At 43.4% G+C, this 72,089-nt stretch overlaps 2 protein-coding genes across 11 annotated transcripts in view; one reads left to right on the top strand and one right to left on the bottom strand.

The window, feature by feature from the left end:
- The first annotated feature begins 27,016 nt into the window (after positions 1–27,016).
- On the top strand, positions 27,017–42,997 carry bend3 (BEN domain containing 3). Of its 4 annotated transcripts, none has more exons than XR_010962838.1 (5): positions 27,017–27,113; positions 28,551–28,660; positions 36,114–36,316; positions 38,136–40,672; positions 42,279–42,997. XR_010962838.1 is itself a non-coding variant. In XM_067983885.1 (5 exons), the coding sequence occupies exons 2-5, from the start codon at positions 28,558–28,560 to the stop codon at positions 42,314–42,316; spliced, it is 2,583 nt and encodes an 860-aa protein (XP_067839986.1). In that variant the 5' UTR covers positions 27,017–27,113; positions 28,551–28,557; the 3' UTR covers positions 42,317–42,997. The 4 variants fall into 4 exon arrangements, 3 of the variants coding, with proteins under 3 accessions (XP_067839986.1, XP_067839988.1, XP_067839987.1); XM_067983885.1 differs by having other exon boundaries at positions 38,136–40,374; XM_067983886.1 differs by having other exon boundaries at positions 27,095–27,174; positions 38,136–40,374.
- A 15,057-nt stretch (positions 42,998–58,054) lies between these two features.
- mtres1 (mitochondrial transcription rescue factor 1) overlaps positions 58,055–72,089 on the bottom strand; it is a 17,666-nt gene continuing 3,631 nt past the window's right edge. For 4 of the 7 annotated variants that reach the window (XM_067984971.1, XM_067984972.1, XM_067984970.1 and 1 more), the window contains 4 exons: positions 69,399–69,830; positions 66,545–66,617; positions 62,697–62,872; positions 58,055–61,113 (listed from right to left, as the gene is read on the bottom strand). In XM_067984971.1, the coding sequence (XP_067841072.1) occupies positions 61,086–61,113; positions 62,697–62,872; positions 66,545–66,617; positions 69,399–69,830 (709 nt within the window). In that variant the 3' untranslated portion in view covers positions 58,055–61,085. Of the gene's footprint in view, positions 61,114–62,595; positions 62,873–66,544; positions 66,618–69,398; positions 69,835–72,089 lie in introns of those variants that run through there. The other 3 variants (XM_067984973.1, XM_067984974.1, XM_067984969.1) reach the window with 2 other exon arrangements.

Genomic DNA, 72,089 nt, shown 5'->3' with positions numbered 1-72,089 from the left:
TTTGCAGCCATGTAATCTACTATTATAGCTCTATAGCCCAGCATTCTGTTTGCTTTTGTAATTGCCACATTGTTTAAACTTTGAAAGTGTCAAGTATGTTATTATTCACTGGTCCCTTTCCGTGCTAATTATATTCCACTCATTGAGTATTTATGTTCTTTATCCGATAAGCAATACTTTACATACAGTATTAAATTTAATTTGTAATTTCTTTGCCCAGTTGCATAACTGATCTAACTCCTTCTACAAGACTTTAACAGCATTCTTTACTGCTTTCCCTATTTTAGTTTAAGGCATTGATTTCTATACGTAGTTCTAGAGCCTATTCTAATTTTATCTCATGCATTCCAACTTGGATTAACAGATCTATAAAGGATAAACAATAAACCCCCAAGTAACATTGCAGCCACATGCCCTGACTACAAGGTGAGGGGGCTATGTAATCTTAAATATAATGTAATCTAAAATATCAATGGGAGGGATTTTTCAGTAAATATTTGAATGAAAAAACATGTCACTTTAGAATGATTGACATGTACAACTCCAAATAACCTGAGGTCTCATAACATCACAAATCATTCCACAGTGACAAAAAAAATCACTCATGAATGAACCTCTAGTTTTGACAGGAGACATGTGGTACATATTGTGATAAATTGCCTTCCAATAAACACATTCACACACATGCTGAAACACATCATAGAATCAGCAAGACCTTGTCACCCTTATCCTATCTTTGATCCCAGGCTATTTAATACTGTATTCCCTAATGCATTTTATTAGGTCAATTTTAACCTTCCACCCATTCCATTTTTTACAACAGGCCATTATTATAGTTAACAAAAATTATTTATGAAAAAGCTAAATTTAAGCCAGCCTCAATCCATACTACAGCCAGATCTTTAAGGTAGAAATTTCACCACTTTCCAAAGCCTTCGATCAAGACACTCTCTGTTATGCTTTCTGTCGAAAAAGGGATGGGCTTTTCCTGTTCCTAAAAATTCTCGTGTTCCTGTAGCACAAGCAATGATATAGTGGTGTGTACTCTCAGAGTCAAAAATATGACAAAGTGCAGCCATAAAAGGCTGGCTGAGGTTCTTGATTGCAGTGGTCCCAAAATATTTGGATCAATACCATCCTGTACTAAACTTAAAACCCCTTAATAAATTAAACAGGAGGCGATTAAAGATGAACAACCTGGTAACATTTCTCGGAGTTGATTTCCTGCCACATGCAAACCTTAAGAATGGCTTCTCGTTTTGTTTCTCTAGAGTTGCTCTGTTTTGAATGAGAGGATTTCATTTAAGAAAGAAAAGAAAGAACTTGCATTTATATAGCGCCTTTCATGACATCAGGATGTCCCAAAGCACTTTACAGCCAATGAAATATTTTTGAAGTGTAGTCACTGTTGTAATGTAGGAAATTTACCAACAGACTTTGGTGCTGGTCAGGTCTATCAATTGGTCCTTAGACATTTATTGTGATGCTTCAATTAAAGGTACACTCGGCGGTATGTACTTCTTCCCAGAGCATCCATTTGTCACAATCAACTCAGAATCTCTCTTTGCACATGCTTTGGGTCCAAAGCATCCGTCGTGTCCTTGTACTATTTATTTTGAAATTATTTCTAGAGGGTCGTGGCAAACTCTGTTTGAACAAATGGCTTTCATAGTGCATTCTGTCTGGGGCACTCCAGTTATCATTCTCCTGGAATCAGGATGGTTGTTTAGATAGAGAGCTTTTACTCTACAATGGAAATATGACTCATTTATACCTAGAGGCCTGTCAAGATAGAAATGTCCCAATTCTAAGCAGTCAGGCTTCAGGCACCTGCTCCACACATCACCACCTTCTCAGGGCAACAAGAGATGGGCAATAAATCTGTCCTTGGCACCATCACTCACATCCTGAGGACAAATTAAACAAAACTCTGATTTGGAGTGGCTTGTCTAAGACTCAGCAAACTTGCAAACACAGGCTCATTGACAGAAAGGTGATTTGCCATTCTTCTTTCAGAAAAACTGGTTTACATCGATTCTGATGCATAGCTGGGTTAATGTCCCCAGATAGCATCAGGGTCTTTTCATTGCTGGAGCCTGAGGAGGGGACGGAATCCAATCAAGTGGTGGCCTGTCTTCCCAGCAAACCTCAGCAATAATATCTCAAATTAGGGCAAGTCATTGCTTCCAATTCATTGCTCTATATCAGTTCTTTTTTAGTAAACATTTGAACGTTTAATTGTAGAATGATTAACACTCACAGCCACAAATAAACTGAGGCTTTAGTAACATCACAAATCACTCATCAGAGCAAATAATCAGGGATGGATAATCCTCTGGTTTCAATAGACGACATGTACTTCATATAATGTAACAAATTCCTCCTCTCCACCACAAACTCTGCAACTGATTATAGAATGAGTTATAACTTGGCATGTTTCCTCCATCTCATTCCCAGCACCATATGAAACATGGTACTGTTAGTAAAAATAGGGCAGTTTGTTTAATCACCATATTATTGCAAATTGCCTATTCAGATAGGAAAGGCTTGATTGAACCTAGCTGTCGAAAGTTGCTCTCACACAGGATATGGGCAGGATGTTTTATCCATTTTTTGTTCTACAGATTTCCCTTTGATTTCCTCCCCTCACTCCATCTTCTCCTGGATGTGTTGTCTTAGTCTAAGGTGCAATTTCACAATAGAAGAAGCCCTCAAACTTGGCCAGGTGGCCTTCTCTTCTCATGTGAACTCAGTGAGCATTCCCGGATTATTTTATTGTGGGTGGCATCACAGCCAAGCTGATTCCATCCTCACCTGATGTCCACATGTCCAGTAGTACTAACTGGTTACTGATCAGACACTGAAGTGAATTGAAACACTGAAGCCGATTGTAACACCCCAGAACCACCTTGGACAAGGACAGCTAATTAAACACAGATTGAACCAGGGATTAAACCTAGTACATTCAGCCCCACCCCACACAATGCAGCTGCCCATTAAGCTATTGGGAAGATTAGGGCCACATTATGTGTAATATTATCTGTTAAGGTCTTACTTGCAAAAGACCCCAAGGCATTTCTGGTTCATTTGAAGGGAATAGGCTGAACATATCTGTGCTATGTGGTGAAGACAAGGCTATTACTTCTCTCTTCTTCCGAGTGACTGATTATCCAGCGTTGTTGAAGAGCACGCCATCTGATCCAGGACAGCTAGAATTGAAGTATCCAATTTGTTCACAAACTTATCATTGGCATCTGTCATTCAGATGAGATATTAAACTGAGGTCCCGTCTGCCTTTTTTGGCATTATTCAAAGAAGAGCAAAAAGTTTTCCTGGTGTCCTGGTCAACATCCTTCCCTCAGCCAATATCACCAAAAAACAGATTAATTGATCATTCACCTCAGAGCAGTTTGTGGGACACTGCTGGCAAAGAATGGCTGTCAGCTTTGCCTACATAACAGCGCTTCCAAAAATAATTCATTGTGTGAAATACTTTGAGACATTTCAGCATGAGAAGACATTATATAAATGGAAGTATTATTATTTTACAAGGTGGCAGTTTGCTCTCCAATCTTCATTGTCCTTCAATAAGTGCAGAGGCTTCTGGACTAGAACAGAAATGAATGATTAAAGAGAACTGATTTACCAAGTGCACCAGGTTGACAGTGAGAGATAAATTATAGGAACACGGGATTAATTATCAATGACGGCTTTCACAGAGGAAACAAGGGTTTAATGTGGGGGAAAAAACATGGACTGGGAAGTCCCTGTGCAAAGAGTCATTTCTCCTCTTGTAAGGTAGAGCACTGCTCTGTTTATGTGCAACTGAAACGGCAATAAGGGATTTCAAACACCACCCTACCCCTTCCCCTTTCTCAAACAAAAGAGCTAAACGTATCCATTCAGTTCCCATAGTTATGGAGTGACACTTGAAATTTCTACAATTCTCTTTCATTTCAGTTTTCCTTCTCTCACTTACTGGCTATCACTTTCCCACATGAATGCCATCTACTCCTGGCTTGGAAGCTATCACAATACATGAGCCTTGACTTAACCATTTCCCATTTAGATGTTTTAGCAATTGCTGCAATTTTCAATGGCATTTTTTATCGAGCAGCATCAAACCAACACCATTATATCTGTACTTTGCAGTTACAATAAGAGTATAAAAAAGCAACTCTATATTGATGACGACAGTTATTTTATTCAAAAGTCTATCTTTTGTTATAGTAAATGTTTTATTAGATTTCATTTTACCATCTCTTAAAGACTGTTACAGTAACGTAACACACATCAATTAAAGCAACAGGTTTATTTCTCAAGACAATTAGTCTGTAATTTGTTTTATTTACAGATCACCATCACACAGTACGACTGCTTGCTGTCTCAAATTAGCTCACATTTCTCAACTTGTTATAATAGGAACACCCACTAGAGGCAATCTAATCACAAATACAACAGGATACTTCTATGAGGGAAGAGTACATCCAGTGGGGAATGTAGAAACAGTACAAGCAGTACACTGTACCAACACACACTGTTGTATATCTGCAACTAGTACACTGTACCAACACACAGTGTTGTACCTCTGTAACCAGTACATTGTACCAACACACATTGTTGTACCTCTGTAATCAGTACACTGTACCAACACACACTGTTGTACCTCTGTAACCAGTACACTGTACCAACACACACTGTTGTACCTCTGTAATCAGTACACTGTACCAACACACACTGTTGTACCTCTGTAATCAGTACACTGTACCAACACACAGTGTTGTACCTCTGTAATCAGTACACTGTACCAACACACACTGTTGTACCTCTGTAATCAGTACACTGTACCAACACACACTGTTGTACCTCTGTAACCAGTACATTGTACCAACACACACTGTTGTACCTCTGTAATCAGTACATTGTACCAACACACACTGTTGTACCTCTGTAATCAGTACACTGTACCAACACACACTGTTGTACCTCTGTAACCAGTACATTGTACCAACACACACTGTTGTACCTCTGTAATCAGTACACTGTACCAACACACACTGTTGTACCTCTGTAATCAGTACATTGTACCAACACACACTGTTGTATCTCTGTAATCAGTACATTGTACCAACACACACTGTTGTATCTCTGTAATCAGTACATTGTACCAACACAGTGTTGTACCTCTGTGATCAGTACATTGTACCAACACACACTGTTGTACCTCTGTGATCAGTACATTGTACCAACACACACTGTTGTACCTCTGTAACCAGTACACTGTACCAACACACACTGCTGTACCTCTGTAACCAGTACACTGTACCAACACACACTGCTGTACCTCTGTAACCAGTACACTGTACCAACACACACTGTTGTACCTCTGTAACCAGTACATTGTACCAACACACACTGTTGTACCTCTGTAATCAGTACACTGTACCAACACACACTGTTGTACCTCTGTAACCAGTACACTGTACCAACACACACTGTTGTACCTCTGTAACCAGTACATTGTACCAACACACACTGCTGTACCTCTGTAACCAGTACACTGTACCAACACACACTGCTGTACCTCTGTAACCAGTACACTGTACCAACACACACTGCTGTACCTCTGTAACCAGTACACTGTACCAACGCACACTGCTGTACCTCTGTAACCAGTACACTGTACCAACACACACTGTTGTACCTCTGTAATCAGTACACTGTACCAACACACACTGTTGTACCTCTGTAATCAGTACATTGTACCAACACACACTGTTGTACCTCTGTAACCAGTACACTGTACCAACACACACTGTTGTACCTCTGTGATCAGTACACTGTACCAACACACAGTGTTGTACCTCTGTAACCAGTACACTGTACCAACACACACTGTTGTACCTCTGTAACCAGTACATTGTACCAACACACACTGTTGTATCTCTGTAATCAGTACATTGTACCAACACACAGTGTTGTACCTCTGTAACCAGTACACTGTACCAACACACACTGTTGTACCTCTGTAACCAGTACACTGTACCAACACACACTGTTGTACCTCTGTAACCAGTACATTGTACCAACACACACTGTTGTACCTCTGTAATCAGTACACTGTACCAACACACACTGTTGTACCTCTGTAACCAGTACACTGTACCAACACACACTGTTGTACCTCTGTAACCAGTACATTGTACCAACACACACTGCTGTACCTCTGTAACCAGTACACTGTACGAACACACACTGCTGTACCTCTGTAACCAGTACACTGTACCAACACACACTGCTGTACCTCTGTAACCAGTACACTGTACCAACACACACTGCTGTACCTCTGTAACCAGTACACTGTACCAACACACACTGTTGTACCTCTGTAATCAGTACACTGTACCAACACACACTGTTGTACCTCTGTAATCAGTACATTGTACCAACACACACTGTTGTACCTCTGTAACCAGTACACTGTACCAACACACCCTGTTGTATATCTGCAACTAGTACACTGTACCAACACACACTGTTGTACCTCTGTAACCAGTACACTGTACCAACACACACTGTTGTACCTCTGTAACCAGTACACTGTACCAACACACACTGTTGTACCTCTGTAATCAGTACATTGTACCAACACACACTGTTGTACCTCTGTAACCAGTACACTGTACCAACACACACTGTTGTACCTCTGTAACCAGTACACTGTACCAACACACACTGTTGTACCTCTGTGATCAGTACACTGTACCAACACACAGTGTTGTACCTCTGTAACCAGTACACTGTACCAACACACACTGTTGTACCTCTGTAACCAGTACATTGTACCAACACACACTGTTGTATCTCTGTAATCAGTACATTGTACCAACACACAGTGTTGTACCTCTGTAACCAGTACACTGTACCAACACACACTGTTGTACCTCTGTAACCAGTACACTGTACCAACACACACTGTTGTACCTCTGTAACCAGTACATTGTACCAACACACACTGTTGTACCTCTGTAACCAGTACATTGTACCAACACACACTGTTGTACCTCTGTAACCAGTACATTGTACCAACACACACTGTTGTACCTCTGTAACCAGTACATTGTACCAACACACACTGTTGTATCTCTGTAACCAGTACACTGTACCAACACACACTGTTGTACCTCTGTAACCAGTACACTGTACCAACACACACTGTTGTACCTCTGTAACCAGTACACTGTACCAACACACACTGTTGTACCTCTGTGATCAGTACACTGTACCAACACACAGTGTTGTACCTCTGTAACCAGTACACTGTACCAACACACACTGTTGTACCTCTGTAATCAGTACATTGTACCAACACACACTGTTGTACCTCTGTAATCAGTACATTGTACCAACACACACTGTTGTATCTCTGTAATCAGTACATTGTACCAACACACAGTGTTGTACCTCTGTAACCAGTACACTGTACCAACACACACTGTTGTACCTCTGTAACCAGTACACTGTACCAACACACACTGTTGTACCTCTGTAACCAGTACATTGTACCAACACACACTGTTGTACCTCTGTAACCAGTACATTGTACCAACACACACTGTTGTACCTCTGTAACCAGTACATTGTACCAACACACACTGTTGTACCTCTGTAATCAGTACACTGTACCAACACACACTGTTGTACCTCTGAAACCAGTACATTGTACCAACACACACTGTTGTACCTCTGTGATCAGTACACTGTACCAACACACACTGTTGTACCTCTGTAGAACAACGACAATTTGCAGTTATATAGTGCCTTTAACATAGTGAAATGTCCCAAGGCACTTCACAGGAACGTAATCAGACAAAAATTGAAGCCGAGCCAAATTAGGACAGGCGACAAAAGGAGGATGTCATTTGTGACTCTGATTAGGGCCCTTTCATTGCCGTGGCCGTGGTGGAAACCAGATTGCACTCGGGAATCAGTTAGAAGAAAAATTGGAGGTTAGATCCCACGCACATTCCACCAGCGCAAAAGGGAAGCACAATGGCAAAATTTATTGACGCCGTTCACATGTCACTCAGTTTATTCAATACATCTGATGCACTTGACTTGTACATTGTGCTGAGATTGTCTTTCTAAAAAAGCAGTTCTGTAACAAAAGATGGGCATTGATGGAAATGGAGGAAGTGCTGAGGCCAGTGCTGCTGAAGGTGTGTTGTGCCAGTTTCTTTGGTACTTGTGGAGAGTAAAGTTCTTTAAAGGGACTATCATGCTCTTAGCTAAAAGTATTTTTTATTAACAGCTGCCATGCAATTTTCCAGGCTGCACCATTGCATCAGAAGCTGCATTCAGTCACCACCCTTCCTGCACTGCCACATCTCTGGATTTTGAGTTTCTTCTTCCATGGTTAGGTGACTTTACAGAGCAAAGTTATGTAGAGTAAAGTACAATCCTGGAGATCCTGGGGGAGGGGGAGGGGTGTTTCCCATATAACTAAAGCACTGCTTCAAGGTACCAGTGGTGTGCCTAGTAATGATTCTGATGGTTGCATGGGCCTCATTGTATCGGTGATCAGGTTCTGTCCATGTCTGCCACAACAGTATGATTAGCCGGAGCTGAAGACGATAGCCTTGGTGCAATCATTCTTCCACTCTAAATTTCCCTTCAGAGAAGGCTGGCACAGCTGATTGGCACAAAATAAATGCTTGTGGGAGCTGTTCTGGAATCAGGCATTGCCCTGCAAGACTCTGGTTGTCACAGACTAGCTGGACACTGTGACAGCAGGACCCCTTTCTGTGCATATAGATGGCAGAGTTATGGACTGCGGCCCAAACAGCTGTATGTTTGCAATCAATCACTCCCCGTACTTGTGGAAAGGCAGGAGTGTGATCGTGCGGTCATGTCTTACTGCTGCTGCTATGATGTGAATGTTACGAAGATGTTGGTCCTGAGTAAAGAATCAGTTGCATTTTTGACGTACTTTTAGGTTGTGGACTGGCTGACCCTGCGGGTATCCTCTGCACTAGCCTGGAAGGAGCCAGAAGCATTAAAATTGAGGGCAGTGGTTTCTTTAATGGCCACCGGCAGTGCCATCCTGACTGCAGATGTTGTCTGGAGGACTTCATGTGGCAGAGGGCACAGCTGGGTCGTTGCCTCCCTGTTAAACCTTAGCCAATAAGACTGTGCTCTTCAGTGAAAACTGGACGGTGCCACCTCACAGCTCTGCCGCCCATTGCCGCTCCTGCTGAACTTCCTCAACCAAGATGAGTGTTAGGGGAGCACTGAATGTAAATTCCATAGACGTGTTCTGGAAGAAACTCATAACATAAGCTGCTTTCTGGTGACTCTCCATTACAGAGAATGTGGCTCAGGCCCAACTCCCGAGTCATATGGCTGACAGCAACACATTTCATATGCAATACGGAGGTTCCGCCATATTGTTCATTGCCCAGGTAACTGGCAATTATGCAGCATAACCACCTTAATTGCCCTTATGCTCTCATTGCGTACTTGTAGCGCACAGAAGCCTCTTTGCATGGCCAGTGATTGGAAAACATGCACACAGCCACACTCTGTTGTATTTCCATGAATTACTGCTGGGCTTCACCTACACACTGATATTAGTTTCTAGGCCACAGTCTTTTCTTTTTAAAGCTGTATGCTGAAACTGTAAAGTGCTCAGGTCGGGCGTCACTTTAAGTACAGTGTGTGTGTGCAGATCCTGAAGCACATTGAAGCACTAGAGCTACTGCAGAGAAGAGGCATGAGTCAGAAGGGAATAAAATTGAGAGCAGCAAGAGAGGGGAAGACCCAGGGGAAATCTACAATACAAATAGTACAAACAGTTGTTCAAGAACAAGTGAAAGGGAAAAGCGTAGAGCAGCGGAAAGAAAGTGTACTTTAGGCACGACAGAAAAAATAAAAACTAGAAGGCGTAAGGCGATTAACCCAGCATCAAAGATGTGGCAGGGGGTTGGGAACCTGAGCAGGGAGACAGAGGAAAGCGTGTCAGGAAGGGACAGAAGGTATGGAGTAAAAGGTAAAGTGTTAAAAAAGGAAAAAGCAGGAACTAAGTGTCACAAAACATATTTGAAAGTTCTTTATCTGAATGCACGTAGCATTCGTAACAAAATGGACACGTTAACGGCACAAATAACTATGTATGGTTATGATCTTGTGGCCATTACAGAAACATGGCTGCAGGGTGACAACGACTGGGAATTAAATATGCCAGGGTATTTAACAATCAGGAAGGACAGGCAGGAAGGAAGGGGAGATGGGGTGGCTATGTTAATAAACAAAGGAATCACTGTAATACAGAGAAATGATATTGGGACAAAGGATCAGGATAATGAAACAGTTTGGGTACAGATAAGGAATAATAAGGGGAAAAAACCATTAGTGGGCGTAGTATATAGGCCTCCTAATAGTAGCAACTCTGCTGGAAGAAGTATTAATCAGGAAATAGTCGGGGCATGTAATAAGGGAACAGCTATAATTATGGGGGATTTTAACTATCATATTAACTGGACAAATCAAATTGGGCAGGGCAGCCTTGAGGAAGAGTTTATTGAGTGTATTAGGGATGGATTTCTTGAGCAGTATGTAACTGATCCTACAAGGGGGCAAGCAACCTTGGACCTGGTCCTGTGTAATGAGCCAGGATTAATTAATAATGTCCTAGTTAAGGATCCCCTTGGAATGAGTGACCATAACATGGTTACATTCCATATCCAATTAGAGGGTGAGAAGGTTGGTTCTCAAACAAGCGTACTGAGCTTGAATAAAGGAGACTATGATGATATGAGAGCGGAATTGATTAAAGTGGACTGGGAAAATAGATTAAAGGGTAAGACGGTTCATTTAAGGAGTTATTTTACAACTTTGGAATCTATTATTAAGGAGACAGTAGCGGAACATTTGGATAAACATAATTTAATCGGACAAAGTCAGCATGGCTTTACGAAGGGGAAGTCATGTCTGACAAATTTGCTTGAGTTCTTTGAGGACATAACGTACAGGGTGGATAAAGGGGAACCAGTGGACGTAGTGTATTTAGACTTCCAGAAGGCATTCTACAAGGTGCCACATAAAAGATTATTGCTCAAGATAAAGAATCACTGGATTGGGGGTAATATTCTGGCATGGGTGAAGGATTGGTTATCTAACAGGAAGCAGAGAGTTGGGATAAATGGTTCATTCTCGGACTGGCAACCAGTAGCCAGTGGTGTTCCGCAGGGGTCGGTGCTGGGTCCCCAACTCTTTACAATCTATCTTAACGATTTGGAGGAGGGGACCGAGTGTAACATATCAAAGTTTGCAGATGATACAAAGATGGGAGGGAAAGTGGAGAGTGAGGAGGACATGAAAAACCTACAGGGGGATATAGACAGGCTGGGTGAGTGGGCGGAGATTTGGCAGATGCAATACAATATTGGAAAATGTGAGGTTATGCACTTTGGCAGGAAAAATCAGAGAGCAAGTTATTATCTTGATGGCGAGAAACTGGAAAGTACTGCAGTACAAAGAGATCTGGGGGTCCCAGTGCAAGAAAATCAAAAAGTTAGTATGCAGGTGCAGCAGGTGATCAAGAAGGCCAACGGAATGTTGGCTTTTATTGCTCGGGGGATAGAATATAAAAACAGGGAGGTATTGCTGCAGTTATATAAGGTATTGGTGAGACCGCACCTGGAATACTGCATACAGTTTTGGTGTCCATACTTAAGAAAAGACATACTTGCTCTTGAGGCAGTACAAAGAAGGTTCACTCGGTTAATCCCGGGGATGAGGGGGCAGACATATGAGGAGAGGTTGAGTACATTGGGACTCTACTCATTGGAGTTCAGAAGAATGAGAGGCGATCTTATTGAAACATATAAGATTGTGAAGGGGCTTGATCGGGTGGATGCGGTAAGGATGTTCCCAAGGATGGGTGAAATTAGAACTTGGGGGCATAATCTTAGAATAAGGGGCTGCTCTTTCAAAACTGAGATGAGGAGTAACTTTTTCACTCAGAGGGTAGTAGGTCTGTGGAATTTGCTGCCCCAGGAAGCTGTGGAAACTCCATCATTAAATAAATTTAAAACGGAAATGGACAGTTTCCTAGAAGTAAAGGGAATTAGGGGTTACGGGGAGCGGGCAGGAAATTGGACATGAATTTAGATTTGAGGTTAGGATCAGATCAGCCATGATCTTATTGAATAGCGGAGCAGGCTCGAGGGGCCGATTGGCCTACTCCTGCTCCTATTTCTTATGTTCTTATGTTCTTATGAGACAGATCTTATTGTCAGAGGGCTGGGCTATGAAAAAACATGGGCTCTTCAGCTTTAAAATGAGGTGCGCGAGAGGGGACCTTACCATAAGACCCTAAATAGTATAGAAAAGGTTAAACCTAGAGCACGACTTCAAAACAAACTGTCACATTGGACAAAGGGGCACGGGTTCAAACTGCTGAAAGACAAATTTAGGATTAACGGCAGGAAGTTCTTCACACTAAGAGTGGTTAACACGTGGAATGAGTTTCCGGGGAGATTAGTGAAGGTAAAAACCCCAGAGTCATTTGGATGCTGTGATGGGGGACAGTAGATGTTTCTAGATGGATGAACAAAAATGGGCTGAATGGTTCTGCTCACCTGTGTTCAGCCTGTGATCAACTTGTTGAAAATTATAATTTCAGACACAAGATCTTAACTGCGAATAACCATCATGATCTCTGTTACTGTGGCCATAAATATATTGCGTAGCAACAATCAAGACTTACTTTTATCATCACTGTTATTTTGTTCTTCTAAAAGGCTATAATTAGCACCTTGGTGACATGATTGGATTTGGGATAGTTTCGATTTACAGCCCCGACTAGGTAAAACCATCAGTGCAACTGTCTGTTGCTGCAGAGCTGAAATCAGGCCTGTGCTTGTAGAGGATAAACAGCAAGTGTATGCAGTACACCTGAAGAATGACAGGTTACACCTTCTGACAGTCGCACTGACCTGACACTGACCTCCCATACGGCCAAGTGCAATTGACAAACAAACTGAGAGTGCACTCTGCAGGCAAACATACATCAGTACATTCAGGGACCTCTCCTCAGTGTCAGAAACAAGCAACACCGGGGACCTGCATTCTGCGCTGTGACAAACAACCAATTTTCATTTTTAATTCTTTGTAAACGATGACAGGCTAATTAAGGGACAATTCTACATTAATGTGCATGAAGAATTAACAGATAACACTCCTATTGTCTCTCCTTTTCACTGCATTTGCAGCCTGCACCTTTGCGAATTTCATCCAGTGTACAGTATCATTCTATTTTTTGCAAAACCAATCCCTGGATTTGGGACAGTTTTTAATTACAGCCTGGCTAGGTAAAACCATCAGTGCAACTGTCCCTTATCATTGTACCTTACTACAGAAAAATATTCTCTACTTTAAGGCAGCTGTTAGCTTTCATGATCGAATGTTGGTAATTACCCCCTCCCCACCCTCCCACCCACCTCCCCAATCAGCCCCAGTCAGGCTTAGCTGCTCCAGTGGCTCAGTGAATAAATGGTTTGGTATTAAGTCACACATAGGAACATAGGAACAGGAGTAGGCCATTCAGCCCCTCGTGCCTGCTCCGCCATTTGATAGGATCATGGCTGATCTGTGATCTAACTCCATATACCTGCCTTTGGCCCATATCCCTTAATACCTTTGGTTGCCAAAAAGCTATCTATCTCAGATTTAAATTTAGCAATTGAGCTAGTATCAATTGCCATTTGCGGAAGAGAGTTCCAAACTTCTACCACCCTTTGTGTGTAGAAATGTTTTCTAATCTCGCTCCTGAAAGGTCTGGCTCTAATTTTTAGACTGTGCCCCCTACTCCTAAAATCCCCAACTAGCGGAAATAGTTTCTCTCCATCCACCCTATCTGTTCCCCTTAATATCTCATAAACTTCGATCAGATCACCCCTTAACCTTCTAAATTCTAGAGAATACAACCCCAATTTGTGTAATCTCTCCTCGTAACTTAACCCTTGAAGTCCGGCTATCATTCTAGTAAACCTACGCTGCACTCCCTCCAAGGCCAATATGTCCTTCCGAAGGTGCGGTGCTCAGAACTGCTCACAGTCCTCCTGGTGCGGTCTAACCAGGGTTTTGTATAGCTGCAGCATAACTTCTGCCCCCTTGTACTCTAGTCCTCTAGATATAAAGGCCAGCATTCCATTAGCCTTATTGATTATTTTCTGCACCTGTTCATGACACTTCAATGATCTATGTACCTGAACCCCTAAGTCCCTTTGGACATTCACTGTTTTTAACTTTTTACCATTTAGAAAGTATCCTTTTTTGATCCAAAGTAGATGACCTCACATTTGTCTACATTGAATTCCATTTGCCACAGTTTTGCCCATTCACCTAATCTATCAATATCGCTTTGTAATTTTATGTTTTCATCTACACTGCTAGGTTCAATCCTTGGTTTGTACTGAGATACAGTACAATTTTGACTCCCCCCAGGCCGGAGGGGGTGGGGGAGCAGTTAAAATCTAGCGGGGGACTTACCTACTACTGTCCCACCCCAATCTGGCCAATGGCACCCTCTGGGTCCAATCTGCCATTTTAACCTTAGGCCTGAGCAGAGGAGCAGTGATGGTTTCCCAACCAAGTCTAAACTGCCAGGGACAGGAGCCAGGACGGGAAGAGGCCCAGTAAATTTTTTAATTCTTTATTTAGTTTCCTTGCAGGCCAGAAGGAGCAGGAGTTCTCCTCCGGGCCTCACAAAGAAACCTTGGGCTCCTCCATGCTCCAGGCTTCCCTCCCCCTCCTCTCAAATGAGCAGGACCGCTCACTTTGCTGTGTTCCTGCCCGGGAGTTAAAATCGAGCCCTCTATCTCATCCATGGTGACAACTGCCCTTCGCATTCTTCGGCTGGGGAGGGGAAAAAATCAGCCAGGATTTTGGCTCTTAATTTCGATCAAGTGACTGTTGCTACAAATGTGTGTATTTCGACATCAGGTCAGGACAGTACTGGGTACGGCTGTGATTCCCCCATAAGGAATAGTTCTCCAGCACTCACCCTCCAGTGAAGAATGGCCACCTGCAAATGTAGAACCATATCCTTTTGCTTTTTTAAGATAATGGGTGAGGGGGAATAACTGGAAGGGGAAAATTAATCCATTAAGAACCACAAGAAAAGTTACCCCTCTTGTCCTCCCAATATTTATCCCTTGACCAAAACCATCAAAAGACAGTTGAGCTAGTCATTTATCACATTTGCTGTTTGTGGAAACTTGCTGTGTGCAAATTAGCTGCCTGACATTTAATCTTCCCTGACATTATGAGCAGAGATTCTCTGGATCTTGACTGGACTATTAGATGGAGCACTGTTTAGCAAAGTACTGTTCGGCCAGTTCCTACAATGACCACAGAACATCATTACGAAGTTACTACAGTGCATCATTACAGAGTTTAAGAGACCAGTTGGAATACATAGGACAGCACTAGGCTAACTACAGGAGCTGCTGAATTAGATCACTTTGGAAGCATGTACACCCATAGGGCTGATGACAGAAAGAGCCTAGTCATTACTGGCAAGACCATCCAATTCTGCACATTCCCAATCTTGGTCATATTCTCTTTAAATGGGTAATTTGTAGTTCCAGTTAGTGTAAGTATGGGGAACCCGGTGTGCAGGGGGAACCCGGTGTGCAGGGGGAACCCGGTGTCAACTGAGGCATGTGGGCCGACTGTCCCATGTTGTGATCACATGGTCACCCAGTTAACATCCTATGATGCTTGGGACAGATCCACCGATAAGATGGACACTGTACCCACTCAGTTGCTTCATAAATGGATGCCTTGAACCTTCCAAGTAGCAGCTCCGCAGACAACCTTGTCCTCTGACCTGAAGGAGGAAACTCGGCAGTAGAAGTTAGCAGAGAAAGAGCACATTAAATTATATCAAAAGCAAAATACTGCAGATGCCTGGAAATCTGAAATAAAAACAGAAAATGCTGGAAATACTCAGCAAGTAAGGCAACATTTGTGGAGAGAGAAACAGAGTTAATGTTTCAGGTCGATGACCTTTCGTCAGAACATTTAATTATATGTTGGTTTTACTTTTTGCATTTTAGATTTATACAGTGCAATAAAAAGAACTGTCTCTATTAGCACGTACCTTATACTGTGATCCGTAATCTTACCTTCAAATAATTTTGAACTGTAAAACATACAAAACTGCTTAATCAAATTCCAATGCAGTTGTTTGATAGTGAGAAAAAAAATGAAAGAAACTTGTATTTATATAGTCAAATAAACAAATTACTTTTGAAGTGTACTCATTGTTACTATGTAACAAACCAGGCAGCCAATTTGCAAATCTTTCTTGTCTGGGCTGTTGCCATTAGCAGCATGACCAGATGCAATAAAAGGCACCATTTCAAACCATCACCCAGGCTTTTGACTACAGAAGTTTGCAGATAATTTGGCCATAAAAATCTTCTAAGCTAAAGGCCATAAAACAATTAAAGTCATAAAAAGTCTGAAATAATAACCCCAGAAAGGGCTGTGTTATTACTACAGACATTCCCTACTATTATGAGAAGGTATTATCCTAACTCAAACCACTTAAGCAACATATAATGGAACATAAAAATATCACCTCTCCCCATTTGTGTGAAAAAAAACTCTTGAGAAATGTCAGATTGATAGAGAAAGGGTCATAAAAATCACAGACAAAAAGTCTGTCAAACTGGGGGTAAATTCATGCACCATTGACTCAGTGATCAGTCATAGAACTCCACATTTATCAGGTTTGATTGACAGAAGGGTGACGAAACCATCTGACACATAGGCTACTCTGATTGGTTAATTGAATTTAGGGAGACCTTCATTGAAATTAAGATCTAGAATAGAGGTTTCTGCACCCCTTAGCTCGATCAGCAATAGGCAGTGTGTAGCAATCTAAGTAGAGTAAAACCGGTCAGTAGTAGTAGAGGTACCTATTCTTTCACTTAGGTTCTCTTTGTTCTGTAAGAACTTTTTAACAAGCAGACTCAGAAAGATGCCTTTACAGGTACTCCGTATTAAAACAGGAAGTAAAATACAAAGTAACAGTGTGAGCCTGTTTAGCCAGTTGTAGGCAGAGAAAAGTGTCACTTAACTTTATAAATGTGTGAGAACAGAGAAAGGTGAGAGTGAAGCCAGTGCAGATATTGCCGTTTGTGCGTAAGGTGGGTTCAGCCGGAACCGAAGATCCAAGTAAAACAGTTATCGCCACTGCCGAAAAGTGGCTCATCGATACTACGGTCCAGGAGATAATGCCCGCATCCAGGGAAGGAAGGAGATTAACTCAACCACACCAATCATACCAGCTTATGCAAGCTATGAAACATTGCTAACTACTAGTATCTAGATGATAATCTATCTAATAGACTGGCTATCAAAACTGTTAACTTGTCAGTTATCTAGGGGTTTAACCCCAAAATAACCTCATTAACTGTAATACTCTCAGACTCTGGTCACTGCTATAATTATTACTCAGCGTCCATTAATGCTGATTTATAATAATACACTGAATACCTGTGTAACTTCGGCTATTCATTTTGTTAAGGAACATAGGAACAGAAGTAGACCATTTAGCCCTGCGAGCCTGTTCCGCCATTCAATGAGATCATGGCTGATCTGTAACCTAACTCCACATACCCGCATTAGCCCCCTATCCCTTAATATCTTTGGTTAACAAAAATCTATCAATCTCAGATTTAAAATTAACAATTGAGCTAGCATCAACTGCCATTTGCGGAAGAGAGCTCCAAATTTCTACCACCTTTTTTGTGTAGAAATGTTTCCTAACTTCACTCCTGAAAGTCCTGGCTCTAATTTTTATGCTTTGTCCCCTAGTCCTAGATTCCCCAACCAGTGGAAATAGTTTCTCTCTATTCTCCCTATCAGTTCCCCTTAATATCTTGAAAACATTGATTTAATCCTGGGGATTTGTCACTCTTTAGTGCCATTATTTTCTTCATTAATGTTAATTTGCTTATGTTAAGTCCCCGTCCCTGATTCAAAATTAGTTTCCTTGGGGTGTCTTCCTCTACTGTAAATACTGACACACAGTAATTATTTAACATGTCCATTTCCTTATTTTCATTTACAATATCACCATTATCAGTTTTTAATGGGCCCACATTGCTCTTGACCACCCTCTTTTTCCTAACATAATTGTAAAAATGTTTTGTGTTGATTTTTATATCCCTTGCAAATTTCTTTTCATTCTCCTTTTTTGTAGCTCTTACTATCTGTTTTGTCACCCTTTGCTGTTCTTTGTATCTCTCCCAGTCACCAGGATCTGTTATTTTTTGGATTTTTATATGCTTTTTCTTTTAGTTTTATGTTGTCCCTTACCTCTTTTGTTGTCCATGGCTGGTTTTTTTTGGCAAATAGAGCTCTTGCCCCTTAGGGGTATAAACTGGTTTTGTAAATGTTAAATTCTTCTTTGAACACCTCCTACTGATCTTCTGTTATTTTACTCATTAACAGATTTGCCCAGTTTACTGTGGACAGTCTCTGTCTCATCCCATTGAAGTCAGCCTTACCTAAATTTAGAATGTTAGTAGCTGATACGGGTTTCTCCCTTTAAAACACAACGTTGAACTCGATCATATTATGATCGCTATTAGATAAATGTTAGGCTGTTACTCATCTAGCCCATTACTCATTATTAATTCTAATATGGCCTGCCCCCTTGTTGGTTCTAGGACATATTGTCGCAGAAAGCTGTCCTGAACACACTCAAGAAATTCACTACCTTTCTGACATGAGCTCGTCTGCTTATCCCTATCAATATGGAAGTTAAAAGCCCTCATTAAAACTACATTGCCTTTGCTACATGCTTGTCTAATCTTTGCATTTATACATTCTGCCACTTCATAGCTGCTACCAGGGGACCTGTACACAACTCCCACTACAGTCTTAAATCCTTTTCTATTTCTTAATTTTACTCATAATGTCTCCACTGCCTGCTCAACTCTTGTTATATCCTCTCTTATCATTGAAGTAATTTCATCCTTAATCACTAAGGCTATTCCTCCCCTTCTATCAGTTTCCCTATCCTTCCTATAGACCTTATAACCTGGTATATTCAGTTCCCAGCCCTGACCGTCTTGCTGCCATGTCTCAGTAATGGTTACCATGTCATACCCTCTAAGTTGAATTTGCATCTACAATTCATTCAATTTGTTCCTTCTACTCTGTGCATTTGTATAAAGAACACTTATTTGGGCCACACACTCTAACCTGTCCTTCTGCTCTAATGTTTTTTTTTCACATTTCCTATTTCTCTCTCCTGATTTAATTACTTTACATCTTTTACTACAGGTAAAGTTTTCCCTTTACCTGTAGTGCCTAACACATAATTTCTGACTATCACTCTACTCTCTTCCTTTTAATTGTTTAAGAATTATTATTTATACTACCTTTTGCACCTGAGCCTCCCCGCCAACCATTTATTAGTTTAAAGATCTTGTGACTGACGTATTTAACCTTTCCGCTAGGACCCTGGTCCCAGCCCGGTTCAGGTGGAGCCCTTCCCAATGGTAAAGTTCCTTCCTGTCCCAGTACTGGTGCCAATGTCCCATGAAATGGAACCCCACTTTCCCACACCACTCCTTCAGCCACGTGTTCACCTCCCTAATCTGCTTATCCTTACGTCAATTTGCACATGGCTCGGGTAATAATCCAGAGATTATAACCCTTGAGGTCCTGTTTTTTTAAATTTGGCTCCTAGCTCCTGGTACTCTCTGAACAGGACCACTTGCCTACTCTTTCCTATGTTGTTGGTCCCAACATGGACCACAATGACTGGATCCTTCCCCTCCCTCTCCAATATCCTTTCAAGCCGTTTCGAGATGTCTCTCACCCTGGCACCCTCGATCCTGCTTACAAAGGATGCTATCTGTCCCCCTAATTATTGAATCCTCTACAACTACCACATCACGCGTCTCCTCCTCCTCCTCCTCCTCCTCCTCCCTTTGGACAGTCTCCTGCTCTAGGGTGCCAGGGTCATCATTCTGGCTGTCCTTCCGACAGTCTTTATCCTTATCCTCACAGATATCTTGTACATTGTACCCATTAAATAGGATCCGTTTCTGTGGATCCTCGTTCTCTAGCTCACCTGGGTTCCCCGTACTCTGTACACTATCGGTCACATCACCCCATGTACCTCTCTACGAGGTGTGACCCAGGTCTGGAGCAAACTGTCCAGATGTTCCTCCCCCTCCCCATATGTGGGAGTATCTCCAATTCTCACTCCAGTTCAATGACTCTGAGCTGGAGAGATTCAAGGCAGAGACATCGACTGCAGACGTGTTCACTCGATGTCCACAAACTCCCACATACTGCAATCCAGACACACAACCTGCTCTGCCATATCTTAGTCTATATTTATTTATAGATAATTACTTTTTAGTCTGTTTTTTTTTTCGCTTTTTAAAAAAATGTAGCTACTCCTTCACCCTCTACACCTAATTCCCACTCTCACCAAGTTCCCACTCGGTTCACGATCCACTCTCTTTGTGCTTCAGCAGATAACCTTCTACTTTATACATCTTTTGAGAGGAGCAGTTACAACTGCTCAATCAGCTTCCAGCTCACAGTAATTACGCCCATTCAGGTCATCACTTACTGATTGACTGTTAACTGCTAACTGCTACTGACTTGCAGTCTCTGTTAACCGTTAACTAACTTGCAGTTTCTTTTAAAGTTTTAAAGTTCTAAGTCAAATTTTAAATTAAACTTTAATTTCAGATCACCCACTACTTTACCAGAATCCCACTCTCACCAAATTCTTAAGTTCCCACTCGGTTCACGGCCCACTCTCTTTGCGATGCCCGTTCTGTGCTTCAGCTCTGAGAGTTAAGTAACTCTATCCATTCATGATTTGCTGTTCAGACTGCTAGATAACTCTGACTACATCTATTCATATCTATTAAGTGTTTGTGTACCCAAATTTAATCTTAAATTGTAACCGATAAACAGCCTTATAGTGCAGGTTGTCTGACATCTTCCTTGATGATTCATTCACTCAGTAGCTTATAGGCATCCTAATCAAGGTTTGAACTAAAACTAAAATTTAATCCAAACTTATTAACGTAAGGTCAGTTCGGCGAGCCGACTTAGGCATCACTCACTCCTAGATCTACGCTGGGTGGTAAAGTCCAGACAGTTCCTAGGGAGGTTATTAAAGATGTGTCTGGTTCCTCCGTGTATACTTGTCAAGACACTGAAATCCAGCATTCTTCTTACAGCTGCAATGTCAATGATTCCATGAAAAGCCTGCAGAATTTCATAATCTTAAAAGGAAATAAAGATACTCACATTGTGACAAATGCCTTTAAAATTTGGAAAATTAATGAATAGATGATTAGCATTAGCACATGGTCTTTTCACCTCTGGGGTGTGGGTTAAAATCAACCTCAGACTAATATGGTGAAAGTCTCCTCTCTCTCTCTCTCTCTCTCACCCCTGGCTATAAAACTAGCAGTATGTGAAACAAATTTAACCAGCCTCAACCCAGTTCTGAATGGCCAAAAAGAACTATCCACAATTTGTTAGGAATTGACAAGATTCAGCCATGAAGATTTCTGGTGTAAAATATGAAAGGGGAAAAAACAGTTTCAGAAGAGGCACTCTTCTCAGTCTTCTCCCCTACTGTTCTCTAAAGATGTGCTGGGCTACAGCTCCGCAAGCATTAGTCGTCCTCCATACCTTGTCTAAGAGTCTATTAGTCGTGTATGAGCGTAGACAGTGAGCGTCAGGAGGCTACTTCACTTCCATAGGATTCATCACAGCCGAGACGCATCTTGTCAGATAGAGAAGTTTCACATTGACATATGCATCAAACTGTCATTAGTGCAGTGATTCAAACCTAAGCATCTAAGATCTAGAACAAGATAATGACACATATGCGTAGTTGTGGTTGAGAAAGATTTAGTGTTGCAATAACCAGTGTTTGTGATAAAGGTTTGTAAAAACGGCTAGCGCTGGTTGTTTACATCATTACTGTAGAGTGCAGGCTGCAATGGAACTAGCTAAACGGGCCACAGTGACCTTCTTTGGTTCCGTATTTTCTCTGGCATTTATGCACATTCCAGTGCTCAAACTCCAAATACTATGGATGTTTTGGTGATATCTGTTGTTGTCATTGGGGTGGGGGTAAGAAATCATTACTGTAGTTATAGCACTATTACCCTTCATCTGTGAATTTGAGGTCAGACTTCACAGAAATCAAGTGTTCAGTAAAACAAAAATATATATCCCGTCCCTTTCTTATCTGATTTAAGTGACATCTGATATGAGCTACGTGCTAGGCGGGCGGGTTATTCCACTATTTAAAACAGTTTAATTATATAGGAGGTGCAAATTAGTTCATGGGGTAATTTATTGTGACTTTACCAATTAAAACATTAGGTCAGATTTAAATTTTTAAAAATCTATTTTCCACTCCCTAGTTTTATCCCCTCTTCTGCGGGCGGTGCTGGGGCACAATTCCGTGGGCACCTGCCCTTTGGTTCCTCACCCAACTGACCAGTCAACGTCAAAACAGTTAAGTGCAAAGAGGCTATTTTCACCATTGAAGACATCACAGCCGAGCTGAATCCAGTCCGCACATTATGTTCATTATGCACTTTCCAGCGGTGACACAATAGTGATTAGGAGCAGGAATCCTGGCTGATTTCCCCCCTTCCTTACCTATGGAGTTTAAACATTCATCCCCTGGCTCATTCCCCCTTTCCCTACCTATGGAGTTTAAACATTCATCCCCTGGCTCATTCCCCCTTTCCCTGCCTATGGAGTTAAAACATTCATCCCCTGGCTCATTCCCCCTTTCCCTGCCTATGGAGTTTAAACATTCACCCCCTGGCTGATTTTCCGCTTTCTAGCCTATGCCACACACCATGCCCCCACTCAGCACGGAGATTGATTGGACCTTTCTCTACCACACAGACCGGGAATTTACCCATGAAACCATCAGGGTGATCGTTTTTTTGATATAATGTTAAAAAAAGCTACATTCCTATTTTGTTATTTTTTTTCAAACGTTGTTGGCAAATGTAATGAGGAAGTGAAAAATCCGTGCTTTAAACATTCTGAATTAGAAACTTTAAAAGATCCTGCTTTTCCCCAACAGCCTTTATTCAAAGTTTTTTTAAAAATGCACGGAGAGAGAGTAATCCTTGGACCTATCTTGGGCACCACATGCTATTTTATACACTTAAAGAAATATGTCAATATCTGACTAAAAGTGAAGTGTAACTGTGCGCATGATGGTTGCTGCAGCGTTTCTTTCCCTCTGACTCCTGACATTGCTGTGTATTCCCAGCACATTACTCCCCATACAGGGATCCATACATTTACACAAGGGATTTTATATTGTATGTACAGACGGAGAAGGCATGTTTTTAAATATGTGTAGGCTTTGATACATTTTAAAAATGATTTTGTTCCCTTCGAACCCCTTTCATCTCTCACCCCCCCCAACTTTGTGATCAAACCGATTGTGAGATTTCCCTCCTCTCTCTCCCATAGTTTTTTTTCTCCTCGAGCTAACTTTCTCCCCTCCTGCTTTTTTATACATATATATAAAAAAAGAAAAACTTAGCTTTTAGGAAGCCCCAGGTAAAAGCGGCAGTAAAGTAAGATCTAGATACCCACCAGCCGCTAAACATTAGTCCGAATTTGGTGGGGAACCATGTACTGCATTGGAGCACGTTACAGATTAACCGGGGAGTCCCGCCCGCCTTGCCCGGTGTTTATCCAACACTGTAAACCTGTCACTTTCTCCTCTGTCACTCCAGTGCACTGGCCACTGGCTTATTGCACAAAGAACAACAGTTTGGCTTCCTCTTGTTCTAAAATGGGCTCGTGTCCCCCCGAGAGTGAATCTATTAAAATAATATCTAATACATCTTTCTTGCTGTCTCTAACTCTGTGCCAAGGTCTCTGTGTATTGCACTCCGTCAGCTCTGTGCTTGGCCCCCTCTCTCTGTCCGCTCCTGTTACTTCTGTTTTCCCCCTTCCTTTCTCTTATCTCTCCCTGTCCTCTCGTGTTTCTCCTCTTTCCCCCTTTCTTTTCTTTCTCTCTCTGTCCTCTCGTGTTTCTCCTCTTTCCCCCTTTCTTTTCTTTCTTTCTCTGTCCTCTCGTGTTTCTCCTCTTTCCCCCTTTCTTTTCTTTCTCTCTCTGTCCTCTCGTGTTTCTCCTCTTTCCCCCTTTCTTTTCTTTCTTTCTCTGTCCTCTCGTGTTTCTCCTCTTTCCCCCTTTCTTTTCTTTCTCTCTCTGTCCTCTCATGTTTCTCCTCTTCTCTACCCCTTTCTTTTCTTTCTCTCTCTGTCCTCTCGTGTTTCTCCTCTTTCCCCCTTTCTTTTCTTTCTTTCTCTGTCCTCTCGTGTTTCTCCTCTTTCCCCCTTTCTTTTCTTTCTCTCTCTGTCCTCTCGTGTTTCTCCTCTTCTCCCCTTCTTTTCTTTCTCTCTGTCCTCTCGTGTTTCTCCTCTTCTCCCCTTCTTTTCTCTCTCTCTGTCCTCTCGTGTTTCTCCTCTTTCCCCCTTCTTTTCTTTCTCTCTGTCCTCTCATGTTTCTCCTCTTCTCTACCCCTTTCTTTTCTTTCTCTCTCTGTCCTCTCATGTTTCTCCTCTTTCCCCCTTTCTTTTCTTTCTCTCTCTGTCCTCTCGTGTTTCTCCTCTTTCCCCCTTTCTTTTCTTTCTTTCTCTGTCCTCTCGTGTTTCTCCTCTTTCCCCCTTTCTTTTCTTTCTTTCTCTGTCCTCTCGTGTTTCTCCTCTTTCCCCCTTTCTTTTCTTTCTTTCTCTGTCCTCTCGTGTTTCTCCTCTTTCCCCCTTTCTTTTCTTTCTTTCTCTGTCCTCTTGTGTTTCTCCTCTTTCCCCCTTTCTTTTCTTTCTTTCTCTGTCCTCTCGTGTTTCTCCTCTTTCCCCCTTTCTTTTCTTTCTCTCTCTGTCCTCTCGTGTTTCTCCTCTTTCCCCCTTTCTTTTCTTTCTCTCTCTGTCCTCTCGTGTTTCTCCTCTTCTCCCCTTCTTTTCTTTCTCTCTGTCCTCTCGTGTTTCTCCTCTTTCCCCCTTCTTTTCTTTCTCTCTGTCCTCTCATGTTTCTCCTCTTCTCTACCCCTTTCTGTTCTTTCTCTCTCTGTCCTCTCGTGTTTCTCCTCTTCTCTCCCTCCCTTTCTATTCTTTCTCTCTCTCTGTCCTCTCGTGTTTCTCCTCTTCTCTCCCTCCCTTTCCCTTCTCTTTCTCTCCCTCTGTCCTCTCGTGTTTCTCCTCTTCTCTCCCTCCCTTTCTCTCCCTCTGTCCTCTCGTGTTTCTCCTCTTCTCTCCCTCCCTTTCTCTCTCTCTGTCCTCTCGTGTTTCTCCTCTTCTCTCTCTCCCTCCCTTTCTCTCTCTCTCTGTCCTCTCGTGTTTCTCCTCTTCTCTCCCTCCCTTTCTCTCTCTCTCTGTCCTCTCGTGTTTCTCCTCTTCTCTCCCTCCCTTTCCCTTCTCTTTCTCTCCCTCTGTCCTCTCGTGTTTCTCCTCTTCTCTCCCTCCCTTTCTCTCTCTCTGTCCTCTCGTGTTTCTCCTCTTCTCTCCCTCCCTTTCTCTCTCTCTCTGTCCTCTCGTGTTTCTCCTCTTCTCTCCCTCCCTTTCTCTCTCTCTCTGTCCTCTCGTGTTTCTCCTCTTCTCTCCCTCCCTTTCTCTCTCTCTGTCCTCTCGTGTTTCTCCTCTTCTCTCCCTCCCTTTCTCTCTCTCTCTGTCCTCTCGTGTTTCTCCTCTTCTCTCCCTCCCTTTCTCTCTCTCTCTCTCTGTCCTCTCGTGTTTCTCCTCTTCTCTCCCGCCCTTTCTCTCTCTCTGTCCTCTCGTGTTTCTCCTCTTCTCTCCCTCCCTTTCTCTCCCTCTGTCCTCTCGTGTTTCTCCTCTTCTCTCCCTCCCTTTCTCTCCCTCTGTCCTCTCGTGTTTCTCCTCTTCTCTCCCTCCCTTTCTCTCTCTCTCTGTCCTCTCGTGTTTCTCCTCTTCTCTCCCTCCCTTTCTCTCTCTCTCTCTCTGTCCTCTCGTGTTTCTCCTCTTCTCTCCCGCCCTTTCTCTCTCTCTGTCCTCTCGTGTTTCTCCTCTTCTCTCCCTCCCTTTCTCTCCCTCTGTCCTCTCGTGTTTCTCCTCTTCTCTCCCTCCCTTTCTCTCCCTCTGTCCTCTCGTGTTTCTCCTCTTCTCTCCCTCCCTTTCTCTCCCTCTGTCCTCTCGTGTTTCTCCTCTTCTCTCCCTCCCTTTCTCTCCCTCTCTCCTCTCGTGTTTCTCCTCTTCTCTCCCTCCCTTTCTCTCCCTCTGTCCTCTCGTGTTTCTCCTCTTCTCTCCCTCCCTTTCCCTTCACTTTCTCTCTCTCTGTCCTCTCGTGTTTCTCCTCTTCTCTCCCTCCCTTTCTCTCCCTCTGTCCTCTCGTGTTTCTCCTCTTCTCTCCCTCCCTTTCTCTCCCTCTGTCCTCTCGTGTTTCTCCTCTTCTCTCCCTCCCTTTCTCTCTCTCTCTGTCCTCTCGTGTTTCTCCTCTTCTCTCCCTCCCTTTCTCTCTCTCTGTCCTCTCGTGTTTCTCCTCTTCTCTCCCTCCCTTTCTCTCTCTCTGTCCTCTCGTGTTTCTCCTCTTCTCTCCCTCCCTTTCTCTCCCTCTGTCCTCTCGTGTTTCTCCTCTTCTCTCCCTCCCTTTCTCTCCCTCTGTCCTCTCGTGTTTCTCCTCTTCTCTCCCTCCCTTTCTCTCCCTCTGTCCTCTCGTGTTTCTCCTCTTCTCTCCCTCCCTTTCTCTCCCTCTGTCCTCTCGTGTTTCTCCTCTTCTCTCCCTCCCTTTCTCTCTCTCTGTCCTCTCGTGTTTCTCCTCTTCTCTCCCTCCCTTTCTCTCCCTCTGTCCTCTCGTGTTTCTCCTCTTCTCTCCCTCCCTCTCTCAGTATTTTCCCGCCTGGCTGCGGAAATGACACAAAGTCACGTCACGGAGCGGACACCCAGAGAAAAAAACACGGCACCATTTTTACACAGAGAGAGAGAGAGGGAGAGAGAGTGGGGAGAAAGTCAGCCTCCTCCAGCCCGAGCCTCCGCTGGGCTCTCAGGTAACACAAATTACACACATAACACACTGAGAGAGAGAGAGAGAGAAATCCACCAAACCAGGTAAGGGCGAACAGTCACACAGCGCGCTCTTTAATAAATAATAAAGCAGCTTTGCTATTTTTTTAAAAAAATATATATAATTTGCAGAGAGATATTTATCACCAATCAAGGACAAACTCTGCCTCCTCTGAAGGAGGGTCATGGCGCCACGCTCTACGTGTCCAGACCCCGGCGCGGTGCTTTGCTCCGCTCTCTCCCTCCCAGCAGCTGCATGTTGTTGGCTGAAGGCATTTATTTTCCTCTCTCTTCTCTAATAAGTTTGCGGGAATTATTGCTGACTCAACAGTAATTTTTGCAATCTCTTTCTTCCCCTCGCCTTGTCTTTCAGGCTCAGGAGGGTATGAATTTAGTGCAATAAGGAAGTGGAGTAAGGTGGTGGTGGTTTTTTTTTTGGCGAGTTCTGGCTCCCGGTGGTTTAATTGTGTGGAGCGACAGCGCCTCCACCGGATCCCCGGCCACCGGCGCGATCTGAGGCACATGTCAAGCCCCCTCAACTGATTTAAGGAAGATTTACTTTAGCCAAAATGTACTCGTCAAGTTAATGAGAAGTCAGTGACTCCTCCCCCATTACAAATAAGCCACACAAAGTATTGTGGTTAGATAAGATGACAGGCATCACATTAAAGGTCATATTGTGTTTCATACATTACAAAAAAAAGTTTCTTGTCAATTCACATTGTTTTCTTTGGGAGTGTTAATGTTCCTTATCAGATTCGGTGGTGACCTCCAACTTTTCCACTTTTCTCAATGCAGTTGTTTCTTTTAACTTTGCGAAAATATTCAAAAAGATAGGGGTGGGAAGGGAAGTCCAGTCCGCTTGACCATCTCAACCCCAGCTCCTCTGAGTGCTGACTCCTGTGGGTTTATTTCTGTTAAAAACATCACCGTATATGACCATGAATTCATAAAAGTCCTTTATTACACACAATTTCTTGGAATGATCGCAATGTGAGCAGAAACTTCCTATAACAGCAGATATTCCCTAAATGTTAACAGTTTCATTTTTGTGTGTAGCGAGAATGAAAAAGGTAATTTTTGAACGATAATTAAAAAGTAGCTTTTTTAAAAAAATGAATCAGCATAACACTTTAAGATAATTAGACTGAAAAATAGAAAAAAATGTATAAGTGGCGCATTTCTTTCTCAGACATTCGGCAGACCAAAACTTGTGCAAGAAAAGTTGCGCTTAATCCTCGAGCAAAGTTAGCCGATGAATGGATTATCTCCAGGAAACTGATAAGTCTAAAGGGTTTATGTAAGGAAAGAGTGACTGTATAGCTTTGTTAGCCATTAATCCATATAGCTTTATTAGCCATTATTCAAACTCATTTAATATAGTATTTATCTGTTTTTAACTGTAGAATTCTTTATTACAGGTAGACAATGAACATTGCAGAACAAAATGAAAAGCCTGGACCCAGAGCACCATTCATAGTCATAAACCCTTCAGCCAGTAAGGATGAAGAGTTAGAAAAGGGAGTACATGGTAAATTCCTTTATACTCATTTTTTTTGGGGGAAAAGGCCGCCTTGATGTAATGGGACTCATGCCACACAAAGACATAGAGAAAACACAGATTTGCAGACTATCTCAACAAATGCGACTCGCCAATATGTGGGCAAGGATTATGAGAGGGGCAGTGCCTTGACACTGGCAGGAACTTGAATGGCTTATTTTCTGTGTCCTTTTTTAGTGGCTCCTGGCATCTTCTGCAGTTTCTCAAATGTTTCCTCATACTAATTGGCTACCCAGTGCCTGCCAGGTGGACCAATGGTGTGGTAACACTTTGATTAAAAAAAAAGCAGCCTACGATTTAAAAACTTGCAATTGGCAGACAGCATTAGAAATACCTTGTAGACAAAACATACTTTTGCACATCTTCATTCCTGGCTACAAGGCAAGCTTATTTTATTGGACGTCACCCAACATTAGATCTACAATCTACAAAGGAAGCCCCTGAGATATTTATATAAGACTGATTAGCCAAACTATAAATTCAGACTTAGCTTTATATGACAAATGTAGTTTTGGACTTCTGCTTATAGTGCACAGTTGCCTGTCAGTTTAACCACCAAGATTAAAACCCACTTGGTTAGGGTATCTATCGTAACATTGTATGTGAAAGGATGTGTGTTCTTTACAGTCGCACGTGAATTTTCTATAGTAAACACAGAAGCTTACTATGTCTCAATTATATTTCCCTTCCTTCTTCCCAGAAGGCAGTATCTCATGCCACACCTATTTTATGAGTGCCTTCTTGACTGAGTTGTTGTTCCTCATAAGTACGGTCTCTGTCTAGAACTGGCCAAATGTTGGACATTTTAGTCCCCTTCCTAATGATTAACTTGGCCACCTAGCAAACTTCACTGACCGCTCCCCCCAACCTCCTCCCCCAAACATGTAATGCCACCTTAGTATATACAACTGTGCTACCAAATTTAATGTATGTGCCTGCATGTAGTGTTTGAAAATAGGGGGTACTTTTCTGAGTACACAGCACGCCGGCAATTTTCTGATGTACTCTGGTAGCTGATTCCCCACCAGCAGGGTGTACTCAGAAAATAACCCCCACAATGTACAATGAACAAACCGGTTAAAGAGTGTATGTAAGTTTTAATAAAAAAGAATTACAGAAAAAGCAAGGAGAGGCAAGGGGCAAGTGCCAACATCATTGTCATACTACATAGTGTCATTAAGTATGATGTCTCCGAGTAAAGTAGAAGAAACAATATGAGCTAGAGGCTTTGTAGGTAATTGTTTATTAATGCTATTGGCCAGTCTCTCATGCTGGTTCCAGATGGTGGCATACTTTGCAACTCAGAGACGTTCAGCAGTTTTAATTAAGGTGAAAATCTTCTTCAATATCCCAAATCTTGAATAGGGTCAGTACCAGTCTCTATCCAACCTTAGGCTTCCCAGCCCAACTATTACCTAAAGCTGTAATGGAAATGAAAGTGCTCTCTTATAGTAGCATATAGTGGGCAGTCCAAAAACTATTGATTTTACTTGTGCTTTGTACTGTTGGCTAAATTGCTATATAGATATTTTCACCTGCACTAAGGAATGTGGGGAAACAAAATTCCACCACTTGCACGTGAACATCTTATGTTGCTTTTGCTGGGTGAAACTATCCTATGTAGAAGAATCATTTTATTTATGCTAAAGAGTTAGGAAAGTGGGCTGAGCTGAAACATAAACCTAGTAATTACTGTTGGTGGTATTACTGGACAAACACATAGATCATTCGTATGACGTTCAACTATCTGTTATTTTAACAAAGGTGGTAACCTATTTAAAATAAACAGGTTAATGCCCGCTCTAAAATAGCAAACGAGGAATGTTGTGTGAGGGTGTTAAGCTTTTGTCTGCCGGTATTACCAACAGTAATTCCAAGGCAACAATCTCAGGATTACCACTAGAAGAACAACAGAGAAAAGTTAGAAGAACATTTTTCACAAAAGGGTTATTAGAACATGGAGTGCTTTAAAACAAGTGGCCATTGAGGCAGAAAAGGCAAGAATATGAAAGGATATTATTAAAAAAGGAGCAGGGAAATGGGATTAACGGCTTCCTCCTGTCCTGTAATTTCTATGATTGTGTCAAGGAGCATGTTATGGGCTCTGCTAGTCCAATACACTGACTAAAGTGATCCTGATGTACCTCCTTTAAAATGTAACTCATGTAGCATAGGGTTTGGCTACTCCCAAACATGTTGGGCAATGATTTCCTCTCTTCATTAATTGTAGCAAAATTGTAAACGTGCTCTTTATACATCATTAACATTTTTGGTACAATTTCCATCCTTATGGGAACTTTTTACTGCTTTTGTTTTCCCCATGGGCACAACTACCAAACAAACTGCTAACATATATATCATACTTCATAATATATTTAATATATGTTATCCCAGTGGGAAATGTCATTCTGAGAGTTGTGGAACCTCCAGTAATATATGTATTAATGTTACCTGGTAAGACTGGACCATAATTAACTGTGAAGTAATTAAAGAGGATTAAATTTGTCCAGTTAAAGGGTATCCCCATCCTATTTTTCCTTCAGCTACATTTTAATAATTTACTTACGAACAAAATCATCTGACAAGTGTTCTAAAGTGTATGTTGCTGTGGAGAAATCCCCTTTACAACTTTACCATTTTTACATCAGTCAGTGGTGGGACGAATCCCACTGTTGCCAAATAGTCATGTGAAAAGAGCTATATAAAAATCAATTCTCCGCAATCCTAGAAATGTGGAAATGCACTCCCTCTCTTGCAGTGGAATCGAACTGAACAAAAAGAGAATCAGTACAATGCTAGACTAAGTACCGGTGTTGTAGGGAATCCCTACTTTATCACAGCCTCTCTAAGGTGACTGTAGGTGGTTTTTATTGGTTGTAAGGGCTTTGCATCTATTTTTTATTAAATACTTCTTGATGTTTTCCCCCACCCCCCCCACTTTCTGTAAAAATGCTTCCTTCTCAAAGTCCAAATCCTCCCACTGATCAGGATTATCTGGGTACGGACAATGCCAGGCTATCCTTCTCAATGACAAACTAACTCCTCAAACTCCTCTCCCATCACTGTCTTTGAATCCCTTCAATCTGTTTCTACTCTGGTAAGTTACCAGTTACATCTTTTGTGGTTTTGATCATGGTACACTACCCCTCCTTTTCCGCCTTGACCTCTGCACAGCGTTCAACGCAGTCGACAGCTCCAACTCTCTCTGTGGTCCACCTCCACTGCACTGCCCTGCATGGTTCTATTCCTACCTGTAACAAAGAAAACACCACAACTCCCGTAGTGGCGATTCCACCCACCCCCACGGGGTCACCAATGGCGTGTTTCACAGCTCCATCTTTGGTGCCCTTTATCTACATGCACCTTTTTGGCAACATCATTTGTAAGCATGGGGTCATCCTTCACATGTCTGCTGGTGTGATAACACCGAGCTCCTCTCCTCTGCCACTGCACATGGCTTCTAGACAACCACTCTACTGTCTGACCGCTTAGCCGATATCAAATGCTGGAGGAGCAAGAATTCTCTTCAACTCAACATCCACAAGACCAAAGCCATCAGAGAAACATAGAAAATAGGAGCAAGAGTAGGCTATTCGGCCCTTCGGGCCTGCTCCGCCATTCAAAATGATCATGGCTGATCGTCTAACTCAATACCATGTTCCCGCTTTTTCCCCATATCCCTTGATCTCTTTAGTATTAAGAAATATATCTATCTCCTTCTTGAATACATCTAATGACTTGGCCTCCTGCCTTCTGTGGTAGAGAATTCCACAGGTTCACCACCCTCTGAGTGAAGAAATTTCTCCTCATCTCGGTTCTAAATGGCATACCCCGTATCCTGAGACTGCGACCCCTGGTTCTGGACTCCCCAGCCATCGGGAACATCCTCCCTGCATCTAGTCTGTCTAGTCCTGTTAGAATTTTATATGTTTCGATGAGATCACCTCTCATTCTTCTAAACTCGAGTGAATACAGGCCGAGTTGATCCAATTTCTCCTCATACGTCAGTCCTGCCATCCCAGGAATCAGTCTGGTAAACCTTCGTTGCACTCCCTCCATGGCAAGGACATCCTTCCTCAGATAAGGAGACCACAACTACACACAATACTCCAGATGTGGTCTCACCAAAGCCCTGTATAACTGCAGTAAGACACCCCTGCTCCAGTACTCAAATCCTCTTCCAATGAAGGCCAACATACCATTCGCCTTCCTAACTGCTTGCTGCACCTGAATGCTCGCTTTCAGCGACTGGTGTACAAGGACACCCAGGTCTAGTTGCACCTCCCCTTTTCCCAATCTATCACCATTCAGATAATCTGCCTTTCTATTTTTACAACCAAAGTGGATAACCTCACATTTATCCACGTTATACTGCATCTGCCATATTCTTGCCCACTCACTCAACTTGTCTAAATCACATTGCAGCCTCTTTGCATCCTCCTCACAGCTCACATTCCACCCCAGCTTTGTGTTGTCTTCAGACTTGGAAATATTACATTTAGTGCCCTCATCCAAATCATTGATATGTACTGTGAATAGCTGGGGCCCAAGCACTGATCCCTGCGGTACCCCCACCAGTCACTGCCTGCCACCTGGAAAAAGACCTGTTCATTCCTACTCTTTTTCCTGTCTGTGAACCAATTCTCAATCCATGCCAGTATATTCCCCCCAATCCCATGTGCTTTAATTTTGCACACTAACCTCTAGTGTGGGCCCTTACCAAAAGCCTTCTGAAAATCCAAATACACGACATCCACTGGTTCTCCCCTATCTATTCTACTAGTTACATCCTCAAAAAACTCCAGTAGATTTGTTAAGCATGATTTCCCTTTCATAAACCCATGCTGACTTTGTCCAATCCGTGCAGCAGAGCCACCCGTGGTGCCACGAACTTGGCTCTTGCTGCTTTCCCCCGATAAGCCATCTCCTCCAACAGTATCCAAAGCAGAATATCTGTTTGAGAGGGAGATGGCCCCAGGGGACTCCTGCTCTATCTGCCTAGTCGTTTTACTCTGCCTGGTGGTCACCCGTTTCCTTTCTGCCTGCGTAATCTTTACCTGTGGTGTGACCACCTCGTTGAACATGCTATCCACAATAATCTCAGCATCGCGGATGCTCCACAGTGAATCCACCCGCAGCTCCAGCTCCGAAATGCGGTTTGCCGTTAGCTGCAGCTGGACACACTTCCTGCACTCATGGTTGCCAGGGACACTGGTAGTGTCCATGACTTCCCACATAGTGCAGGAGGAGCATATCACGGGTGCGAGCTCTGCTGCCATGACTTGCCTTAGATTTACACTGCGCTCACCTCTCGGACTCTCCTTTTACACCGCGCTCAGCTCTCGGACTCTCCTTTTACACAGCGCTCACCTCTCGGACTCTCCTTTTACACCGCGCTCACCTCTCGGACTCTCCTTTTACACCGCGCTCACCTCTCGGACTCTCCTTTTACACCGCGTTCACCCCTTGGACTCTCCTCTCGCTCTCTAGACTCTCCTTTTACACTGCGCTCACCTCTCGGACTCTCCTCCCGCTCTCGGACTCTCCTTTTACACCGCGCTCACCTCTCGGACTCTCCTTTTACACCGCGCTCACCTCTCGGACTCTCCTTTTACACCGCGCTCACCTCTCGGACTCTCCTTTTACACCGCGCTCACCTCTCGCACTCTCACCTCATGTTTGGCTTCTGCCTTAAATTCCGCACCTTAGCATCTGACCCCCCCCCCTCCCCACCTCTCTACCTACTTGCTTGCTCAGGCTATACCCAACAGTGTGGAATCTTGGTATCTAGTCTGACCCTCAGCTAAACATCAATCTACAGATCCTAGCCACCCTCAAGACTGCCTGTTTCACCCTCTGCAACATAACCTGCCTCCAGTCCTACGTCACCTTCACAGGGCTGAAACCCTCTTACTCCACTGCTCTCCTTGCCAGCTTCCCGAATTCTCTACCACCTGCATCCTGTCCCACACCCAGTCCCACTCCCCTATCATCCGTATTCTGACCAATCTCCATTGAAAGAAAGAAAGAGGAACTTGCATTTATATTGCGCCTTTCACGACCTCAGGCTATCCCAAAGTGCTTTACAGCCAATCAAGTACTTTTGATGTGTAGTCACTGTTGTAATGTAGGAAATATTGGCTCCTTATCCCCAGCACATCAATTTCAAAATCCATGCTCTCACCTACTAGTCCCTCTCTACTTCTGCAGATCCATCAGCCCTACGTTCCACCATATGCGTTTTGCTCTGCCAGCTTTGGCATCCTTTACATCCTCAGCTCCACTTTCAGCCACAGCCTTCAGTCTGCTCAGTCCCACATTCTGGAACGTTCTCCCCAAAGCTCTCTAATTTCTAGCTATCTCCCCTCTTTCAAAAGCCTCCTCAAAAACTACTTCTTTAATCTTGCTTTCGGTTACTGCCCCTAACCCTTCTCCCCACACAGATTGGCACCTCACTTTGGGATTATTCTGCTATGTAAGTGCAAGCTGATCAGTCGAAGACAGCGACTCATGGATCACATTTCCATGGATTTTTTTGGCTTCAATATCTCAACTGTTTAGACCTTCTTCACATATGAGCGTAGACAGTGAGTAGGATATTCATCCATGGGGGTAACATCAACAAGGTGCATTTTCCAGCTGGAGTCACCTGATAGCCGTCAGAAGCAGGAACTCTGTCTGACTTTTCCTTCCCTAGCTTAGGGAAGGAAATTGTAGCATCCGTTGTGCCATCCCAGCCTAGATCAGCTACCTTAGCACAGGCCAGCGATGGAACTTGAAATCTTCTTGCTCTGCTTGGCTCAGTACCACCTCATGTGGGACGTTTAATCACTCAGCCATCAGGGTAGCCTCGACATCTGTAAATAAGGCTTTTAAAATCTGAAGTAGCACTTCCATTATCTGAAAACTAATATTGGAGGTCTCCTTCCAAGAGTCCAAAATCCACTTCCGGCCCACTGAGAAACAGAGTAGAAGTAGCCCTGACTTCCACACCCTAAATGGTGGTGGGAGGGTCCATCAGTAAATACCATGCAGGGCTGGCTGAAATATGTACCTTAAGCAACTCCAATATATCAAAATGGATTGATTATAATCAAGGGCAATCTCAAAAGAGTTCCTTCAGAGTCACTGCTTCTCCAGCATCTGGGTGAGTTCTTAGCCACAATTTGAGATGTTCTGTTTGAAAATGAAAACCTTCTAAGGATTTAGAACTGGATGAGCGTAGCCCTCAATACACCTACACAGACCTGCCTCTATCTCCTGCATCCAAAACTATATTCCTAGGTCTGTGCTCCTAACCATTTTTACAAATCAGTTTACATAAATGAATACAAGTGAGAAATCAATGAATGCTGTTATGGTATTTTTTGGGGGAAAAGAAATTGAAATTTGACAGCTTTATGTTTTCCTCTCCCCTTCGCAGTGACAAAAGTCGATATTGAGAGGGTCAAAGCAGAAATAAACACCAAAGAAGATGACGTTGGCAGCTGCAGTCCAGATAGAGCTGCAGAGACCAGCAGTGTACAGGATATAGCAAAACGAAAACAGATACAGAATGGCTCTGGTGAGATAACTACAGAACACGAGAGTCCCATCATCCTTAAAAGGAGAAGAGTTATCTGTGAGGTGAATATCGTCTAAACTGCAGTGTATTATAACCGTACAAGGATCTTCTAGCCTTTATTTGGAATAATGCCTTGTCATTCTGTATTACAAAGACACACAAAGTTTAAATATTACTGATCTATATGTAATTATATTTTAATGTACTTTAACTTATGCACTCCACTGGGGGTTTGGTAGGGCTGTGCTTTGGAGTACTGATGTCCTGCAGTGTCCTGTGGTAGAACGCAGGTTTGAGTCCACTCTTTGCTAAGTTCTTGATCTCAGTTGTGTTACTGTGGGGTGGGGCGGGTCCGAGTGGGGCGGGGCCGAGTGGGGCGGGGCCGAGTGGGGTGGCACTAAGTGCATCCCTACAGGCTGGAACTGGACAACCCTGCTGTGATTATCATGGGCCACTGTTGTACACTTCCCAGGGGCTGTCTCAGAGCAGCATTAGCAGGACAGGTTGCTTCCTCGATGTACTTGCCCACCATCAGTGTGTGGCCCAAGGAGACCGGAGCGGTGGGGGGGGGGGGGGGGGGGGGGGGGCGGGTGGAAACAAAGGGATTACATTTTACTTAAAACAAATGATAATATTCGCATGCAATATCAGGTTTTATTTTATTTTTGTTCTCATGAAGGTGGTGTAGTCAATTTTGACTCTCTACTCCATGTTCGAGACTGACACCATAATGGTTAATAACCATATGATTTTATTTAGCACAAGTAAGAATCAATACCTCACAGTATTTAAACAGTAGTTTACAAAGCACAATTGAGAATTGCATTACCCCGTTGTCCTTTGCTTAGAGGCCGCAACTTCATTCCACATTCCCTCAAGCATGAACTCTCGTTCTCATTTACCTGCCGGGTACCTTCTTTTCTGTCCTCTACCCTGAGTTTGAGTAGGGGCTAGCTACTTATACACTAAATTAACCCCTAGCCCCCACTCGTTACTACAGCAAAATACATCCAACCAAATGTTTTCCAAAACAACACATATTTGTCCAGATGGGATAAGACCTTGTCTCTTATTCCTCCTTATCGTCAGTAACAGGATTCTTAGCACAATGTCTCCTGTCCCTGCAGTTGATGGATCATTCTTATAGGCCTTGAAGCTAACGAAATTCTAGCTAGCCTTACCATTTAGTATGTCTGAAGGAATGAGATACCATTGGGTACCATAGTGGAGTGAAGATACCATTGTGTACATTCCCCCCTAGTTTGCAATGACAGGGTGCTCATGGGCTATTAGTTAATTCACAAGAAGCCTATCTGCTGACATAGCAATTTCAACTACAGACAGACTATTTAACCCTTTCAAGCTCGGCTCCCCTAAATACCTTTTAAAATCTAAAAACCTTTATTTCCTTACAGTGAGGAATGTTCATTTTGGGAAATGGAACTCTTCCCATTTCAGCATTCCCAGGTCAGGGAAATGCGGAGTTAAGCTTCCTGTACTCTGCCTCAATCTCAAAAGAGTACATGTTTGGGGAAGCTATTTTAGAGAAATACTGAATGAGCTACAGAATTCTTCCCTCTTTGTGATTAGTGTAATTGGATTGTTATTTAATTGGGTAGAAATTGGTCCGTGTTGCGCCTGTTCTTTGGGCAAATCATACCAATTTAACAATGGCACAGCCTGCGTCCAATCTATTCAAACTATGCATTGTATATCATTTTTAAAAAGTGAGTGGAAAAAATGTATGAAAACAATTGCTATTGTTTTACATTACAGAGGTGGTCTAAAATCTATGGTAAGTTTTATGGAGAACGGTTACATTTGCTTGTAGTCTCTCATTTGCGCAATATTCACTGAAAATATTTCACTTTGTATTTTAAGGACATGTTTACAAGTCTGAAGGGCACAGACTCTTTAGTATCTTTCCAGAGAAATTCGGAGGGTGCAAGCAAAGTCAAGAACTCCAGCGCAGGTTTGTTAATGGAAAATGAAGAAGCTCATCAGGAGAAGCCTTCGTACAGGAAGCCACTATATAGCATCTCACACAAAATATCAGACCGGCGAAATGTACAAGCTGTGGACCAGCACACGTCAGTTGAGGCTTCAGAGAGGGTTTACCTCAACAGTCTCTTACAACAGCGAAACCTTACTGATGCCCACAAGAATTACTCTTGTGCCTTGCCAGCCCATGCTGCCGACGGTGATTCAACCCTGTACTCGTTATTACATAAAATGTTTTTCACTCTCAACACTTTGAACTCTACCATGACCCAGCTGCACAGCAAAATCGATTTGCTGTCATTGGAGGTGAGCAGAATTAAGAAGCACGTGAACCCCGGTGAGTCGGTGGTAGAGTTCTTGCCACCAGCAGAGTACCAACTCAACAACGCAGAACTGAAGCAGGTTCTGGATCAGAGCTCTTCTCCCGGAGACTTTGCCTGTCGGTTGCTCGTGCAGCTCTTTCCGGAACTCTTCACTGAAGACGAGGTCAGCAGGAGTTGCGATGCCTGTGGGTCCATGTCGAAGAAGAAGCTGGATTCGCTCCATCTCCAGCTCATCAGAAACTATGTCGAGGTCTGTTATCCATCGGCCAGAAATGGCAACATCTGGCAGGTAGAATGCCTGCCACAAGTAAGCGACTTTTTCAACAGGTTTTGGGCACAGAGAGAAATGGAGAGCGGTCAGCAGAATGCCAAGGTGATCAGCTTTTATGAGACAGACCGGGTCGCGGAGCAGTCACAGCCTAACTGCTACATCGACGACAGCACTCAAGATGATGGACTGTCCTTGGATTCCTCCAGCAGTATCTCCTCGGACTTAATTTTGGAGCCCCAGGAGATAAACGAGTACTTGGATGAAGCTTCGACTCCTGGAGAATTTGCCGTTTTGCTACTCCACAGACTGTTTCCAGAGCTCTTTGACTTAAGGATGCTGGCGTCACAATCGAGCTGTTACGGTTCCTCTGAAAAGCAGGCACTCGATCCGCAGAGACTGCAGATTATCCGCAAATACACAGAAATGTACTTTCCCATTGTGCAAGAAGACGAGGTTTGGCTGCAGCAGGTCACCCACAAGATGGACGAAGAGCTAGCAAGTATTAATGCTGATGGAAGCGAGTCTGACATCTTCAGAAATGAAAGTTACTGTTCCTCTAATGTCTCCATGGTCGGAAGCAACGATAGCTTCGATTTTGATAAATCCACGCAAAAGTCCAAAAAAATCTGGCTCATGCCGATCGATTTTAACAGCCTCGTGATACCCCCTCCAGATTTTGAAGTACCCTGTCCAGACCACTTGCTCGGCAAACACCAGTTAAAAAGCATTTATGAAAGCAGCCTGTCCATTGGAAACTTTGCCTCCCGATTGTTAGTGAGGTTGTTTCCCGAACTCTTCACGCCAGAGAACCTGAGGAAGCAGTACAACTGCAGTGGCTCTCTTGGCAAAAAGCAGCTGGACCCAGTCCGAATAAAGCTCATCAGGCACTACGTGCAGCTGATGTACGCCAGAGCCAAGTGTGACAAGGTGTGGAACCAAGAGTTTGTATCGAAGCTGGACGAGAGGTGCCGCCGCAGAGACACTGAGCAAAGGCGCGTCTATCAGCAACAGAGAAAGAAAACCATCGTCAGCAACGGGAGGGAAGAGCCTACAACTTCAGCGGTACAACCAGAGCAAGTCAAAAAGGAAGCGGTATTGCTAGCACCAGAGAGGACAGACCGGTACAATAGGAATTTTTGCAAAGTGGCACTGGATGAACTAACCATCCCCAATCTTGATTTCCCAGTCCCAAATAAGCATCTGCTGTCCACTAAAGAATTAAAGGAAATAGTGCAGGACAGTCTGTCAATTGGGAACTTTGCTGCTCGACTTCTTGTCAGGATCTTCCCAGAGCTATTTACATCCGAAAATCTCAGGCTACAGTACAACCATTCAGGCGCGTGTAACAAGAAACAGCTGGATACAGTCCGGTTAAGGCTCATTCGACATTACGTAGAAGCGGTTTACCCTCGGGCCAGGAGTGATCAAGTCTGGCACCTCGAGTGCATACCGAGCATTGATGAGCGGTGCAGGCGGCCAGACAGGAGGAAGGCCAAGATGATTGGAAAGTCCGAGGATAAGAAAAGTAAAATGTTCTCTTAGCCGTCGTGTGAAATAATAAGTTAGGTTTTAAGGAGGTTTGCCACAAAGTAGTGACGAATATGCAAAGCTTATCACAGGCACGGATAAGCTAAAAATATTTTTAAAAACTTAAAAAGAATCAATAATGCCAGCTCAAAAAAGAACACACTTGGGAGTTCTCGCCTCTTATTCATTTCTGTACAGTTCAATGCTTTCCGATTCCCCAACGATGAATGAATGAATGATTTCATAGGGAGCAGAGTCTCCATACTGTTGCCGCCACAGCAAAAAAAAACATAATGGTAAAGGAAAAGAAAATCTACCACCTGCTACTTTTTGTTTTCTGTCACAATAGGGAAAGGTTGTAAACAAGGGCCAATTTTAACTCGTGGTGGGAATTGGGGGCTGAGGCGGGCGGCAAACCTATCGGTCCCCTGGAGCGTGAGGCCCAGGAGATTTTAACCCGACACTGACTCCTGCCAGAAGCAGGTGGGAATGACATCACCGCGGAAGTTAAAATCGTTTGGGTGGGGGTGGGGGGGCGTCAGGCCGCTGCCGGGGATCCATGGGAACGGTCTCTGACAAGGTAAGTTAGGATTGGGGGGCAGAGGGGTTGACAAATTCACGATCGAGGAAGGCGGGGGTGGTAACCCGGGGTCGGGAGGCCCAAGGTATCGTGGGGCCAGGAATGGCACACTCCTTTTTAAAAAAAAAAGTTACTTACCTGAGCCTCCTGTCGCTGGGATCCTTGTTGCCGCCAGCCTTTAGTGCCGGGTCCGAGACCGTGTGCGGGCCTTAGTCGGGCCTGTGGTTAAAATGACATGCACGTCCCGATAACGTCATAGGAACACGACACTGCCATTTAAATTAGGCCCCTGTTCATCTGGGGCGGGCGGCCATCCCGTGCCTGAATTCAGGCAAGTAAAAATGTTAGGTGGCGGGACCGCGTTGGGAAAATGGTGCGAACCCCCTGCCTTTTTAACCCTCCGCCCACACTATTCTCACCGGGTTGGGCGGGAGTGGTGGTGGGAATCGGCCCTACAGTGTATAAAATGAATATCGCACAACATGGAAGGATGGGCTGTTGTCGTGTGTTTAGTGCACTGACATTTCATTTCCGAGGTCTGGGTTCAAATCCATGCCAGAAAGATGAAATGGAGCTTCCTACACCCCAGGAGCATGGGCAGTTGGGCAAGTGACCTGCTCTGAGGTCTCTGACCTCACTACTGCTGCTGAAGGGGGTGCACAAGAACCTCCTGAGGTCGGCTATCCCTGGGGATGAGGCTGGCTTCCACACTCCAGCTCTCTTTATGGAAGAGCTGAGACCAGTTTACCTCTCTGAGGCACAGTGTGTTAGTGCTCAACCCGTCCGGAAATAAAAATCTCTCGTTAATTTATTGACTGTGGAGTAGTGGTGCTACTACCAGTCCAAGGCTGCTGTCCTCACTGTGCACAGACTGAGGGAAACGACAGCTGTTCACTCCCAGTACGTGCAGTCTGTTATTGTGGTGCAGAATTTTATTTTTAACCGGATCTTTCATAGGAGATCAGTTTTTAATGGTGAGGGGAGATGTGATGCAAATATGTGCTTACAGAATTTTGTTTCTGTGGAGACAGGACAGTAAGTGTGAAAAGCTGGTCTGGGAATGCTCGTTTCCGTGGAGATGACAGTGAGTGTGGGAGGCTAGTCTGGCAATGCTCGTTCCCATGGAGACAGCAGTATGAGAGGCTGGTCAAAACTGCTTATTTCTATGGAGGTGACAGTGAACATGAGAGGCTGGACCCTTCTTATTGGAGCATTCAACTCAAAAGTTGTAGCTTTGCAAAGAAAGTGTGAGTCTCCTGGAGGGTAAAATGAGGTGAAATGATGCTGAAACCCATTTTAATATCCCACTCCTTTACCTTTAGGTGTCAGAAACATGAATACTGGAACTGGCCTCTCATGACCTATCCAACTGATCACTAGTCGATGACACCTATGTGTTGCCTAACCTTTGTCATTGAAAAACAATATCTAATGTAGGAAAAATAATATTTTGAGAAAGAAACTGCTAATTGCTGTGATACTTGAATGTTTTCTAGGTTAACACTCGTTAGGTTTGTAGTAGTGGTTTTACTCAGAAAGAGTGTTATAAACAATTAAAATGACAAAAATCATTACATACCAAAGCTACTAGTGATAAACCAACATCTGTGAGGCTAGTTGGAAGGTTTTTATACTGTTGATTTTAGTGCTTTAAAAGAACTTGTAACCTAAATGAAATTGCATTCTTTTTAGTTTGTGCATCTGACTGCTGGACCCTGCCCAAGTTTTCTAGTTTGATTATCACTTGCGACTTGGACATATTGTATCTTGTTTCAGCATAATTGTGTATAAGTTAATTATCTATAATCAACTCATGTAAATAATATTTTAAATAGATGTAATCCCTACATTAACAAAACCACTTGTATTGAATACGTTTTATTTTTATGTTTTCTGTTGGAATATGTTACTGCCAAAGTCCCTCATGTAAATGGTTGTGTCAGTATGAAAGTACAACACATTCAACTTGACATTAAACTGAATGACTGTTTCCTTTATAGAAATTATTAAACTCTTGTAATGTTGATGACATTCTTTGAAATTTGTATGGTAGGCTACAATTTGTATCTTGCATTGTTTTAAAGTAAAACTTAGACACATCCCATCGATCCACCTTCTCCCCATAATCTTTCAATCCCTTCTCACTCTAGAAATGTACCCCAATTGTCTCTTGAACCCATTTGTATGATGTGCTTCAATGATCCTGCTTGGTAACTTAGTCCACAACTCTATCATCCTTTGGGTTAAATATTACCACCTAACTTCCCTTCTCATTCTTAATTTCCTCATTTTTAACTTGTATTCGAACCCTTCAGAAGCAGAGTTGGAAATTGAAGGCAGAAAAATAGTAAGCGAGTTTGGAAGGCAGAGGAGACAAAGGTCAGATGATAGTCAATAAAAGAGTTTGGCAGTGCTTAATGGTATATACCTCAATGCAAGGAGTCTAGTGAATAAGGCAGATGAACTGAGGGCACAGATAGACACGTGGAAGTATGATATCATCGCTATGACTGACACATGGCTTAAAGAGGGGCAGGAATGGCAGCTCAACATTCCTGGCTACAGGGTGTTCAGATGAGATAGAGAGGGGGTTAAAAAAGGAGGGAGTGGCAATATTGGTTAAAGAAACAATTGCAGCCATGAGGAGGGATGAAATGTTGGAAAGATCATTAAATGAGGCCATATGGGTTGAGCTGAAGAACAAAAAAGGGGAAATCACACTGCTGAGAGTGTACTATAGACCCCCAAACAGTCAGAGGGAGATAGAGGAGCAAATATGTAGGCAAATTTCTGAGAAGTGCAAAAACAATAGGGCAGTAATAGTCGGGGATTTCAACTACCCTAATATTAACTGGGATAGAATCAGTGTAAAAGGTATAGAGGGCACAGAATTCTTAAATTGCATTCAGGAGAACATTTTTAGCCAGTACATAGCAAGCCCAACAAGGGCGGGGAGGGGGGGGCGGCGGTGGTGGCAGTTCTGGACTTAGTTTTAGGAAATGAGGCGGGGCAGGTGGAAGGAGTATCAGCAGGAGAGCATTTTGGTGGTAGTGATCATAATTCAGTTAGATTTAGCATAGTTATGGCAAAGGACAAAGATAGAACAGGAGTAAAAGTTCTAAATTGGGGAAAGGCCAATTTAGCTAAGCTGAGAAGTGATTTAGGAAAAATGGACTGGAAACAGCTACTTGAAAGTAAATCAGTGTCAGCACAGTAGGAGACATTCAAGGAGGAGATAGTGAGGGTTCAGAGCAAATATGTTCCCACAAAGAAAAAGGGTGAGACTCACAAATCTAAAGCCCCTTGGATATCAAGGAACATATAGGGTAGGAGAAGGCAAAAAAGGGAAGCTTATGTCAGATACCGAGAGCTCAATACTGCAGAAAGCCTAGAGGAGTATAGAAAATGCAGGGGTAAAATTAAAAAGGAAATTAGGAAAGCAAAGATAGGGCATGAAAAAATATTGGCAAGTAAAATCAAGGAAAACCCAAAGATGTTTTATAAATACATAAAGAGCAAGAGGATAACTAAGGAAAGAGTAGAGCCTATTATACAACAAAAAGGTAACCTATGTGTGGAGGCGGAAGATGGAGAAGATGTAGGTATGGTTCTTAATGAATACTTTGCGTCTGTCTTCACAAAAGAGGGGGAAGATGCAGACATTGTAGTTGAGGAGGAGGAGTGTGAAATATTGGATGGGATAAACAGTGAGCGAGGAGGTATTAAGGGGATTAGCATCTTTGAAAGTGGATAAACCACCAGGCCCGGATGAAATATATCCCAGGCTGTTAAAAGAAGCAAAGGAGGAAATAGCGGAGGCTCTGACCATCATTTTCCAATCCTCCCTGGCTACAGGCGTGGTGCCGGAGGATTGGAGGACTGCTAACGTTGTACCATTGTTTAAAAAGGGAGAAAGAGATAGACCGAGTAATTATAGGCCAATCAGTCTACCCTCGATGTGGGAAAATTATTCTGAGGGACAGTATTAATCGTCACTTAAAAAAGCATGGATTAATTAAGGACAATCAGCATGGATTTGTTAAGGGAAGGTCGTGTCTGACTAACTTGATTGAATTTTTTGAGGAGGTAACCAGGAGGGTCAATGAGGGTAGCGCACTTGATGTGGTTTACATGGATTTTAGCAAGGCTTTTGACCAGGTCCCACATGGCAGACTGGTCAGAAAAGTAAAAGCCCATGGGATCCAAGGAAAAGTGGCAAGTTGGATCCAAAATTGGCTCAGTGGCAGGAAGCAAAGGGTAATGGTTGACGGGTGTTTTTGTGACTGGAAGGCTGTTTCCAGTGGGGTTCCGCAGAGCTCAGTACTAGATCACTTGCTTTTTGTGGTATATATCAGTGATTTAGACTTAAATGTAGGGGGCATGATTAAGAAGTTTGCAGATGATACAAAAATTGGCCATGTGGTTGATAGGAGGAAAGCTGTAGACTGCAGGAAGATATCAATGGACTGGTCAGGTGGGCAGAAAAGTTGCAAATGGAATTCAATCTGGAGAAGTGTGAGGTAATGCATTTGGGGAGAGTAAACAAGGCAAGGGAATACACAATAAATGGTAGGATGCTGAGAGGTGCAGAGGGACCTTGGAGTGCATGTCCACAGATCCCTGAAGGTAGCAGTACAGATAGATAAGGTGGTTAAGAAGGTATACGGGATACTTTCCTTTATTAGCCGAGGCATAGAATATAAGAGCAGGGAGGTTATGCTAGAAGTGTATAAAACACGAGTTAGGCCACAGCTTGAGTACTGCGTACAGTTCTGGTCACCACATTACAGGAAAGATGTGATCGCACTAGAGAGAGTAGAGAGATTTATGAGGATGTTGCCAGGACTGGATAATTTTGGCTATGAAGAAAGATTGGATAGGCTGGAGTTGTTTTCTTTGGAACAGAGGAGGTGGAGGGATGATTTAATTGAGGTATATAAAATTATGAGGGGCCTAGATAGAGTGGTTAGGAAGGACCTATTTCCCTTGGCAAAGAGGTCAATAACCAGGGGGCATAGATTTAAAGTAATTGGTAGAAGGATTAGAGGGCAACTGAGGATTTTTTTTTTCACCCAGAGGGTGGTGGGGGTCTGGAACTCACTGCCTGGAAGGGTGGTGGAGAAATCTTAATTGCATTTAAAAGATACTTGGATGTGCACTTGAAGTGCCGTAACCTACAAGGCTACGGACCAAAAGCTGTAAAGTGGGATTAGGCTGGATGGCTTTTTTTGGCCGGCACAGACACGATGGGCCAAATGGCCTCCTTCTGTGCCGTAAATTTCTATGATTCACCATGGTGAAGAATTTGCCCAGATCAGTTTCGTCAATTCTCTTATTAATCTTGAAAACTCCAATCAGGTCATCTCAAAGTTTCCACTATTTCCCCCAAAAATGAACCCAACTTTCCTCTTTGTTTCTCTCTCTGTACCTGCTCTAGGGCAGTAATATCCTTTGTATAATTATGTCTGATGAACCATGAGATCTTTTATGGCGCATTGTCAACTGGGAAACGACTTCGTGGTGGACAGCAAAAGAGATATAAAGACAGCTTAAAACGACTCTGAAACTGTGCAAAATACATCCATAAGTGGGAACAACTTGCTCAAGATCACAAATCAAGGGGAAAAACCCTCCTAGCATGATTGCTGATACCAGCTGAGGAAGTCTCGCCTGAAAATTCAAGATCCCCAACCTGGTGTATCCGGGATCTGCTGTTCAACCCGTGGACACACATTCCTAGCTGGAATCTGTCTTATCAGTCACCATAGACTAGGGTTTCGGTGAGAATGGATGACCGGTGTGGGTGGAGGTGGGCACTGTTGCAAAGGTGGAGAAAAGGGGTCTTGGCAATGGAATAGATTGAGAGGATATTCAGTTCAGAATCAGTAACAACAACAACTTGCATTAACGTAGCGCTTTTAGCATTGGAAAATGTCCCAGCAACGTAATCAGACAAAAATTGACACTGAGCTACATAAGGAGATATTAGGACTTGTGCCCAAAAGCTTGGTCAAAGAGTTGGGTTTTAAGGAGCATCTTAAAGGAGGTGGCGATGTGGATAAGTTTAGGGGGGAATTCCAGATCTTAGGGCCTGGATGGCTGAAGGCACAGCCGCCAATGGTAGGGTCAAAGAAGTGGGGGATGGACAAAAGGCCAGAATTGGAGGAGCGCAGGGATCTCGGGGGGTTGTAGGGCTGGAAGAGGTTACAGAGATCGGGAGGGGTGAGGCCATGGAGGGATTTGAATACCAGGATGAGAATTTTAAAATTGAAGCATTGATGGAGTGGGAACCAATGGAGGCCAATGAACACAGGGGTGATAAGTAAAGAGGAATTGGTGCGAGTTTGGATACAGGCAGCAGAAGTTTGGATGATCTTAAGTTTATTGAGGGTGGAAAATGGAAGCTAGCCAGGAGAGCTTTGGAATAGTCGATTCCGGAGGTGGGATTGAGATGGATGAGGGTTTCAGCAGAGGCAGGAGCGAAGATGGCTGATATGGAGGTGGAAATAGGCGTTCTTGGTGAAGGAGAGGATATGGGGTGGGAAACTCAGCTCAGGGTCAAATAGAATGCTGAGGTTGCGAATAGTCTGGTTTAGCCTGAGACAGTGGCCAGAGGGGGATGAAATTGGTGGCTAGGGAATGGAGTTTATGGTGGGGGATCAAAGACAATGGCTTCAGTCTTCCGAGTGTTTAATTGGAGGAAAATTCGGCTCATCCAGTACTGGATGTTGGAGAAGCAGTGTGACAAATCAGAGGCAGTGGAGGGGTCGAGAGAGGTGGTGGTGAGGTAGAGCTGGGTGTCATCAGCGTACATGTGGAACCTGACGTGTTTTCAGGTGATGTTGCCGTGGGGCAGCATGTAGATGAGAAATAGGAGGGGGCCAAGGATAGATCCCTGGGGGCCGCCAGAGGTAATGGGACGGGGGCGGGAAGAGAAGCCGTTGTAGGTTATTCTCCGGCTACGACAGGATAAGTAAGAGTGGAACCAGGCGAGTGTAGTCCCACTCAGCTGGATGACGGAGGAGAGGCACTGGAGGAGGATGGTGTGGCCAACCTTGTCAAAGGCTGCAGACAGGTCGAGATGAATGAGGAGAGATAGTTTACCATGGTCACAGTCACACAGGATGTCATTTGTGATTGATTAGAGCTGTTACAGTACTGTGGCAGGGGCGGACGCCTGATTCGAGAGGTTCAAATATGGAGTTGTGGGAAAGATAGGCACAAATTTGGGAGGTGGCAACATGTTCAAGGATTTTGGAAAGGAAAGGGAGGTTGAAGATGGTGGTAGTTTGCAAGGACAGAGAGGTCAAGAGTGGGATTTTTGAGGAGGGAAGTGATGACGGCAGATTTCAAAGAGAGGAGGACAATCAAGATGTATGCCAAGGATCAGGCCCTCCAGACTTAGTTTGAGGTGCCTGGGAGGTCAGTGGAGCCAAGGCCAGAGACATTAGATGCCGACAATAAACTGGAGAAAACTTAGACTTACCCATATCTTAATATCGGATGGGTGGTTGGAGAGTGCAGCAACAGCCTTGGGATCAATGGCGAAGTTGGAAAGGTATAGCTGGGTGTTATTAGCATGTATGAAAGCTGACCCCGTGCTTCTGGATGATAATGCCAAGGGGTACCATGTAAATGGTAAAGAGGAGGGGAGTATGGATTGAGCCCTGAGGAGCACTCTGTTTCCATGGATACTGGACAAATCTGTGCTTTTTGTTGCCTTTTTACTCCAAATCTCAATCACTGTTGCAGAACTCCCTGAACTAGGGTAATTTGATTGCAAACTGTGATCAGGGCTTTAAACTAAAGCATGAGCATTTGCTCCTGAATAAATTGGCCGTTACCAATGGGGACAGATGAATCGGCTCACAGTTAATTTATACTATATAAAATAAGCTGATGAGCTATGCAGTGCCATGTTTTGGCATGGCAGGAGCTGTTCCTGAGGGGATTCTGGTTTTCTAATTGCCTAATTTAAAATAAAAGGGCATTTGAGAGGAAACAAGACAAGCCTTCTAGTGTATCTGATCACATTAGTTTCTTTAGAGTTAATCACCAAATAGACAAATGGAATGATCCAGCCACAGACGCAAGAACTTTTGAAACAAATGCTTGATGAACTGTTTCTTTATAATTTCAGGCTAGAAAGAATGTTTTTTTGCTGCCCCACAAACCATTTTCTGCAGAAGAATGAGCTAGATGGGCCGAATGGCCTTCCTCATCTAAACTTACCTTTTCAACGCTGGAAGATACCTGTGCTGCCAATAACAGGAGCAAATCTGAGTACAGGATTATAACAAGAGTTTGTCATTACTATCGAGTAAGGGGCAAGCTGTACCATAGGTCAATTAGAAAAGCAGTGCTGATCCAGATCATTCCAGACCGTGATATCTTTTCTCCCTCACGGTCTCACTCAGTACAGACAGAAAGAGGTTCATCATAAGATTACAGATGTCAAGTTACCATTGTCATTTCCCCATAGGCAATGAGTATGGAGGAACTGCTTACCAAGCAGTTGGGAACTTGACCATAGCAGGCATGTTGTGCAACTGATAAAATGCCAAATATTACCAGTACTGATACATAAAGGGCGCAGAAAATAAGGCTAGAGAAGGTAAATGCTATGATGCAGTAGATTAATTAATGCATGGAATTGTATTATAGGCCTTATGAACCATGTTTGCCTACATTACAATTGACTACGCTTCAGAAGCACTTCATTGGCTGCTCAGCATTGTGGGACACCCTGAGCTCGTGAAAGGTGCTAAATTAATGAAAGTCCTTGCTTTCTATATTTCACTAAACTCGAACCTTTCAACGCTGGGAGGATAATCACTAAACGTTGTTCATATAAATGCGTTTAAAAATTTGCTGCTATTTCTATTGTTCAAATCATTTCCATTCTCTAAGTTGTACAGCACTTTGTTAACTTGCTCAGTGTTCTTCTGTAAGGCAAGCAGGTGCTGTTTCGATGCATCCTAATAAAAATAAACTACAGCTGCCTTTGAGTGTAACTCGCAGTGGCCATCCAGATTTGCTGAGAAGGCAAGAATGTTGTCCCTTTTCAAGAGTTGCTAACACATTTACAGATTGCACCAGATGTGATTGCCTTGCCTTTTATTCCCCCCTTCCCACCACCCCTGTTCATTTATGGTTGTTTTCGACCTGTGAAAATATCAAAAAAGTGAACAACTTCTGTGAACCGTAGTTGTCTCTTTGTGCACATTCACAAGAGGCAATGCACTGTACACCGGAAGATTAAAAAAAGATTTTGAGTTCACTAGTCGCATCAAGGTGATGGCAAACTCCTCTCAGTGTCACGTGGACGAATTCTAAACCCAGGAGTCGGCCGGATGCGAGTTTATTGCTGTGATTTTCTATACCCTCGACTTTTGCCATTTGTCAGGACATTGGAGACTTTCCAACATAGGAGGTGAAATCAGAGGGTAGGTCACCCGGGTCACCTTCATGTACTTCTTGCGGCCGGGTACGAAGCAGATTAGCTGAAGGCTGGAACATAGGAACAGGAGTAGGCCATTCAGCCCTTCGAGCCTGCTTAGCCATTCAATTCAGATGATGGCTGACCTGCATCTCAACTCTCAGCGGGTCTCCAGGCATCTGGTTGGTCCATGAAGTTATGTGTTACAGGAAGGCTGCGCAAAGATATATGGGAGAGAAAGGGTGGAAGGGTATGAACGACAAAGAGTAGTGTATGGCATGTTTTAAACTTTGAAACTGACCAGGTGAACTCCAGTGGTCTCTTCCAATCCTGTACATTCCAATACTAAAATAATATCTGGGATATTACCTATCCTGACATTAAGAGAGCAACGCCTGAACTCTAATAGATGAGAAGGAAAACAGGATGGAGTGGCTTTTCCTTTTCCACGCCTGACTGTTAATCATCGCCTGGGCAGATCACAGAAAGTGGAAGCTGGCAGGGAGGATCTCGCTGAGAGCCCGCCTGATTTTTCTTCCATTGAAATGAATGGAAGGAAAATCCAGCAGGTTCTGTAAAGTGTGTGAGATTCTTGCCGCCAGATTTTTCTCTCTGCGCTCCACCCAAACGATGCTTAACACCCAACCGGGAAAGACCAAAATCTATCTCAATGAATCAGTAATAAAACAGGGGCACTTCCAAATTTCTTCAACTCTCCACCTCTCCTCCTTTAAGATGCTCCTTAAAACCTACCTCTTTGACCGAGTATTTGGTCACCTGTCCCAATGTCTCCTTCTTTGGCTCGTTTTCCATATTTGTCTGATAATCGCGCCTGTGAAGCGCCTGGGGGCATTTTACTACGTTAAAGCCGCTATATAAATGCAAGTTGTTGTTGTAGATTTAACTGAACAGAGCACCAAACATCAATTTTACCATAAAAATCCTAGGATTTCCATGTGTAATAGCCTAAATATAGGGGCAGATTTCCATGTTAATGCTCATATACTGGATCGCCGAGGGTTAGCGCAAAGAGTAATGTTAGGTGTGGGGGGTGGGGGCGAGAATTGCACGTCCATAAAGGCGCGATTTGCCATCCATTTAATTTAAGGACTGACAGTTAGGTGGGCTCCATCTCTCACGTGCGGTGGTCCCTACCCGATTTTTCTCTGGTGATCCAGTACATCAAGTCCGGTAACAGGACGACTTGCCTCAATTTCTGCACTCGAGAAATGTTTCCCTCCCTCAAAGAATTTACACCTGGTTCATTACTTCAGGTGCTGCCTCTTTCAGTCTCACCATTAATTTGCATTATGGCAGTTTCACAAATCAGACCAGATGAGCTGTTGATATTTTTTTGATGAAACTTTAACCCCTCTCCACTCTCCCGTTTAGCAAGATATACCAATTCTTAGACTTTGTTGTTTCATTGAATGAGTATGAAGGACAGAGTTCTCTGAAGTTATGGCAGGAAATCAGGAAAAGATCAGAAAAAATGAGAGTGAGGAACTTAAAGTAATTAATATCAGTAGAGAAAAAGTACTGGAGAAACTAATGGGGACTAAAAACTGATAAATCCCCTGGACCTGATGGCCTACAACCTAGGGTTCTAAAAGAGGTGGCTGCCGAGATAGTGGATGTATTGGTTGCGATCTTCCAACATTCCCTAGATTTTAGAATGGTCCCAGCGGATTGGAAGGTAGCAAATGTAACCCCGCTACTCAAGAAAGGAGGGAGAGAGAAAACAGGGAACTACAGGCCAGTTAGCCTGACATCAGTCATTGGGAAAATGCTGGAATCCATTATTAAGGATGTGGTAACAGGGCACTTAGAACATCATAATACGATTAAGCAGAGTCAACACGGTTTTATGAAAGGGAAATCGTGTTTGACAAATTTCTTAGTGTTTTTTGAGGATGTAACTGGCAGGGTAGATAAAGGGGAACCAGTGGATATTTGGATTTTGAAAGGGTATTCAATAAGGTGCCACGTAAAAGGTTTTTATGCAAGATAAGAGCTCATGGAGTTGGGAGTAATATATTAGGATGGATAGAGGATTGGTTAACGGACAGAAAACAGAGAGTAGGGATAAACGGGTCATTTTCAGGTTGGCAGGTTGTAACTAGTGGATTGCCGCAAGGATCGGTGCTTGGGCCTCAGCTATTTACAATCTATATTAATGACTTAGATGAAGGGACCAAGTGTAACGTATCCAAGTTTGCTGATGATACAAAGCTAGGTGGGAAAGTAAGCTGTGAGGAGGATACAAAGCATCTACAAAGGGATATAGACAGGTTAAGTGAGTGGGCAAGAAGGTGGCAGATGGAGTATAATGTGGGGAAATGTGAGGTTATTCACTTTGGTAGGAAGAATAGAAAAACAGAATATTTTTTAAATGATGAGAAACTATTAAATGTTGGTGTTCAGAGAGATTTGGGTGTCCTTGTACAAGAAACACAAAAAGGTAGCATGCAGGTACAGCAAGTAGTTAGGAATGCAATTGTTCAGGGATTTGGTGAGCCCTCACCTGGAGTACTGAGTACAGTTTTGGTCTCCTTATCTAAGGAAGGATATACTTGCCTTAGAGGCGGTGCAGCAAAGGTTCACTAGATTGATTCCTGGGATGAGAAAGTTGTCTTTTGAGGACAGATTGAGTAGAATGGGCCTAGCCTCTCTGGAGTTTAGAAGAATGAGAGGTGATCTCATTGAAACATATAAGATTTTGAGGGGGCTTGACAGGGTAGATGCTGAGAGGTTGTTTCCCCTGGCTGGAGAGTCTAGAACTAGGGGGCATAAACTCAGGATAAGGGGTCGGCCATTTAAGACTGAATGAGGAGGAATTTCTTCACTCAGAGGGATGTGAATCTTTGGAATTCTCTACCCCAGAGGGCTGTGGATGCTCTGTCGTTGAGTATATTCAAGGCTGAGATAGATAGATTTTTGCACTCTAGGGGAATCAAGGGATATGGGGATCGGGCCAGAAAGTGGAGTTGAGGCTGAAGGTCAGCCATGATCTAATTGAATGGTGGAGCAGGCTCGAGGGGCCGTATGGCCTACTGCTGCGACTATTCCTTATGTTCTTGTGCTCTTAAGCTTTGTAAACCAGCTTCATAGAAACATACAACCTCGGCTATAATACCCTGTGCATTCCTCTTTCACATTACTGGTCAGGCTGATAGAGATTGCAATCATCAGGGTACATCACTGGATGATTAAACAAACTGCTCTATAAAAGTTCTAAGTGCACTTTTATTATATTTTGATGTTTAAAAAAAAGCACAACATTCACTTTCCTTCCTGCACAGATTTCATGAGGGGTGCGTGCATTTCCTTTCAGAATGCCTTTGATGCTACTGATACTCCCCCCTCCCTCCCTTTTCATTTAGTTATCTCTTTTCTCAAACAACTGACCTATTTTAGATGAGTGCAGCTCACTCGTGAATTCACAGCTGGAGTAGTGCAGAATGAGTGACAGATTGCAGCATCGTACAGTTAGAGCAGCCAGCAGCCCAGCTGGCACTGTATGATCAGTCAGTCAGTCACGGTGCACCATTTGGCTCGAGGCAGGATGAGGAAGTGGTCTTCTGCCGTTGCCGTAATGACAAAAAAAAAATTAAATTGTGCAGTCACATTGGGGAGAAGGGAGAGAAAGCCAAGCAAAGCAACGGCCGGGTCCTTCAATACACTGACGCCACAGGTAACAGTTCTGAGCCATCTCATTTTCACAATCTTGTGCAGTCGTCAGCTTTCCAAAGCATTGCGGCAGTAGGGTTGCCAACCCTCCAGGATTGTCCTGGAGTCTCCGGGAATTGAAGATTGATCTCCAGGGCACTGCTGTGAGCAACCCAGGAGAAAAATTATCATGACATTAAAATAATTGTGTGCTTTTTAAATTTTCTTTGAACACTTTTGCTTGTCAGTTAAAAAAATACATTGGAGATGGGGATAAAGGGCTGTTTGACTGAAGTTGAGAAACATCCAGTCGGTTAATGAAGAGTCTGTTCGCTTCTCAATTGGCTCGGACAGGCAGCGCGCCGCGAGGATGGACGTGTTGGTAGACCAATGGTGGAGGCGGAGCAGTGGGGTCATGTGATGAAACCTCCAGGAATATGTCCAGCCAGAGTTGGCAACCCTATGCGGCAGCACATACTCTCAGTCAGGCTCCGGGAAGAGGAGCTTCTAATCACACAGCGCCGCTGTAGGGAGGCAAAAGGTGAGGCCGTGTTCAAACCTGTCACTCCAGGCTACTCTATTTCACCTCCCAGTGGAAGGTTGGACAATCGGCCAATCTGGGGTTGCACAGTTCAGGGGGATGTCTGGAGGAGGTGGGGTGCAGGTGGTGGTAATAAGTAGCTGATTTTAAAAAATTGATAAATTATAATCGATCTCCCGTGGTGTTGCGCACAAAGAGTCACGGCCAAGTGCATTATTCAGATCAAGCAGTGTTAGAGGGTGGTGGGATAACGAGACCCAGACAGGATATGGGGGGACAGAGGAGGGGAGGGAGAGGAGAATAGGGTAGGATATGATGGAAGTGGATGGAGGAGAGAAGGACAGAGGGAAGGGTGAAGAGGAGGATGAAGTGAAGGAGGAGGTAAGTAGATAGGGGGACAGGGAGGGCAAAGGGAGACAGGGAGGGAAAGAGGAGGAGGACATGTGGAGGATATTTGGGTGATTAATGGTGAGGAGGGAGCAATTCCCCAGAGCTGTTTTGATGCTCTTTGAAAATGGGAGGATACCAAGAATGATTTTAATGGAATTATCACACTTATCAGTAGGACCCACACAATTTCTCCAGGGAATTCCATATTTTATGCCTTGCCATATATGAGATTAATGGCGAGTCAATCAAAACTAGAATCAGCATATGGTTGCCGTAGTTTCTGAAATTTTTACTGTTACTGAAAGCCAACCACTCAACCTAAAGTGCCACATAATAGGCTTGTCAGCAAAGTTGAAGCCCATAGAATAAAAGGGGCAGTGGCAGCATGGGTACAAAATTGGCTAAGTGATAGGAAACAGAGTAGTGGTGAATGGTTGTTTTTCAGACTGCAGGAAGGTATACAGTGGTGTTCCGCAGGGGTCGGTACTAGGACCACTGCTTTTCTTGATATATATTAATGACTTGGACTTACGTGTACAGGACACAATTTCAAAATCTGCAGATAACACAAAACTTTGAAGTGTAGTGAACAGTGAGGAAGATCGTGATAGACTTCAAAAGGACATAGACAGGCTGAGGGAATGAGTGGACACGTGGCAGATGAAATTTAACGCAGAAAAGTGTAAAGTGATACATTTTGGTAGGAAGAACGAGGAGAGGCAATATAAACTAAAGGATACAATTCTAAAGTGGGTGCAGGAACAGAGAGACCTGGGGTATATGTGCACAAATCGTTGAAGGTGGCAGGGCAGGTTGAGAAAGCGGTTAAAAAAAGCATACTGGATCCTGGGCTTTATAAATAGAGGCATAGAGTACAAAAGCAAGGAAGTTATGATGAACCTTTATAAAACATTTGGTTCGGCCACAACTGTAGTATTGTGTCCAATTCTGGGCACCACACTTTAGGAAGGATCTGAAGGCCTTGGAGAGGGTGTAGAAAAGATTTACTAGAATGGTTCCAGGGATGAGGGACTTCTTAGAGCAGAGAAGGTTGAGAGGAGATTTGATGGAGGTATTCAAAATCATGAGGGGTCTAGATAGAGTAGATAGAGAGAAAGTGTTCCCATTGGCGGAAAGGTCAAGAACCAGAGGACACAGATTTAAGGTGATTGGCAAAAGATCCAAAGGCAACATAAGGAAAAACTTTTTTACGCAGCGAGTGGTTATGATCTGGAATGCACTGCCTGAGGAGATGGTGGAGGCAGATTCAATCATGGCCTTCAAAAGGGAATTGAATTAGCATTTAAAGGGAAAAAAATTGCAGGGCTGCGGGGAGAGGGCAGGGGGATGGGTCTACATGGATTTCTCTTGCAGAGAGCCGGCATGGGCTCTATCACCAAGTGGCTTCCTTCTGTGTTGTAACCATTCTATGATTCTATATAAAATACTTTGGACTTTGAAAACGATCCACATTGTATGTTCTTTGGACATGTCTGATGAGGGGCACAAAGTATTCTGTCTCAGGCTGACAGGCTTTTGGAGGGCTTTCTGTCGTCCACAGTCTATAGACGACTAAAACTAGCCCCCCCCCCCGCCACCAAGCCCTGGTTTGCCAACACAGAACAATGGAGGCCTAAGGCCCAAGGTCAGTGTCACAACAAAAACATTCAAAGAGTATTTCGCCAGAGAATGTGCGGCCGAAGCTCTGCAGTTTTTCTGAATTAGGGCAGGACCAATAGGCCAGGTTCTGGTGTTCCCAGGCAATTTCTGAGGAGTACTGTTTGGGGCAGAGAGGACATGACTGGGGATGGGTGTGCAGGGGTTTGGGGGGGCAGTCTCCTCACCCCTAGCCTGCAAATCTGCTGGTGGGCCAGTATGCCCAGTGAAAGGATGCTGGCAAAAGTGAGACACATCTGGGGGTTCAGGCATGGACCCCAAAGATTTTACAAATGTGGTCATTTTTCTCAGCTCACTTATTAAAGTACAATGGCAGCATCTGCCCAAGAAGGAAGTTCTGGCATCATCCTCCGAGTGGGCACCACGTCGTTCTGTGCCCAGTTTTGATCCCCCCCCCAACATGGTGGGTGATATAGTGGCCTTGGAAAAGGTCCAGAGGAAAGCTACAAGAATGATTCCTAGCTCAAAGAACCTCAGCTACTCAGAGAGGCTCAAGGACCTTGGTCTATTTACTTTAGAGTAGCAAAGACTTAAGAGGTGAGCTGACAGAGGTCTGTAAAATAACTGAAGGGCTGGATACTGTCTCCATTGTTAGATTACTCCAGTTTAACAGATTGTGGAGGACCAGGGGACACAACTTTAAACGATGTAAATGTAGGAATAAATTGGATGTTAGGTGGTCCTTCTTTTCCCAGAGTAGTGAGCCTCTGGAATACAATGCCGGCTGGTGTGGCAGGGACTGGTTCCTGACTGGGCAGAGATCGCATCACATTGAAGGTAAGTGTCTTTATAGATAACACTTGGTCCATGTGATCTCCTGGACTGGTTTTGATTGCCTGAGGTGGTGGGGGGTGGGGGGGTGTCGGAGAGGAATATTCCAGAGTATTTTTTCCCTTATTGGCCTTGGGTTTTTTCTTTAGTATTTTACTCTCCCAGGAGATTACATGGCTGCCGGGGGGGGGGGGGGAGAAGTATTTAGTCATGATGCTCCAGATATGAGATGGCGGGGGTGGGGGCAGGCTGGCTTGATGGACCAGCTGGTCTTTTCCTGCCCACCACTTTCGTATGTTCATATGCTGCCAGTCTCCCTTCCCTGGTGGGTGCCTGCCGTCGGTATTATAATAGTGACCTCCTCCTGACCCCACATACTCCAGCAAGGTGAGGGTCAGAGGTCATCGGCGAATGATCCTGGCACTTATACAGGATTCCAACTCCTGCCAATTGTCGGTGCCAATGTCTACGAACAGGCTCATCCATCGGATCACACGGGGTAAAAACAGTGGCTATAACATCAATGGAAACCCAGTGATACCCCGGACACTTCACTTCTGTAATATTTTAAATATGTTACATTTAAGACAATAAAGGACAGTTTATAGAGGATTGGATTTTTTTTATTCCCATAATAATGACTGACATAGAGAATGAATACCTGAGAGCCGAAAAACTATAACATACAGCGATACTTTGTCTTTACTGCTGTGCGTTATTGCTCCTTAAACCTGCAATGATTGCAACTGTAATAATTGTTAATGCCTCAGTCTGTAAATCACACACCAACACTATCTCACTCACCACACCCACATTCGATTATTATATAAAATATACTAACAGTTCACCCATGGTATTGCCCACAAGTAGTCTGAAGTCTTCATTATGGCTTGTGGATCTCTATTAAGGCCATAGCTCTTAATAGGCAAATCTTAAATATTGCTGCTGAGATCAGTTAGAGGGCAGTTGTAAGTTCTTGTAGATTTTAGGCTCCAGGTGAACGATTGGCTTTTCTTGTTTTAGAAATAATGGTTTTGCATCTGTAACAAAGTGTGGTGTCTGGAGTTTGCCAGATGTGAACTAAACTTTTACATATGGTAGCAAATCTCCCATGGCATAGGAGCTGGAGTAGGCCATTCAGCCCCTCAAGCCTGTTCTGCCATTCTACTAGATCATGTTTGATCTGTACCTCAAATCCATTTACTCGCCTTTGCTCCATATCCCTGGATACCCTGCTTGTGGTCAGAGGATGCACTGTTTTATAAAGTCTGCAGCACAGTATTGTTCTGTTGCTGGTGTGTAGCACCATAAGGCTACAGGGTGTAATTGCTCTGCATTCGTGAGGTCAACACGGGTCAATTACAAGTCAGATTGGCTTTCTTTCCATTTAAAAAAAAGTGCTATTGTTAAGGTGAATTAGAGGTTACAGACATTTTGATTCTTGTGCCAATAAGGTATTTCTTGAGGCAGTTTCTCTCAGTTTGCAAATGATGGCTTTCTTTCTCTTTTTCTGAAATACTTCTTGGACAATACTTGCATATAGAAAAGTGACACTGGATGCAATATTTTTACAAACATACTAGCAGAACTCCCACGGAGCATCTCACAATAATTTGGATGATGTGTTTTATAAGGATAGGAGTGTTATACCATGTAATGCATAATGTATTACTTTGCTGCTAAGGCCATAAAAACTAATTGTTATTAAGTAAACAGAGCTTCACGTAAACCTAACTGTCTAGTAAGGGAAATCTGTAGGGCCAGGCTGATCAGAGTTTAATTTTTCTTCAGGCTTCAAATTGGAATCCAGGATATAATTGGAATCAATGTCTGTCTTTCATTTTTTATTAAAAGTGTGATTGCTAAGTTTTTTTTCCCAGGTTATGGACATTCTGGCCTGGAAACTCCTGGGGTCCCACTCCACCGGCCTAAGTGCAGCGAAACAGACCCCCTGCCCACATTGCCTTGCCCAAGGGCGGAGACAGGTGAGGTAGGCTAACGTTTCCTGCAAAGGTGCACGGGTAGAGGCTGCTCTGAGCTGAGGCCCACCGGAGTCTTCGGAAGGCCGAAAGAAGGTTTTATTCTTTTGATTATAATTCTTTGGTTCCCATTGGAGCCACTCTGACTGGAGAAGGTAATTGATTCTCCCCCCACCCCCCCAACCTGAAGAATCGAATAGCGCACTCTAGTAAAGGTCTGCGGCCAATAGAAGGCCTCAAAAGGGACTTACGCCAGGTTTCCACTGGTGTCAGTTCCACTGAGGCCTTTCAAGGGCGCAAAGGGAGGAATTTCTAAGGGATAATGGAGAACTCTCCCCTCCCTCCCCGACTTTGCCTTCTTGATTGGGGGGAGTGCAGGGGGAGGGTGTGGGGGCTGGTGGCATCTGCACAGGGCTCACCCCGACTGGAATTTCAAGGTCCGATCGAAATGTGGCAGAATCCTGGTGGGGGTGGGATCTGGGACAATTTTCCGAGGCTCAGGTGAAAGTACTACTTACACCCTCTCTAGCCCCAGGAATTTCAGGACCTCTGGTAAGGTATTGGCTGCTGATAAGGGGAGTTTCTCTGTACAGTGCAAATGAATGGATTTCTTAGTTTGTAATAAATTTGCATATGAACAATCAGGTGCAAGAAATTTGCTTGAATTTAGCTTTACTTAAGTGGGACAGAACTGTGACACACCAAGCATGATGGAGAAAAAGTAGGTACGAACATACAAAATTGACTTGCAGGAAAAGACCAGCTGCTCCGTCAAATCGGTCCCACACCACGATGGGTGGAGCATCGTGACGAGACACTTCCTTAACCCCCTCCCCTCGTAGTCATGTAATCTCCTAGGAGAGGCAAAAAAACAGAAAAACCCAAATGCGAAAAATATGTGTACGTATATATATAAATATATATATGACAGACATTAGATGCTCAAGTAATTTCAATGCTGTAACCTCATTACAGAGTTCAGAGAATGATTCTAAAACCCTAGAGTTTTGTCCTCATTGTTTTAATTATTTGAACCCTACAATGAGATTATAGCCTTGATATTACTGGAGATTGTGACATCGCCTCCTTGTCTCAAGTGAAATTACTGCCCTGCAATTATTATTTAACAATGTGATCGAGGGGAAATCACATGGTGCCAGAAACGTCAAGAGCAAATCACGAGAGGCTGACTGGAACTCACTCCGCTGTGATCCCTGAGGGATCAGTTGGGCTCCCTGGGCGGGGGGGGGGAATTCAAATATAGATCAGCTGACATGGATTATTCTAATTAGAGCCCTTGGAATGCTTCCAACTGAAGTATACACATATTGTACATTTAAAAAAAAATCCTACCACATGCAGTTTACAAATAAAAAAGTTAATAATTATAGCATAAAGTACACTTGCTTTTATCAGTGCAATGAGCTTCTGTACAACATTAAGTGATGGTGATGGGGCACACGGTGCTTCAACACACTGCAGCCTGCAGTGTCAGGACACAGCTCTGCGCCCACAACTCCCCACACAGCACGTTGCCAATCTCGCTCGTACTGTCATGGAGTGCTCCTGACTGACTGGAGGCTGGCTGATTGCCCGCAGGGAAGGAGAGAAATCTTTAAGAGAATCGCCCCCGACCGCTCTTATCCGTGTCCCAGCAGCTGCCTCACGAGCAGCGGATGGTGTCGGCAGACCTAAAATTTAGAAAGAGCTCAGTTGAGTCACTGACAGATGCGACAGTACTTAATGGTCCTAGAAATGACTGCTGCCGCTATTAGTGGACAAACAATTAACCCGCTCCTACAACATTCCTGTTACTTTAGTGAAGGTGTTCTCCAATGTAAAACAAAGGCCAAAGGATTGTCGTATAAACACATTCATCTGCTGCTATCGCAAACAGCAATTTCTAGGCTAACGAGTTTTCTTGATGTGCATAAATCAAGAACAGTAATTCCACATGATGCAGTTGGAGTGTCCACGTGAGGTTGGGATTTAGGTTTGCTGTTGCAGCACAATACAAGATGCTCTGCTCTGCGGCTCGCTGTGACATACGCGTCCTGGCCGTGCCCCAACTCTCCAACTACCAACACCCTAATCCATCCCTTTGTTACCCTGCGGATCACACTCAAACTTTCCAAACATCTGCGGATATCACCATCATTGTAACCTCTCATTCCCGAAGGAAGACGGGAGAAGTTGGGGTTTTTCCACGAGAGCTGAGAAGGTTAAGGGGTGGCCTGATAGAGATCTTCATGATTATGAAGGGTTATAATAAGATAAATAGTGACATTTCACTGGTCAGTGAGGTGGAAATGAGAGGACACAAATTTCGAATAATCACAAAAAGAATTAAAGCGGATCTTTGAAAAAAATTCTTCACACAGAAGGTGGTTAGTATTTGGAGTTTTCTGTTACAAATTGTTGAAGCAAAGTCAGTAAATTCTTTTAAAAAGGAATAAGACAGCTGCTTGAAAAAGAGAAATATTAAAAGGTAGTACGGTATGGGAGTAGGATTAGACTAGTGACTCATGCAGAAAAGCACAGGCACAGACTCGATGGGCCAAATGGCCTGCATCTCCACTCAACAGTCTTTGGTGCTCCTTGCCAGCCTTCCTCCCCGCACAAATTTCAACTAATTGAAGACTCTGTAGCCCGTGTTCTCTCTCACACAAAATGCAGCACATTCGTCACCTCTGTTCTCACCAAATTCTACTGCTCCGTGTCCCAACAAATCAATTTCAGGATCCTGGTTCTTATTTACAAATGCCTCAATGACCTTGCTCCACTCTATCTGAGTAACCGTCTTCACTGATAAGTCCATACCTGCACCCCCACTCCTCTCTCTCTCTCTAGATTACTGCTTCTTCCCCGTTCCCTCCACTCTAATACCATCATAGGTTGATCTTTCAGTCACTATCCCTTGCTTTCTGGAATTCTCTCCCAAAGCCGCCCTTGCTGTCTTCAAAAAGCTTTTTAAAAACCTTTCTCATTCCACCTTCAGCTCCACACCGCCCCTCCCACCCCAATTCCTCCTTTTGCAACTTGGTGTTCACATTTCCTTGTAAAACACTCGGAAACGTTCGTCATGTGATGAATGTTACATAAATGCAAATTGTTGTGAATGCCTAATGTCATGGAGAAAAGTGGGAGAAGAAAATCTTCCACACCGATTCTGGTTGTGTTACAGCCTTCTATTTCGGAACGTCCTGCATCACATTTCACCAATAAATGGTCTCAGCTGTGGTCAGCATTCCCCCAGTGTACAGCGCAGTCTTACTTAAACACTTCCTCTCTGGGCAGCTTCAGACTTTTCCAGCGTCTCAAGGCCACTTTGTATTTATCTGTAGTCGTCATTTCCTCAGCAACCTTTCTAACCACCACCCTCATGACGGTGACTGTTCCAGCTTCCTTATCCTCCTCAATAAGATGATCCAGGGTATCACCCTCCTTTACCTACGAATACAAAAAAAAAACTAATATTTTTTCAGACGAATTCAGTTGAGCCACTTAGAAATTCCAGGTACCCATTACTTACACCCAAAATACAAACAGTGGGATAGAATTCCTCGTTGGTTCTCCCGATCTCTCACAACTTCAGCAGAAGATCGGCAGAAACCCCGGAGAAACGACATAAACAGCTGTTGACGCTATTTCTCCAGGACTTCTGCCGAAGTTATGGCGGGCGATCTCTGTGGAAATTCTTCTTCAGTTTTTTCTACTTCATTTTAGACCCAAATTCAGTCTGAATTTGGGTTTGAAAGAGTAATCCCCAAATATGTCACATTAAACAACATTCTCATGTTATCTATGTTTCTCTAATGCTATGTTATTTTGTACAATTTAAAAACATCTTTGCAGATGTGAAGTGAAAAGAAATCTAATTTGTATGTATATTAAATAAAAACACCAACGGGCTACCTGGAGTTTTGCAACACAGTGTGTGGGTTTTATCAGCAAGTTCTGATGAAGGATCTCCACCTCTACAGTTAACTTGTTTTTCCCTTTCAGTTTCTGACTGACCAATTGTGAATTTTTTGTTTTATACATCGTTTGACTGGCTTTGGGCTAGTCTGCCGTAAAATCCCAGTTACCTCCTCCCTATGTGTATAGTCATCAAGTGAACTGGTGTCCTGTGAACACATTCAATCGCACCTGATCAAATATTTTGACATCGTCGTTAAAGAAAGAAAAGACTTGCATTTATTTAGCACCTTTCATGACCTCAGGACGTCCCAAAGCGCTTTACAGTCAATGAAGTGTAGTCACTGTGGTAATGCAAGAAATGCGGCAGGCAATTTGCACACAAGGTCCCACCAACAACAATGTGATAATGACCAGATAATTTTTTTTAAAGTGATGTTGATTGAGGGATAAAGCCAGGACATTGGGAAGAACCCCTCTGCTCTCCTTTGAAATAATGTCATGGGATCTTTTATATCCACCTGAGAGGGCAGTCAGGCCCTCGATTTAACGTCTCATCTGCAAGACAGTACCTCCAACAGTGCAGCATTCCCTCAGTACTGCACTGGAGTGTCAGACTAGATTTTGTGCTCAAGTCTCTGGAGTGGGACTTGAACCCACAACTTTCTGACTCATAGACGAGAGCACCATCAAAATCATTCATCGTCGCTGGGTCAAAATCCTGGAACTCCCTTCCTAACAGCACTGTGGGAGAACCTTCACCACACGGACTGCAGCGGTTCAAGAAGGCGGCTCACCACCACCTTCTGAAGGGCAATTAGGGATGGGCAATAAATGCCGGCCTCGCCAGCGATGCCCACATCCCATGAACGAATAAAAAAAAAACTTAAAACCATAATCTTTTCTCTCTTTGGACGCTAACGTATTGGATAGAGACCTCTAGTTGATTCTGATGAAGCCACAACACTTTTGTGGACGCTAATACAGCTGAGTTGTATTTCCAGGACTTTGGTGATTTTACTTCAGATTTTGTAAATTTTTGATTCTTCCCCTTTTTTGAAAAAAACTCTATATTTTGAACAACTTAAGAAATAGAAAATGCTTATCTGATCTTTCCAAAATGAATTATAAAATCACTATCGTTATTACCGCAGCCTTCTGCAACCAAACAAAATAAACATAGAAATATAGAAAATAGGAGCAGGAGTAGGCTATTCGGCCCTTTGAGCTTGCACCGCCATTCAATATGATCATGGCTGATCCTCTATCTCAATACCATAGTCCCACTCTCTTCCTATACCACTTGATGCCTTCTGTGTCTAGAAATCTATCTAGCTCCTTCTTAAATATATTCAGTGACTTGGCCTCCACAGCCTCTGTGGTAGAGAATTCCACAGGTTCACCACCCTCTGAGTGAAGAAATTTCTCCTCATCTCAGGCCTAAATGTCCTACCCAATATCCTGAGACTGTGACCCCTTGTTCTGGACTCCCCAGCCAGGGGAAACAGCCTCTCTGCATCCAATCTGTCTAGCCCTGTCAGAATTTTATATGTTTCAATGAGATCCCCTCTCATTCTTCTAAACTCGAGTGAATACAGGCCGAGTTGACCCAATCTCTCCTCATATGACAGTCCTGCCATCCCAGGAATCAGTCTGGTGAACCTTCACTGCACTCCCTCTATGGCAAGTATATCCTTTCCTAGGTAAGGAGACCAAAACTGCATACAATACTCCAGGTGTCGTCTCACCAAGGCCCTGTACAACTGCAGTAAGACACCCTTGCTCCTGTACTCAAATCCTCTTGCAATGAAGGCCAACATACCATTTTCCTTCCTAACTGCTTGCTGCACCTGCATGTTTGCTTTCAGTGACTGGTGTACAAGGACACCCAGGTCCCTTTGTACATCAACATTTCCCAATCTATCACCATTTAAATAATACTCTGCTTTTCTGTTTTTCCTTCCGAAGTGGATAACTTCACATTTATCCACGTTATACTGCATCTGCCATATATTTGCCCACTCACTCAACTTGTCTAAATTGCCTTGAAGCCTCTTTGCATCCTCCTCACAACTCATAATCCTACCTAGTTTTGCCTGCTCGGGCCCAGCATTGCCATCCTGATCGGGCAGGTGTTAGTTCTGCAGCAAGGACACGACATTCATGAGGAACTGGGCAGTTCGAATTTCCTTGCAGCATCTTGTGATTAGTGGGCTCAGCGAACGTCACTTTTGAAAAACGCTCCCTTTCCCATTATATAACTGTGGCAGCAAAATGATAGCAGCTGGAAGTGCTCACCAAGAGCTACAGGGTAATCTGATTACAGGGCAGATGGTTTCAATCTCTGTGTGGGTTAATGATGACACTACCCACCCACCACGTCCATAATCAGGGATTAGGCAAACGTTTCGATGCCAGGCTTTGGCCTCATGTGGAAACATTCCATTGGTCAGTTACTGTTTAATGATCTTTTCATTTAAAAATGAAAAAACAGCTCCGTAGGATTTCAAATAGTCAAACCTCGATTATCTGTCGGGGAGATTTCCCCCTTCCTCCCTCTCGAGGTGGATAATCAAAATTCACAGTTAATTGAGAGTCCCGTCAGTGCAGGTAAAAAAACGGATCTGAATCCTCGACCTTATCTGACCCCAAAACTACAGACTAGCAATTAAAAAGAGGAACCCTAAATAGATAAGCACATGAGGGAGAAAGGAATGGAAGGATATCCTGATAGGGTCAGATGAAGTAAGGAGGGAGGAGGCTCATGTGGAGCATAAATGCCATCATAGACCAGTTGGGCTGAATGGCCTGTTTCTGTATTATAGTTTCAATGTAACTCGATGTAGCCCAACTCCCGCTGTCCAGGTTCTTAGATAACGGAGGCCGCAGGATACCTCTAGTATCAAACGCAACAAAGATCAGCAATGGATTCGAGGGGAAAAAGGACATTATGGTTTTTTTTGGGAAAAATACCGGGCACAGACATGATCGATATTGAATGACTTGGTGACAGCGTCAGACCTGTAATAGTAAATAATAACTGTAAATAAGTAGTAAATAATAAATAACAACAAAGGCAGGTGTAGCAAAGGTTGCAGATACTCCCCCTCACCCCGCCAACTAAAATTATACAGTGGGGTACATCTTTTAAATTTTTGCACTGAGTACATTTTAAATAAATTACATTGAAAATATAACACGTACCACTTTACTTTTCTTCAGTAACTTTTCTCCGTTCAGTCTCAGTTTGTTACCATAGAAGGAATCTTCCACTTTGCTGCAAAGCAAAAACATAAGCCCATATTAAAGAGGGTGCGGGCTGGTTCTGGGTGGTATGACATTCAGTGACACCCACAGGACCCAGCTTCAAATTCAGATCCAGTTGGAACCAGTCATGAGCGACATAAAATTTGATTCAAACCACTTTCTAAAAAGGACACAAACTCAGTTCAGCAAGCACAAGTGAATTTCACCATCTTTACATAAAGACAATGGGGAGTTCTAGTGTAGGAAGGGCAGTGTTCTGAACTGCTGGAAGGTAGCAGTGAGGCTATGGCATAGATGTCTGTTAATCAGGTGCCTTAGCTGTAAACTGAAACAAACACATCAGAACCCCACCCACCACCCTCCCTCCCCCATTCCTCATATGCCAAGTTATCTCAGGTGGGCTGTCAAGGGAAGCCATCCAGTGAAAACCAGCTGCAGGAAGGAGGGGGGAAAAGCCTCGAGGGCCACGGTCAGCCAGGGTGGCAACGGCAGCAACACTGAAGTGGGATGCATCTTGGTTGGGAAATGGTGTATGGACGATCTAAAGGTGAGGAGGAGGAGGAATGAAGTAAAGTTGCGAGGGGTAGGTGCATGGCCAGGGTACCTAAAGCAGAGGAAAGCACTAGAAATAAAGATAGCTGTAGGCACCACATAGCAAGAATTCGCCCAGTATTGTAACCGCATGAGAGTTATCAATGAAGAACTGAGATCCCTTAAAGATGCAACTAGAATTGAGGATGAACTAAAACTAGTAATCGTACTAAATGATCACTTTGTTGAAGAGGTCACTGCAGATTCTAGTAGCATTTGAGGTTCTACGACTAAACTTAATGGCTTTGACGTCACTAGCACGGAGGTCCTAGACAGACAAAGAATTCAAAACTAATAAATCCCCAGGGACAGATGCTATATACCTGGGAATGCTAGGTGAGCCTAGGGACAAAATGTACAATGTGCTGACAGTCATCATGAGGGAGTCAATGAGCACAGGGAAGATTCCACTGGATTGGAAACCAGCCAAGAAAGTTGACCAAGCGATCCCATGTAAATGTAGACCCATTCGCTTTTCAGCAACTGGCAAAATAAGTTTAGGATTACCGTATATGAAAATAACTTCCTGAGTGGCAGCCAACTTGGTGTCAGAAGTGGAGGATCCTGCTCGACTAACCTCCTGAACTTTTTTTTTTTGAGGAAGTGACATTCCAAGTACACAATGGAAATCCCTACGATAAAATGTACTTAAGACTTCCAGAAGGCCTTCAATTAAGTTCCATGTGAAAGGCTGCTACACAAACTTATCCTAGGCAAAATGGGAGCCTGGTGGTTATAGTGCCAGATCTGCAACCCAGTAGTCGGGAGATCACATCCCACTGCGGAAGGATGTGAAACTGAATTCAATAAATTTGTGGGATAGCATCAGAAAATGACCATGAAAGGTGCTGAACTGTTGGGAAAACACAGCTGGTTCACTTCAGAGAAGAGAGCCTGTCATCCCGGCCTGGCCTACGTGACTCCAGACCCACCCTATACAGTTGACCCTTAATGCGCTCAGGGCAACTAGGGACGGGCAATAAATACTGCCTTGCCAGTATCACCCACAACTCAAAAACAAATTAATAAAGAGGTTCCAACACTGTCATGAGGCAAATGGTACAGAAGGAGCTTTGTAGAACTTAACATTTTTAAACAAGAGTGGAATTGTGTGATATGGTTGTGCTGAATATCTGACATTTTAGATGCTTTGACCGACATTTTTCAGATTTTGAATGCCAGTTGTCCTATTCGAAGGAAAAACAAAACCATAATAGACGACAATTATGATACCATGAGGTGAAGAGTGTGAATGCTGGAAATCTAAAATAAAAGAAGAAAAACTTCGAATAAACAAGTCAACCATCGGAAAGAGAAAGATCAATGGTTCATTTATCAGATTTTTTGTTTTTACTGCATGTGTTGCACGATAGCATTATTAAAAACACAACCAGTCAAAATTACTCCCAAGAGAGGAAATGAGGCCTGGTGGTAACCAATGAACGAGTGATACACTGGTGAAACGCTTTAGTCAAATACTAAAAGGTTCTGTTGTTAAAGAGCCATGCAGCAGCACTCATGCCCACATGCCTCTTCAGAAGGATTTAATTCCTTGTCAAAGAGCCACAAGGTAAACAGCAGCAAGTTGAAGCAGGCCAGTAGAGTGACTGCTATTCATTTACTACCGCCCCAAAACCTGCATTGGCTTTCTCGTTGAGGAAATTGGAATTTGAGCCTGAAAACATTTAGGACCATGGCAATAACCAGCTTGTTTCTGATATGACGAACATGTGATTGACAGTGCAATTTATTGGGAATTCAACATATGAACTGAAAGTAATCTAGTTATCCATGTGTTGTCCTGGATGTTCTAACAGTACGTTACTCCCACTTTGGATTGTTGTATTCACATATATTTGCTCCGCGCTTGAACCAAATGCCAATAGTAACAGTGTATCTTTCTGTATCTCCCCCCTTTCCCCTCATCTCCACTGTTTGGTGGCCTGTAATGCACAGCAAAAATTGTACCATTTCCCTTCCTATTTCTTAACTTTATCCATCTAGCTGCAATTTTGGAAAGAAGAATGCAACAAGAGAGATAACACTTGTGAAATTAATAATCTCTGTGCCTGCGACAGTTAAGCAATTGAGTGGTGCTTCCCGATTGACTAGCAGTACCTGCTGCTAAAATACTGCAATAGGGCCGACACTGCCATGTCTTCCCAGTGCTTTCTTGACAGTTCAAAGATACGACACTTACTTTCTTGCTATATCCAGACCGGCTTTCATGATGAGGTCAAATCTGAAAGATGCCACTACTTTCTCAAGATCCTTGTAAGCTTTAGGCTGGATGACATCATCTTCCTCTTCGGATTCATCCTCATAGTCACTTTTCTCAGGATCATCCTCTTCTTCGTCCAGTTCCTCTTGTAATGTTTTCTTTTTCCCCTTTTTTGAGCTTTTGCTGCTTTTGTGCCTTGTGAATACAAGCGGAGGCTTTTCCCGCAGTCCCGATAGCACGCAGAGTCTTTTGGATCTCTGTTCAACGCTGTTTAAGTTCAGATAAAATTTCCCACAGGTTGTTCTCGCGCTCCATGCGCCACACAGCTCGTGTGATGCACTCTTCCTCCAAAAGACACTGCAGGTGTTTAAACACCTCAGGACACGAGCTGGAGAGATCAAGCTGTTCATACTACCTGAAAAAAGAAAGCAGTGCTAAAATGTAAAGATGTCTTGAGAGGGTTAATAAGAACATAAGAAATAGGAGCAGGAGTAGGCCAATCGGCCCCTCGAGCCTGCTCCGCCATTCAATAAGATCATGGCTGATCTGATCCTATCCTCAAATCTAAATTCATGTCCAATTTCCTGCCCGCTCCCCGTAATCCCTAATTCCCTTTACTTCTAGGAAACTGTCGATTTCTGTTTTAAATGTATTTAATGATGTAGCTTCCACAGCTTCCTGGGCCAGCAAATTCCACAGACCTACTACCCTCTGAGTGAAGAAGTTTCTCCTCATCTCAGTTTTGAAAGAGCAGCCCCTTGTTCTAAGATTATGCCCCCGAGTTCTAGTTTCACCCATCCTTGGGAACATCCTTACCGCATCCACCCGATCAAGCCCCTTCACAATCTTATATGTTTCAATAAGATCGCCTCTCATTCTTCTGAACTCCAATGAGTAGAGTCCCAATCTACTCAACCTCTCCTCATATGTCCGCCCCCTCATCCCCAGGATTTAATGTTAAGACAATCTATGTTAATAAAGTTAAGAAATAGGTAGGGAAATAATGAGATAAAGGGGGAGATCTGTAGATAGTTCAGAGAAAATTTGCAAGGACAATAAGGCAATAGTAATGGATGATTTTAACTATCCCAACATCGACTGGAATAAAGGTATTGCATGTGGTCAGAGTGGAAATGCTTCTTAAAATGGATCCAGGACTGCTTCCTGGATCAGTGTGTTCCTAGTCCATGAAGGAAAGAAACATTGTTTAATTTAGTTCTAAGAAGTGAAATGGGGCAAATAACTGATGAGAGAAGGAGATTTGGGATTTGGGAATTGGGACCATATTTGGGAAATAGCGACCATAAGACAGTTAGGCTCAATGTAAAAATAAAAAGGATAATGATCGGTCAAAGATAAGGGTGGTGGAGTAGAAAAGGGCAAAGGTCAGTGAGATAATTAGGGATTGTGTCCAAATTAATTGAGCAGAAAAGTCAGCAAACAGGTTGATGGATTGGGAAATCTTCAAATACGAGATCGGTTGAATACAAAATAGGAACATAGGAATAAATACGTTCCTATAAGGCAAAAAGAGGTTGCATCAAAGAATAAAGAGAGATTTAAATGCATCTGAAACTTAGGGGCTGACAATACTAAGTATAGCGGAGTAGTGAAAAGGGCTAAACGGGAATATGAAAAAAGGCTGGCAGATGAAATATAAGGAAATAGAGAGGGCTTTCATAGGAAAAGGAAAAGAATAGTTAGAGGGAAAACAGCACTGCTCAGGGATGATGGGGATTCTAATTATGGAGGATGAACGTATAGCAAAGATATTAAATAAATATTTTGCATCAGCATTTACACATGAGCATGGAAGTGAACATGTAGGTGTAATGGAGGAGGATATAGAACTGTTAGAGAGAACTGCAGAAAAGAACTTGCATCATTCACCTCAGGACATCCCATAGTCCCTTCACAGTCAACAAATTATTTCTGAAGAGTAGTCACTGTTGCAATCTAGGCAAATGCAGCAGCCACTTTGTGCACAGCAAGATCCCATAAACAGCAATGAGATAAATGACCAGTAAATCTGTTTTAGTTGGTGCTGGTTGAGGGCCTGGACGTTTGGAGAACTCCCATGCTCTTCTTCAAGTATTGCCATGAAATCCTTTATATCCACCTGAACGGGCAATGTCTCAGTACTCCACTGAAGTATTCGCCTTGATTATGTGCTCAAGTTCTACAGTGGGCCTTGAACCTATGACCTTTTGACTCAGAGGTAAGAGTGCTACCCACTGAACCAAGCCAACACTAGAATTGGATCTGAAAAATAAGCAGACTCAAGATAGCTGGCACCTTAGGCTGTTGAATGAAGTTTGAGAGGAGACAGCAGAAAGTCAGGCCACAAATTTTCCAAACCTCCTTAAGTATGCAAATTGTGCCATTGGACTGGAGGACAGCCAATGTAACACTTTTGTTCAAAAAGGGAGAGAAGGATAAACTTGGCAATACAGACTAGCTCATCCAATGTCATTTGGGGAGAAACTCTTAGAATCCATAATTTGTGATAAAATTAGTAAGCAATTAGAAATGCTTTGATTAATCAAGGGCAGCCAGCACGTATTTGTTGAAGGCAAGTTATGCTTGGCAAATTTAAGAGTTTTGCGGAAGAAGTGACTGACTGGATAGATAAAGGAAATGCAGTATATGTGGTGCACGTGGATTTTCAAA

This window comes from Heptranchias perlo, chromosome 5 (assembly GCF_035084215.1).
Source record: "Heptranchias perlo isolate sHepPer1 chromosome 5, sHepPer1.hap1, whole genome shotgun sequence".
Taxonomy (NCBI): domain Eukaryota; kingdom Metazoa; phylum Chordata; class Chondrichthyes; order Hexanchiformes; family Hexanchidae; genus Heptranchias; species Heptranchias perlo.
The sequence above is the reverse complement of the archived record's forward strand: the minus strand, read 5'-3'. Positions and strand labels throughout refer to the sequence as shown.

What these genes read in the sequence shown, in the direction of transcription:
- bend3 (XM_067983885.1), top strand. Translation starts at nt 28,558, where the DNA reads ATGAACATTGCAGAACAAAATGAAAAGCCTGGACCCAGAGCACCATTC. An exon ending in GTTAGAAAAGGGAGTACATG is followed by an intron (nt 28,661 to 36,113) that starts GTAAATTCCTTT and finishes TCCCCTTCGCAG; the next exon opens with TGACAAAAGTCGATATTGAG. An exon ending in AAAGTCCGAGGATAAGAAAA is followed by an intron (nt 40,375 to 42,278) that starts GTAAAATGTTCT and finishes CTTTACCTTTAG; the next exon opens with GTGTCAGAAACATGAATACT.